We start from the raw sequence: 60,948 nt of genomic DNA, 5'->3' as shown, positions 1-60,948 counted from the left end.
CTGCCATCAGTTGCTCCCTGATGCTTGGCTGGTGGAAGAGATGGGCAACTCAGACAGTGGTGCCTCATTTAGCTGAATCAATTTAAGGGGTCCTCAGTGCCTATCCTTGTTGAATATCCTTCTCCTGCTATTCCTAAATAAATTTCCTTTTGTTAACTATTGATTAATGACCCACAAATGTCTCAATTTGTTCCCATTTTTGTTGTTGTTGTTCAGTGCTTTCAATCATGTCGAACTCTTAGTGACCCCATTTTGAGTCTTCTTGGCAAAGATATGCAACGATTTTCTATTTCCTTCTACAATTCATTTTACTCATGAAGAAACTGACGCAAACAAGGTTAAGTGACTTGCCCAGGGCCACACAGCTAGCTAGTAAGTGTCTGAGGCCAGATTTGAACTCAGGTCTTTGTGTTCCAATATCAAACATAAATTACCAGAGAATTGGTTTATATCAGGACCAGCCCAGAACAATGGAGATCCTAAGATCAAAACACTACAGTTTGTTATGGAAGGTACTGTCTTTATCCTTGAGGTATTTTGGGAAGAATGTTTGAATTTGCTCCCAACTGTCCACCTGTGCCATGGAATGAGCCTTTGACTTGCCTTCCCAGATCACTCCGTGGCCCACCATCCTATGCACAGGTATTAAACATGGAAGAAAATAAGGGGGGTCAATGTAGTGCCCAGTATTTGGATAACAGATTGATCTGAGATTTTTCTTTACCATGAGACTGTAGTCATTCAGAGGCTATATATGCATAGGATTCACTCTTCCAGTTGTGGTCATCTTGACCAAAAATGAACAAGAAAGGCCCCCTGGCCTTTTCTATTTGGACGAGGCTTTGGCAGTTGAGTTTTCTAACGGATTACTCCAAATATCCACAAGATCTGCAAGGCCTGACTCAGTGATCTTGAGTCGTTCTAGGTCATGTTCAATATTAAGAAGGGTCATTTCCTGATAGTGCAGTGGGATCATTGTGTTGGCCACACAGACATTTATAAGCACAGTGGCTGTGGCACCCTTCAGGAAGGAGTCTATGAAAAGACAGAAGTCACCCCCTTAAGAGAATCCCAAGTAGCCCAGTGCCAGGGCCTTTTACCTCTGGATGCTGCAACATGTAGTCCAGGGCATCTTCAAAATATTCCAGACATAGATCAATCAACTCTTTGGGGAGATCTTCAAATCTAAAATAAGCCAGAGCAAGCACAGCAAAACCATGTCCAGCCAGCAAGCTGGCTCTATATTCAACAGAGACCACCTCCAGTTCCATACAGGTCAATGATCCCCAGGAAAGGCCCTGCTTCTGGAGGCAAGAAGAGGGTGGCCGGCATGCTGCCCTCTCGCACAGGGATCCTCTTCACCCCTGGCCCCAGGAAAACCCACTAGTGGACCACCTGTGCCAGCACCTCGGTGGGTTGGGGCTCGTGACTCTCGTATACCTCCAGGTCCACGAGGAAAGGGGTGTGCACGTCCCTCTTCACCAGTCTTTCAGACGGTGTCTCGGACCTCAGGGTCCGGAAGAGCCCTGGGCTCCACGCTGCTGTAGCTGCCCCCCAGAGCGGGTGCCCGCGCCAGGTCCAGCTACCTGCCAGCGTCCGCCTCGTAGTGGGCCGGGGCCTGAAAGAGCTCCCCTTTCTCATCGTGGAGGGAGGCGCGCAGGGTGACCTGCTGGGCCGGGGCCAGACCTCAGGGCGATCTCCAGTGGCTTGTCCCACAGGCTCCTCTCTATCCTTTCACTTGTCCTTTCTCAAAAGAGTTTTTCCTCTGACTATACTCTCTCCCAATCTATCCTCCCTTCTATCACCTGCCACACTTCTCTTATCCCCTTTCAATCCTACTTTTCTGTAAGGTAAGAGATTTCTATACCCAATTGAATGTGCATGTTATTCCCATTTGATCCATTTCTGAAGAGAGTAAAGTTCACTCACTTCACTTGACTTTCCCCTCTGGCCCTCTACTGTAAAAAATCTTTCATGTCTCTTTTATGTGAGATAATTTACTTCATTCTGTCTTTCCCTTTCCTTTTATCCCTGTACATTCCTCTGCCACCTCTTAATTTTATTTTTAATACCATCCCTTCATATTCAACTCACATTTGTGATCTCTGTCTATATATAATCCTTCTAACTGCTCTAAGAATAAGAAAGTTCTGAGGAATTAAAAGTATGATCTTCCCATTTAGGAATGTAAGTAGTTATTAAGTTCCTTATAATTTCCCTTTCCTCTTTAACTTTTTCTGCTTCTCTTGAGTCTTGTATTTGAAAGTCAAATTTTCTATTCTACTTTAGTCTTTTCCTCAAGAATACTTCAAAGTCCTCTATATCATTGAATGTCTATTTTTCCCATGAAAGATAATACTCAGTTTTGAGGAGTATGTTATTCTTGGTTGTAATCTTAGTTCCTCTGCCCTATGGAATAGCATATTCCAAGCCTTCTGATCCTTTAATGTAGAAGCTGTTAAAACTTGTCTTATCCTGACTGTGGCTCATGATACTTGAATTGTTTCTTTCTTCCTGCTTGAAATATTCTTTCCTTGATGGGAGTTCTGGAATATTCCTAGGAGTTTTCATTATGGTATTTCTTTCAAGAGGTGCTCAGTGAATTCTTTCAACTTCTATTTTACCCTATGGTCCTAGAATGTTGGTGCAGTTTTCCTTGATAATTTCTTGAAAGATGATGTCTAGACTCTTTTTTTTTTAAATGACTTTCAGGTAGTCCAATAATTTTTAAGTTATCTTTCCTAGATCTATTTACTGGGTCTTTTTTTTTTTTAATGAGTTATTTCCCACTGTCTTTTTTTTTTCATTCTTTTGGTTTGGTTTTGTTGTGTCTTGATTTCTCATAGTCATTAGCTTCCATTTTCTCATTTCTAATTTAAAAAAATATTTTGGTGAGTTAGCTTCTGTACTTCATTTTCCATTCACCCAATTCTACTTTTTAAAGGATTCTTATCTGCAGTGAACTTTTGTGCCTCTTTTTCCACTTAGCCATTTCTTCTTTTTAAGTCATTGTCCTGCTTATTGGCTTTTTGGACCTCTTTTACCATTTGCCTTACCTGTTTTTTAAGTTGTTATTTTCTTCAGTATTTTTGTATCTCCTTTACCAAAGCTGTTTACTGTTTTTTCATGATTTTCTTGCATTACTCTTCTTTATTTTCCTATTTTTTTCCTCTACCTCTCTTACTTGATTTCCAAAATCCTTCTGGAGCTTATCCATGGTCTGAGACCAATTCATATTTTTCTTGGAGGATTTGGATGTAGGAATTTTGTTATCTTCTTCTCAGTGTGTGTTTTGATCTTCTTTGTCACTGTAGTAACTTTCTATAGTGATTTTTTCATGTTGTTTACTCATTGTCCTAGCCTATGTATTAACTTTTAACTCTTTGTTAAGGTAGGGCTTTGCTTCCAGTGTGGAGGGTACACTGTCCCAAGCTACAGGTGTTTTGTGTAGCTGTTTTCAGAGATACTGCTAGGGACCTGTAAGTTTTCAGTTCTTCAAAGGTACTATTATCTAAGGAATGATTTGTTTGCTACTCTCCCAGCCTTGGCTGTGGTCTATCAGTGAACACTACCATTAATTTCTGACCCTGGAACTGTGATGAGACTCCCCACCCCCTCCACTGAGGCCACAAACTCTGGCGTGCTCATGCTCCTTCTTGCCCTGGGACTCCCACTCAGGACTAAGACCCTGATCAGAGTAACAGCAAAGCAACAGAGTCCTTCCTCACTGTTAGCAAAGAGACCCCTGTAATCTCCTTCTGACCAATTATTCAATCCCCTTACCATCTGCCAACTGAGAGCTCAGAAAACATCTTCTAGTGCTACTGATTCAGTGGCTCCCAAGGCCTGCTCCATTTTTTCCCTCTGTCCTAACTACTAATAAAATTGGGACAAATTGTTATGTCATCTTAAGTTTTATCTCTAAAGCATTTTAGCATACACTAACACCTTTTAAAGAGCCCTAATTAGCTTAAAAAATAATTTAAAACATTTTCCTAAGTACAACAATTTGTCAAATATCTTCCATCTGCTTTGTCTTGGCACAGTCAAATCAAATGATAAGATATTTGCTGCATATTTCCAAAAAAAAGAAAGAAAAAAACTTTGACAAATTAACAGTAAAATTTAAGAACATTATATATCAGAAACATAAATTGAGCTCAGAAAAAAAATTTTCAAAAAATATAATTTGTGATCACGTAAATTGCTTTTATCTATACGTATATTTCTAAGAGAAAGAAATTTAGACTTTAAATAAAACATATTTCAATGTCTAGTGAAACAGATTGTGAATAAGAATAATTGGGTTTTATTCCCAGATCTGCCATGACATTTTTTTTCCTGTTACCATAAGCAAATCTCTTAACCTCTATGACCCTTATTATCTACCTCTGCATAATGGAGATTACCATGGAAAATAACTTTAGTTTGTTTGCCAAAAGGTTAAGCTAACTTTCTAACTTCAATCTTTTTAGTATTATTATTAAAAAAAAAACTATCCACATTTCATCAGTGCTATGGAAAACAAGTTACCTACAAAATAAATACCATAAAACTTGGAAGATTTGCATTAATGAGGGGAAGGTCAAACAGAATTAGTGACATACATAAATTATAGATATTTTTAAAAAAGAAAATCAGTTTTATTACTTTAAACTATGAATATGAGTTAGGCCACTAACAAAGAAATGCCTAGCATCATATCCTTATGAAATGTCCTTAATGAACACATAAGAATGATTGAAGTATAAATAGGTACAGGTGCCTCGAAATACTTGCAAACAAGTGTCTTAAATTGTTTATCTTTTATGATGTTGCTTATACTATTAAATTACTTCATAAAAAAGTTATGTAAGTAGTGTGAAGGTAGATTATAGTTGAGCTTCTCATCTAAATATGTCAAATTCTGAATTGTTGAAGTTTGAGATTTTTATTTTGTTTAAAATGGCTACACACTGAGTAAAATTGACATGGGATTCTATAGACTAAAAATATGATAAGAGTGATTCTCCTTATATACTGAATTAATGTTAGGAATATAAAATTAAAAAAATAGAAACATCATCTGTGATGGCAATTAATCCAATTGGAATGAATTCAAATTATGAAGTGGACTGGGAATTAGTGTAAGTGCCTGACTGAATATCCAGGTTGTTATTTTATAAGTGTTTTCCAGGGATCAATGAAGAATTAAAGAGTTGGGAGTTGCTGATGTTCTCTGAGGGAAATGATTCACACTGTATTGCTTTTTTGAGTAACAATTATCATCTATCTACATTCTGGGGTGTGGGAAGAACACCTGCATTTTCCTGACCACCACAGGTGATTATCACAGAATGACTGGGCACATTCCTAACTTCTTTATATCTTTAGCAAGTAAAACAACCTATAAGGGATGTTCTTATAGAAACTTGTTTTAGGAATTCCATCAAACCTCAGAATGAAGTAAATTAATAATTGTGCTTTATCAGAGACTGTCCACTCCTTTGACTCCCACCTAGATTCTTCAGATGGTATCTGTGAATATTTGGAAAGAAGTGGTGGGGTAGAGAGAAGGACAAGAGACACAAAAGAAGAGAAAATCTGTGTATCTGAAGAAAAAAAATTGTCAAGTGTAATTTGGTGTCCATGTATGTTTGCTGTCATCTTTCCCTGATCAGATATGAGGTTGCAAAAACTTAGTTCTACTCCTTAATGATCAGTTTTAATTTTACATAGATATTCAAAACGTTTAAAATTATTCTGGTCAGCAAAATTTTATCTTTGTGATAGTTATGTATAGCCCCATCAATATGGTTCTAAGGACACACTGAAGTCCTCTCTGTATCAGGAGCAGAAATGAGGAAAAGTCAACCAAGGAGAAAAAGGCAGACTGGACATTGAAGCCCATCATTTCCAAAGAAGACAGACTGGCTCCTTTGCAGAAGGAGAGTTTTCATCTGAGAGTGGGAGATAGTGGTAGGAAAACACAAAGGAGAAAAGACAGAGAAAAAGTTTCCTACCAGACCCAGATTTAGATGCATTTGTGCTATAACTGTCTCAGCATGCTTTAAAGAAGGTGCCCGTGAGCTACACCCAAGATACTAAAGAAAAGGGTTACCTGCACCTGAGTGAGATCATAAGCCTCACTTGCTAGAAAGACAGGCAGGTGTGGGTACATCTGCCTCTTTTTTAAATGAAGTAATGATTTGCAAAATGTCAGTCTGTCTTATGTGTCACATTCTTCACTACGCCAAAAACAGATACATGGGGAAAGCCAGCAAGGATTCAACCTTACTTTGTCATGTATTTGCTATTAGACATGTGCATATTTTGTTTTCTTTTAGTTAAAAACTCCCACTTTTGGCATCGTTTGAAAAGGGGCAGGGAGACTGCAGATGAAAATGAAGGTAGTTCATACAAATGGTTTAATTGTTTTGATGAACACATTTTCACTTAAGGTCTTTGAAGTAATTTGAAGTAATTTTATAATAGTTAACAAAAACAGTTATGGGAGTGAGTGATAAATGCTTGAACTAGCATGAGAACAACCATGGCAAGTTTGAATCTTTTACTCTAGGCAGCAGCCTGAATATTTACAATTGTTAATGGTTCTCTAGCATTCCCAGTTGTTGTAGTAGTGACAACAGTGGCAACAGACACTTGATTTATTCCCCATGCTAGACTTGTCAAATCAGAGAATCACAGAATATCACAGTTAGCAGGTGCCTTAGAAGTCATCTAGTCCCATGTCCATCTGAAGAAAAAAAATGGTAGGAAGGGGCCAGATTATGGAAGGCCAAAGAAGATTTTATTTTTGTTTCCTTTTTTTTTTTTCCTGGCGTTAATAAGGAGCCACTGTAGTTTATTGAATGGGGTGGGTGGTGATATGGTAAGCCCTGTGCTTTAGGATAATCAATTTGACAGTTGGATTGAAGACAGATTATAGTGAGGAGAAACTTCAGTTAGGGAGACAAATCAGAAGCATATTTTAATCATAAAGGCATGAGCTGATGAAGGCCTTTACCAGAGTATTGGCAGTGTCAGAAGAGAGAAGGAGATATGGAGGTAAAGATGACAGAGGACTTGACCACTTATTGGATATGGGAGACGGTGAAGAATTGAGAATGACACCTAGGTTGGGAGACTGAATAACTAGGAGAATGGTGGTACCATTCAAAGTAATAAAGAAATTAGGAAGAGGGGAAAGTAAAGGGGAAAACAAGAAAAATCAGTTTTTGAGATGATGAATTTTAAATGTTTATTTATTTTCCAATTTTGATACTTACTGTTTTTATTATCTTGTATTTATTATATTTTGTTTCTATTTCTTTTTAGTTTTCAACATACACTTCTATAAGAATTCGAGTTCTAAGTTTTCTCCCACTCCCTCTACTCCCCCCCCCCAAGATGATGTAAAATGTGATATAGGCTACACATGTACAATCATATTAAACATATTTCCACATTGCTCATGGTTGTATAGAAGAATTAAAACCAAAGGGAAAATCCATGAGAAAGAAGAAATCAAGAAACAAAAACCCAGAAAATAGTATGCTTCAATCTGAATACAGATTCCATAGTTTTTTCTCTGCATGTGGATAGCATCTTCTGTCACGAGTCTTAGAATTATCATAGATCCTCATATTGCTGAGAATAGTTAATTCTATCAAAGTTAGTCATCACACAACGTTGCTGTTACTTTGTAAAATGTTCTCCTGGCTCTGCTCACTTCACTCAGCATCAATTAATTTAAATCTTTCCAGGTTTTTCTGACATCCAGCTACTCATAATTTGTTATGGACAATTATATTATATTATATTCATGTGCCACATCTTATTCAGCCATTCCGCAATTGTTGGCCTTCCCTTCAATTACCAGTTATGTCTACCACAAAAAAGAGTTGCTATAAATATGTTTGTACATGTGAGTAATTTTCCCATTTTTAATTAATTAATTATTTTTTTTGTTTTTTAGTTTTCAACGTTCACTTCCATAAAGTTTTGAGTTCTAAATTTTCTTTCCCTTCTTTCCTTCCTCCCTCTCCACGACGCTGTGCAATATGATATAGACTTTACATATACATTTATATTAAATATATTTTCACATTAATCATATTGTAAAGAAGAATTAGAACCAATGTGAAGAACCATGAAAAAGAATTAGATAGAATTGTTATTTTTATTTTATTATTAGCTTGGCCTAACCATGAGCAATTGATATTTTTCTAATTCTTTAGATCTGACTGTGTTTGTGTGAAAAGTGTTGTGTAGTTGTATTCCTATAGTTCCTGGGCTTTTCTTAGCAAATAGACTCCCAAATATTTTATGTTGTCTACAATTATTTTAAATGGAATTTCTCTTTCTATCTCTTCCTGCTGGGCTCTGTTAGTAGTATATAGAAGTGCCAATGATTTATGTGGGTTTATTTTATATCCTGTAACTTTGCAAAAGTTGTTTATTATTTTCAGTAATTTTTTACTTGATTATCTAAGTATAACATCATATCATATATAAAGAGTGGTAGTTTTATTATTTCTTTTCTTATTCTAATTCCTTCAACTCCTTTTTTCTTCTTTTATTGCTAAAGATAATATTTCTAGTACAATATTGAATGGTAATGGTGATAATGGGCAGACTTTTCCCCCTTGATCTTATTGGAAATGCTTCTAGCTTATCCCCATTACATATAATGCTGGCTAATCATTTTAGATAGATGCTACTTATCATTTTAGGGAAAACTCCATTGATTCCTTTTTCTCTAGTGTTTTTTTATAGGAATATGTGTTGTATTTGTCAAAAGCTTTTTCTGTATCTATTGTGAAATTATATGATTTTTGTTGGTTTTTTTTTTTTATTTATGTGTTCCATTATACTGATAGTTTTCCTATTACTGAAACAGCCTGATATTCCTGGTATAAATCTCACCTGATTATAGTGTATTATTCTCCTGATAAATTTCTGCATTCCCTTTGCTAATATTTGTTTAAAAATTTAACATCCAAATTCATTAGTGAAAATGGTCTACAATTTTCTTTCTCTATTTTGGCTCTTTCCATTTTAAGAATCAGCACCTAGTTGTATCATAAAAAATAATTTGATAGGACTCTGTCTTTGCCTATTTTTCCACACATTTGCTTAATATTGGAATTAATCTTTAATGTTTGGTAGAATTCACTTTTAAATCCATCTGGCCCTGGAGAATTTTTCTTAGGTAGTTCACTGATGGCTTGTTCTATTTCTTTTTCTGAAATGTGGTTACTTAAGTATTTTATTTCCTTTTTTCTTAACCTGGACAATTCACATTTTTGTAAATATTCATCCATTTCACTACGATTGTCACATTCATTGGCATACAATTGGGTAAAATAGCTCCTAATTATGGTTTTAATTCCCTCTTGATTCATCCTTTTCTTTTTTGATATTGGTTATTTGTTCTTTCTTTTTTTAAATCAAATTAACCAAAGGTTTTTCTTTTTTTCATAAAACTGACAGTTTTATTTATTAGTTCGATAATTTTCTTAATTTCAATTTTATTAATAGCTCCTTTGATTTTCAGTATTTCTAATGTGGTATTTAATTGGGTATTTTTAATTTGTTTATTTTCTAGCTTTTTTAGTTGCATGCCCCATTCATTAGGCTCTTCTTTACTTTTTTTCTTGTAAGCATTTAGTGATACAAAATTTCCCTTAAGAACCACTTTCATGGCATCCCATATGCTTTAATATGTTATCTCTTACTGTCATTCTCTTGGATGATATTTTTTATTGTTTCTCTGATTTGTTATTTTTCCTTCCTTGTCCTACCTTCTATCCACCCTTCCTTTTTCTTTCCCCTTTCCTCTCCTACTTCCTGTGGGTTAAGGTAGATTTCCATACCCAAGTGATTGTGTATGTTATTCCCTCTTTGTGCCAAATGTGATGTAGGTAAGGTTCAAACAATGCTTCCCCCTTCTTTCACTGTACTGTTGTAAGTCTTTGCAAGATTTCATGTGATGTAACACCCTTTTCTGTCTCCACCTTTCCTCTTTCCCAGTAAAATCCTTTCACCCCTTAATCAATTAATTTTTTAACATTACATCAAAGTCAACTTGTACCCATATTTTCTGTCTATGTATAACCCTTCTAAATGTCACAATAATGATATAGTTCTCTAGAGTTACAAGTAACATCTTCCTATGTAGTAATGCAAACAGTTCACACTTATTGACTAACATGTTGTTGTCGTTGTTTTTTTCCTTTCCTATTTACCTTTTAATGCTTCCCTTGAGTCTCGTATTTGAAAATCTAATTTGCTGTTGAGCTCTGGTCTTTTTCATTAAGAAGGTTTGGAAGTCACCTATTTCATTGAATACCCATCTCTTCCCTTGAAAGATTATGCTCAATTTTGCTCACTAGTTGATCCTTGGTTGTAATCCAAGCTCCTTTGTCTTATAGAATATTATATTCCAAGCCCTCCAATCCCTTAATGTAGCAGCAGCTAGGTCCTGTGTAATCCTGACTATGGTTCCAAGATATGAAAATAGTTTCTTTCTAGTTTCTTGCAATATTTTCTCCTTTTCTTGGTAATTCTGGAATTTGGCTATTATATTCCTTGCCATTTTCATTTTACGATCTCTTTCAGGAGGTGATTGGTGACTATTTTACCCTCTGATTCTAGGACCTTGGGACAGTTTTCCTCAGTGATCTTTTGAAATATACTGCCCAATTTCTTTGTTTTTTGCTGTTGTTGTTGTTGGTGGTGTGTGTGTGTGTGTGTGTGTGTGTGTGTGTGTGTGTGTGTTTAATAATGGCTTTCCAGTTAGATAAATAATGCTTAAATTATCTCTCTGGGATCAACTTTCCAGGTCTCTTGTTTTTCCAATGAAGTATTTTACATTTTCTTCTTTTTTCCTTCTTTTGATTTTTTTATATCACTTCTAGGTTTGTATCCCAAAGAGATCATAAAAATGTGGAAAAGAGACTCACGTTTAAAAACGTTCATAGCAGCTCTTTTTGTAGTGGTCGAGAATTGGAAATTGAGAGGAAGTCCATCAACTGGGGAATGGCTGAACAAGTTGGCATATATGAATGTAATGGAATACTATTTTTCCATAAGAAGTGATGATCAGGTGGACTTCAGAAAAACCTAGAGAGCCTTACATGAACTAATGCTGAGTGAAGTCAGAAGAACTAGGAGAACATTATGCACAGTGAAAGCCACATTGTACGGTGACTAACTTCGATAGACTTAGCTTTTCTTAGCAATGCAAAGATCTAAGATAACTCCAAAAGACTCACAATGGCAAATGCTATACACACCTAGAAAAAGAAATATGGGGTTTGAATGCAGATGAAAACATACTATTTGTTCCCCTTTTGTTGTTGTTTTTGTTGTTTCTTCTTTCTCTTTATTCCTCCCATTGGTTCTAGTTCTTCTTTACAACATGACTTATGTGAAAATATGTTTAATTTGAATGTATATGTAGAGCCTGTATCAGATTGCATGCTGTCTTCGTGTGAGGAGGGGAGAGATCGGGAGAAAATTTGGAGCTCAAAATTTTATGGAAGTGACTGTTGAAAACTAAAAATAAATTAATTAATGAATAAAAAATAAATAAAGTCCATAAAGCAAAAAAAAAAAAGTTGAACTCTTCTACTGGAGCACAGGGGGCACTGTCCCAAGCTTCTTGTGTTTGGGCAGCCTAGTCATTGGCTTTGTGTGCTGGGGCCTCAAGTGCTGGCAGCTGGATGCCAGAGGGGTCTAGCAGCTTACCTGGTGCTGAGCTGGGTTCCTAGTGGTGGTGGCTATTGTTTGTTGAGGCCAGCTGTGTTTTTCTGTGTTTCCCTAGGGCTGCATTGAAGCTCTTGGAAGTGTTGTGTCTGGCCACTACAGGATGTCTGCTCACCCAGGGCTATACTGAAGTAAGGTGAGGTTTAGCTCCTGAAGGATGCCTGCCTGACTGGAGATGCACTGAAACAGGAGGCAGGGAGGGTTTGGGGATGTTTGGCTGCTGGAGGATGCCTGCCCACCAGTGCATGTGGTGATTCTCTGAGATGGAGGCTGTCAGTTGCCCTGGTTATGTCAAAGCATACTTGAGGTGAGGGGGTTGGGGTCCTAGTGTTGCACCCTTGCCTGCTTCACCGCCCTGGGTCTCAAGATCTCCCTCTGGTTTGCTTAGGTGGGACTTGCCACTGTCTTCCCAGAACTCCTCTCATCTTGTACTGCTCCCCTTTCACCAGATGGAGAGGGACCTTTCCCATTTATCTCCCAAGCAACCCAGGCTAAAAGACTGCTGCATCCCATCTTTTCTGCTGGCTCTACTTTTCCATGATTTTTCTTGGGGCGATATTTTTCTGGGTTTTTAGAGGTCAATAACTGAGGGTAAGAATGACTTACTACTTACTCTACCATCTTGGCTTGTATGTGTACATACAGACACATGCATGCATCCTCTTCTTGACAAAATATACACACACAGTTTAATTAACATGATAATTTTAGAGAAAATCTAATCAAAGAAGTTTCAATGGCATTGATTGCAGTAATAGAAAACAAAACAAAACAAAACAAAAGAAAAATGATAGTATGTTGTAATCATTCACAGTATGTGACTGATTCTGTATAAAAATAAACCAAAAAACAAAACAAAGCAAAACAAAAACAAAAACATGTGTTTCCTGCACCCTTTCCCATCTCACATCATTTCACACTATTACTTTGGATAGTTTAGTATTATTGAAAGAGCCCTGAGTTTTATGTCAGAAGACATGAGTTTGAGTCCCTGCCCATCATTTACTGGCTGTGAGAATTTGGGCAAGTCATGTAAACTTACTAAGCTTTACTTTCCTCTTTTATGAGATGAGAATAATATTACTTGCACTACCTACTTCATAGGGTGGCCGTGAGCAAAGAACTTGGTCAGATATAAAGAGTTCATTTGTATTATGCATAGTATGAATGCATATATATAATATGTGTGTGTGTGTGCACGTGTGTGTGTGTGTGTGTGTGTACTCATGATATGTATATACATATCAGACATACGTGATTGCTTGTCTGATATATTCTCAAATTGGTTGTTCTGTGATATTTTACTTCACTTCTGGAAACGAAGGAGGGTGAGAAAAAATTGGTTTTAAAATTTTAACAATCCCACAATGACATTCTATTCTCTAGCTTATTTTGGAGAATTTCATCCATTAAGCGGGAAAAGGAATTCTTGCATTGTTAATTAAGATGGAAATTCTCATTAAATGAGGGAAATGTTAAATGGCCCAAAGGGAACACAAATAATAGGTTCACTAATAAATTGCGTTATACTGAAAATTGGAAAATAACTAACAATGCATTTACAGATTTACTAATGACAATAGCTTCCAGCAATTTTTATCAACATTAAATAATTCTAAAGAGTTTAGGTTCTAATTCTCCAAGTGTTTTCAAAATATAATTATACTATTTGAAATAAAATTGTTTAACCTGCTTATAATAAAACAATAAATAAATTATCTGCATGTGATTTTAAGAGTCCTGAGGTTCTTACTTAAAGAATGTTTCTTTTTTAATAAAATCTAATGATATGCTTAACTTTCATTCTAATTCATTGTTGACTAATTCTCATTGCTATAGAAAAAATCTTTCCATTTGGAAAAGTTTCCAAGACTTTAACAATGGTGCTTGTACATTGTTATTCTGTGTTTGTGTTTGTGTGTGTGTGTGTGTGTGTGTGTGTGTGTGTGTGTTTAATGAAAATTCCATAAAGAGAAACAAGTATGATCTGGAAGGATTCTTAAAGATCATCTAGTCTTATCCTGATTTTTCAGATGAGGAAACTAAGACCAACATAGAAGAAGTTACTTTGTAATGGGCAAATCACACATCACTACTCTAACTTTAGTTTCCTCATTTACAAATTAAAAAAAATAATAGTATGTATGCAATAGTGAAAATAGTGTATATGCTCAGTCCAATCATGTAATCATGATATATTAGTGTGTGTGTGTACAGTCACTGATAGTTGCACAGTGGATAATAGAGCTAGAATCTGAACTCAACTTTACTGATTACTAGTACATCCATGATACTTCAATGTATAATGTGTCTTCCTCATGATAAAATTCAAAGCTATTCAAGTTAGTAAATGGAATCAATTTATCAATTTTATATTGCCTGAAGGGTATGGTGTAGCTGAATAATGAAACTTACAGTCTATTTCCTATAATCAATTAGGTACCTTTTTTTAGACACAATTGTTAATATTATACGGTATTATATGGGTTTTTTCAAGGGTTTTGTCTTCTCTGCCCCTGATCATCCTATCCTCTTGTCATCCTTGACTTCTCAAATTTCTTAGGTTATTCTACGTGGCCTCCCATATGTATTAATACTATTCTGATACATTTTAATTATTTGTGCTCACCGCAGCCTCTTATTTAACTGTAAACTTCTTGATGATAAACACTTTTTTTCATTTTTTAAATTAATATATTCCCATTTCTTGTCATCAGTACCTTGCACATAGTAGGTTTTGATTTGTTTGTTGAATTGAATTAATTTCAATTGAATCTTTACTTTAAATATAGCCAATTTTGAGCCATTCATATTAATGAAACTTTGGTCTATGGTTTATGACTGAATAGTATTCAGTGTAATGAGAACCTAACTATATTTAAAAGACGTTCGATAAATGTTTAATGCAAGGTATAATATATTAGAAAGCCTGGTTTATTTTATGTTAACTTTCTTACATATGCTCATAGACAATTAAAATAAATTAATTCCACCCCAACTTCCTTTTGTTAGAGTAGGTGGTGCTTGTAAAGTTTTTGCAAGATTGATCTGGTGAGATATACAGTCATTAAGGTACTAGACTTGCAATGAAGAAGTACTGGGTTCAAATGCTACATCAGACCCCTATTAATTTGTTGGCAGTGGAAAAGACACTTAATTTCCTTTTGCCTCAGATTCTTCATGTGGAAAGTAAAGGGGTTGCACTTCAAAAGCTCTAAGCTCTTTTCAAGATTTAAATCTAAATGTCCTCTTTTGAAATCAATTTTTTTTTCTCCTTCATGTTTCTTATGTCTTGTACTTTCCTTCTCTTCCACCTCTTCTTTTGATTTCTAGGCTTTACTTATTTTCCAAATTTATACCAACATTAAAAGAATTTATGGCAATATAGTAATTGACAAAATGACTCTAAAGTATTTCAAGAGCAGTGAGTGCCAGGAAGCTGTTGTTAGCAAATAGAGTGGTGGACTGACCACACAGGACTCTGGAAATCTACGATCATCAACCCTTCTCTTGATATACACAGTACCACTGCCCCTATTTCTATACACACACACACACACACACACACACACACACACACACACACACACACAGAGGATAGTTCTAGGTAACAAAGTACAATACTATATAGACCTGCTTTCCTTTACACCAGAGAATGAGTTGGCCTCATTGTAACCTATCATTTAGAAAAAAGAAATAATATTAATTTATAACTTAGCTTTCTCTGTGAGAAATCAGTGCAATTATCTTACTCTTCTGAGATTTAGCCACTTTTCAAACCAAGTTTCAAAATTATGTTCATTCTTCTAGATTTGTATTCTTTTAATTTTTCTTATGTATTTAATATGGTGAGCTAAATGTTGATATGTGACATATGTGAACTCTATATAGATCACAAACATCAAAATAACTAATGAAATTACTAATAGTGTCTTCTAGCAATGGAGCTTCCAAAACATTTTTGCATACGTTATCTGATTTGATAATCACACAGTGACCCTTTTAAATATGCAAAACAGGTATTTTTAATGTTTACTTTGTAGATAAGGAAAATGAGAATAAGAGGAGTTGTTAATTGCTTATTGTCAAATGGCTAAATGTCATCAATGGAACTGAAACCAACATCTCCTGGCTTTTTTTTTTTAAGATTCCTTTCTACTATATTATATTTTGGTGCCTACTTTATCTTCTCATATCACATATAATGAATTCAAACAAATACAGACTGATTGTGTTAATGTTTGAATCTGTTCATTTATGACTTCATTCAGCACACATATTGAATTACTCTTACACACAGGACCTTATACCAGACATCAGCGAAGATAAAAATGTGAATTAGGTATAATCTTCAACTCTTAGAGGTTCATAACATAGTAGGAGATATAGCAAATATAGAAATAACCAAAATCCCAAGTAGAATATGCTAAATAATAGCTAACATTTATATGGCACTTACTATGAGCTAAGCACTGTGTTAAGTTAAAATTATTACTTCACTTGAATCTCACAACAATTCTGCAAGGTAGGATATATTATTTCCCCCATTTCATAGATGAAGAAACTGAGGCAAACAGAGATTTAAAAACTTCTCCAAGGTCACACAGCTAGCAAACGTCTGAGGCCAGATTTGAATTTAGGCTCTCCTGACTCTAAGATCAGCACTCTCTCCATTGTCCCATTTGAGTGGTATCAAACAAACCTGTTATGAATTTCCTCAAAAGTAAGAGAATGTATATAATTAGGGCATTCATGAAAGTTTAATGGAAATGGCAGTATTTGATCTTGGCTTTAAAGAATGAGTAGGTTTTAACAAAAAGACAGAGTATGGGTACTAATCAGTCAAAGAATTTGCTTTTCCTTCTGTTGTTCTGAAACATTTCTTTGAAAGTTCCCACTTTTATTATTTTATTTTGTCTACTACATCTTTTTTAAATAAAAACAACAGTTTCCCAGCAGCTATCATTTTCTCTAGGCTTCATTACTAGCACTGTTTTATCTTCTTTTCTATGAAATTTTTCTAACACAGAACTCCAGATGTGCTCTGCTCAGTATAGATTACAATGAATGTTTTACCTCCCTTGGTACAATTAAGAAAAGGAATTTTTTTCAAATCAAATACCCTATTAACTAAATTTGTAACAGTGATGTCGTGATCATTTTATTACAAGAATGATGGTATATTAAGTCATATGAAGAATTGATTTTGATTCCCTGCTGGTGTGTATTATATTTATGTGGTCTGGGTAAAACAGCATTTTTTTTTTGGTTTGGTATATTACTATAGCCTTATAAGCTGGACCAATATCATTACAGGACATATGATTCCATTTTTTTCATCCTGCAAAAGCAAGTGGTTAATATCTATAAATGAAGTCTTATAAAGGCCATAACTAGAGTGGGGACAACTATAAATCCTCCAGGATATTAACATCCCAGAGATGTTTCTTTCTTGAAGCAGTTAAGGGACCCTTTGCTTTTTCCTTTCCCTGTGTGGGGACAAACTACCTGATTTATATTATGTACTGGGTATATTTATTTTTTTCCTTTGAATGCCCGTGGATGAGGAGCATAGACTAGAACAAAAAAATGAATCTGTTCCTTGTGAATATGAGGTAGGAGTGAGAAAAAAACACTGAGGAGCCTAATTCTATTGAGAAGTCAGGCAGCCCCAGAGCACTGAACCCCATGAAAATCAATAAGGACAGATAATGGAAAGGATTTGGTTCTGGTCATCAGTCCTTGTGACCTGAGGTCATGTGGTACATATGTAGCCACAATGCTACATTTTCACTCCTTACCTCAGAGTGAAGTTATCAGGAGAAATGAGATGATATATGTAAGCATTTTGTAAACAATAGAGTGTTCATGAATGTAAGTTAGGAAATGAAAATGTCATTTCACATTGATTCATATTGTATAGCCATTCATGTTCATACAAGTAACCTGATTTTTCTGAAAAACAAACAAAAAAACCCTGGTCTATCAGAGTCTAAAATGAATCAATCCTGTCATTTAAAACACACTAATCGAGCCCTGCTCACTTACCAAACATTTCTCTCTCTGGAAGCAGATTACTCTTTTTATTCCATGGACATCTTCAAGTTTAATTCCACACAGCAATTCACATAGTAACAACTCTTTAAGCTCTAGTTGGAAGTGGGCCTTACACCAGACACCCTTATAGTTCAAGCTCAATATTGGAACAACATAAGACACTCTTATGTTATTTAACAGGTAGGAAAAAGAAGTTTAGTTTGAACTAACACAGCAAGGATATGTAAAAAGTATAGTGAAATTTAGTTTCTTTGGACTAAAACCCCATCACAACTCCACATGAAACATATGTGTCTGTGCAGCAGGATACAAAATGGTGCCTTATGTGGCCTTCAGAAATCTGCTACGTCAGAGGAATCCTGAATTCCCTATGACTAAGGACTCTTTATGGAGCATGAATCCTTTTTTTTTCCCCCCTTAGGTGCCCAGGAGGCAAGGACCAATCAAATTCCAACAGCTTTTTTTGACTTTATGGAACACTTATCCTTTTTTGGGGGGTGGAGACAAAGAAAATGTGAATAAATACTGGTACAATGCACACAAAATTATGACTAATTCATTTTTATGGGCTGAGGATATTTGTTGGATAGTTTGTACAAGTCTTCTTGATAAGGGAAAATTTGTGCCTTCTCTCTCATTTTTCAAGATTCCAAGGACTTTTCCAGAATTACAGAACCATTTGGTTTTACCATTCAAACCTCCCCATACTTAATAGTCACCAAACAATCCTGCTAATTACATTATTCCAATGCCATTATCTTAAATTCTTTTGTATTTGACCTAAATGATTATGATTTGGTCAAGAAAGCATTTATAAACTTTGTTTTAGAAGGCCACTGCATATCTAATGGTAACTAAATGTTTCATTTTTGTCTTCAGTACAATTACATTAAGGTCTGTAAATCCTTTCCTTTCTTTATAGTCTTCTGGTGACTGAGCTAATCAAGTTAAGCTAACCACATCAACAATTAACATGGAAAAAAATGGAAGGATTAAGATGGGGACTGAGACCATCTTGTGTGCCCCATAAGTACTGTGTGGGAGGATGAGATAATTTGCCTACTTCACTGATTTTCCAAATCAGTGGTGATGGAATGAACTATAGATTGATGATCATGTCTTTGAGAAGAACACTTTATATTTAATTCTTTCATCAGTTTGTACTAGTTAATTATGTGTGAGGAGTTTTATTCTTTTCTTTCAAAGGCATGTCAATGTGTGGGATGACAGCACTGAAGAAAAGAACAGTGCTTTTTAATTACGCCCAGCATTGAACACTCCTTTGGGCATAACCAAGATCTGAGATAATTTGATCCACATTGCCCCTGCCTATGCACTTTCAGACAACCCAGCAAAAGAAACTCAGCCTACTTCTAGCAGAGTTCCCATGACTCTAACAAGATTGCACTCCATAATAAAAGCATAAGTGATGAATAAATTTCTATGATTGATAGAGAGTGATGGGCTAGAACAATTTCTGGCATTTTTTTTTTGGTATATCTAAATGCAGTGACTCAGATTCACAAAGTGTGTTATATAAATAATGTCTAGCCTAATTTGCAAAGCTTGCAAATGATGCTTTCAAAGAAACAGCTGTAAAAATAGGCAGCAATGACATTTAGTAAGTAAGGAATCATGATAAAGCTGCACCTTCTTTCAACTTTCATTTTCTGCTTGTAAACCCTTATTTGAAATATTTAGGTATCTTACAACCTAAATCTAAATGACTGTGCTCATTACCTTGAGATCATCAATATTCACTAATTATCAGAAATATTTTAATGGAGTTTGATAGTTAAAACTATATTATTTATTCAAGTTATAGGCTTAATGCCATTCTTCAACATAAGCCACTTTTTTTAACATGTTGTACAAATTTTTGTAACTAAGTACCAGAGATATAAGTAACATTGAGTGAATCTCAGGCACCAACATAGGAATGTTGGAATATATGCTTCTTTCCAAATTCAAGATTTGCTGAAATTCATCTCTAGTCACAGGATATAATAACCCCAGTTAATTCTCATAGATTCCATCCACAATGAAGTCCTTCTCCTGGCATAGTTTGGCCACTTATTTACTGAGTTTGACCTTGGATGAAACCTGTTGAACAGATTTGCTCCTATCTGGTCCCCCTTCTGACTCGAGACTTCTTTCTCCATATTACCCAGTAGGCTATTCCCTTTGGAAACTGCCTTTCTTACACCAGCAGCCGTCTCACCATGTAAGCTCACTTTTAACCTGAACACCTTTATTACCTTGGAAGATGTCATTGCCATCATGTTTCAGCAATATTTTCATCTTGGGAGGTACTTTAATCCTTTTAATTGGCTACTTCCTCTAAGAGCCTCCAATTTAAGAAAGCACCTAAGGACAGTCATGTTACCCTTTTATTCCTTTCTAAGCCTGACCCTTTGGACTTCTTTCTCCACTATGTCCACACCCCAATGCTCAACTTCCTTTTATGTGTTATCTTTCCCCAATACTACATGAGCTCCTTTCAGTCAAAGACTATCATTTTGCTTCCTTTTTACTTCCAGTCTTCAGTTCAGTTTCTGACATATTGTAAGCACTTAAATGTTTGTTGACTTGACTTGAATATCAATTCAACAACGGAAAGAATATTTTGTCTGATCTGGGAAGATTTTCCATTTGCATCTGTTGTGAGTCTATGCAGGGGAGAAGGAGTTGGTCTTTAGCCTAGAAATGTACAAAATTGAACTCATTTTCATTCAGCCTAAACCCTTCTTCTTTCCAATCTTTCTTACTGTCAAATGCACCTGATTTCCTAGTCATCCTGGTCATCCTGTTTCCAATCTAGATATCATTCTCAGCTCCTCATTATCTCCACCCTCCCACATCCAATCTATTGTCAAGGCCTGTTAATTTCACCTTTCCACATCTCTCAAATATTTCCCCTTCTCTTTTCTAATACTGCCACCACCCACATGGAGACCCAAATATCCTTACATAATTGATTTTCCTAATGCATAGTTCTTACCATATTATGTTTCTTTTACAATATGACTAATATGGAAATATGTTTTGCATGATTACACATGTATGACCTATATCACATTGCCTTTTCAGTGAGTGAGGTGGGGAGGGGAGGAGATAATGTGGAACTCAAAATTGGAAATGAATGTTGAAAATTCCTTTTGCAAGTAATTGGAGAAAATAATATATTAAATTTTTAAAAAGTAGTACTTGTATTGTGAGATTCTACCATGCTATTCAGTACAGTACTGGTCTGTTAGCTACATAAGAAGGCTAAAGCTCAGAAGAATCATTATAGAGCTGAGGCTAATGAGACACCTCTTGGCCATGGTACATTATACAGGCATCATTCTCCATCAATAAGGATTTCTTTTCCTCTTTCATAAGGAACTAAGCATGGAAAGATAAAACCACAACTCAAATCCATCTCTTTCTACATCTTCTGTATCTTTATATTATACATTCACAATTTAAATTAAGACATTTATAATTAAATTTCTTACAATTAACTTTTTTTGAGAACTTCTCATAGGCTGCCTATGATATCAAGTTAGAGTTTTCTTTGAAAAGATTAAATATACATTCAAAATCTAAATTCTCACATGCTTCTAGAACAATTTTTATCAATTGTTTTAAACTATTTGAGTAGCATGACACTATTTTTTTTTCTTATGAACTATTCAGGATTGTAAACTTATTTCAAACACTCAACTTATCCTCTTCTTTATCTGTGCATACTCCAGTGTTGCAATTTTTGGTCCTTTAGGTTGCTGTTCTCAAATATAGTGTCATCAGTCTTAGCTATGTTTTCTATACCTAAGTCAGGATGTAACCACGAGTAGATGAGATGACACCTGAATGAAGTTACTCATGTCCAGAATACTCCTCTGAAAGTAGAGCTTTATACCTCTGCCTATTATCCTTCATCTTAGTCAATCACATGCATGGTTCTAACACAGCATATTCCATTTATTTTATTTTTGTGGGCAATCAGTGAAGGACTAAAATAATGCTTTGTGTTGGGCAATATAGTATTTTTAGGAACCCAGTGGAAAAAAGAATATAAGGAAAAAAGGAATACAATATGTTTCATTGAATAAAAAAATGTAATATCCCAAGGAATATTGTTTTCAGGAAGGCTACTTCCACACAAGAGTGTTTAACCACATAATTGCCTAACGTCAATTGGGCTTTAATCATACATTGGAGAAATTAACTGGAATAATTGCTCTAGAATTACAGCACACTAGAGAATGGGTAACTATCAGGAACATGAATTATTATTTATTGAATGCCCCAGGGGCAGATGATACTGGCAGGGTGCTTAAGTATGTCAAAGACTACCAGCAAATCAAAAGAAAAAAATTAGCTTGTTTAGCAATTATGAGAATATCCACAGAGACCTCATAAAATGGGGGATAAGTGTGATTGCTCAGATATTTAAAACCTAAAATAAATGTGAGTTTTATCCCTTTTAATTTAATAATGAAAGCAGTTGTATATGCAATCTAAACTCAACATACACTTTTACCTGACTGAAATATTTTACAGCTTTCATATTGCTGTTTTTGTCACCTTTGGCTTAAACAGTTCCATTTTCTACTTAACCTGGTAGACATAACCCCAACAATTACTTACATGAACACCAACCACTGAGGATCACAAATTTGAACAAATTCAGAAAACCAGATTGGGTGAGGTAGAGTTCTTGAAAACTTTACTCATTATTGAGATGCTTTTGGGGCAGCCCTGCTGCTACAAAGTGTAAGCCTAAGGCCACTATAGACACTCAGTTCTAGGGAAGGATATGATAAACAAGTTCAGCTGGTAGCCTTTAGATAAGTACTGCCAGAACGAATATAACATCATAATGTTTATCTCCAGCTGGGAATATTTTTGTTGTTCTTGTGTTTCTACAATACTCTCAAATACCCACAACACATAACTCAATAACAAAAAAAAAAGTATCTCTTAGGTGGGGCACAAGTGCCACTATGAACTAAACCATACCTTTCTGGTTCTATCATCCTCTTCTCTCAGCTATTTCTTGAACAGAAACTATATCACCACCAGACTTTCATACTGCCATGAGAGGTGTCTATCAATGACTAAATCCCTCATATGCCAACACCCTTCTGACACTTCTAAATATTCCTGCACAAATGTTGGCAAGTGCTTTGAGTCTTCATATTGAGGAGAGTAACGGAATCATCTTTCTTCCACATACATTCTACACCTAGACTCAGACTTCTCATATTTGAAACAGGTCAATCTATTAATCCTGTGTAACATATAACATGACACAAAATCATGCAGCAATATAATTTTAGTAAAATATCTTCACATTCATTGCATTATGATGTTAGAGGGTGGAGTAACATTAGTATAAGAAATGTGGTCACCTTGCTTTTGACTTCTTCCCTTCAAATATCATCCATTAGCCACATCCATGAATCATGAAATAGTAGGGATACACTACACTTCAACCCATAGAGTGATATCACTATCTTTACTGGGAAAGCAAAATGAAGTAAATATGAAAAAATTTGGGGTTTGGTTGGGTTTTTTTGGACTTGATGTTTAATAGAGGAAAAGACCACAACAACTATCCCAAAGTTGTTTTTCCTCTTTTGCTAGTCTTTTCCAGGTTAGGAACTCAACTTTGCCTTTTAGTGGCAAGGTTCCAAGGTTTCTCCAAAGGGACCTTCTTGGACAAAGGCCAGTTTTTTGCACAATGTTAGAAAATCTCTTTTTGTATTTGTAGAAGTTTGGAACTTGGAATTCTTTAGGAAAAGCCGTATGACTTTGATTGGTTATAGAACCAAACAACTGAAACTTGGATGGCTACCAATGGAATGCCATCTGTCATCAAATTATGTAAAAAGTGACTTCAAAATGTTCACAAAATATGCCCAGAATCTGCAAACTCCTAGGGCCATGACAAGACTCAAGACTCTTATGGAGCCAAAGGAGTACAGAGGGTTATTGATGGGAGGAACATAGAACATAATATGGGATTGAATGAGGTAGGAGAAGAGAGTAAGGATATCAAAATGGAATATGACATTGGATCTATAGGGAAGGATATTGGAAACGTTATGGGATGTGACAAAATGCAACATCCATAAAATCTCATTTGTTCAAACACTTCTTGGTGTTCACATAGTGATAAAATTAGTTCAGGCCAACGAAGCTCTAAACTGAACTATTGCAATAGCTCCTTAAATAGTCTCCCTATCTCAGTTCTCTCTTCTTTCCAAGCTATTATCTACAGAGTTGCCAAAGTTATGTTCTTCAAACAAAATTCAGACCATGCTACTTCCTTGATCAATAAATTCTAGGTGCTTCCTATTACTTTTAGTAGCAGATAAATACTCTTATCTCTGGAATTAACATTCCTTTAACAACTTTCCTCTAACCTACTTTCCAGACTTATACATTTTCTCCTCAACAGTCTCTATAGTCTTGCAACACTGCTATTCTTGCTGTACTTTACATGTGACATTATATGACCAGTCCCCAGAATTTAGCACATGCTAGACCTAATGCCTGGACAGCTTTAGCTCTTCCCATTCAACTCTTACAATCTCAAGCTTCCTTCAATGTTCATCCCAAATGCCATTTACTACTAAAACATTTTTACTTCCTTTAGCTATTATTGCCTCCTCTCCAAAATCATCTTATATGCTTTACATATATTTTATATACCTTTACATGCATACATATTGTTTCTCTTATAGAAAATAAATTCCTTGATGAACAAGAGTGTTAACATCAGTATTATCTAGCATCATGCCTGGCATAAAGTACCTAATAACAGATTTATTGATTGATTGATTGGAAGGGATACTGAGAAGAAGTACAAGTTGTATGAGAGGGTGAGGGTGGGGAAGGAGATGAAAAGATGGTGTATGAGGCCTTTGGTTGTTAGGGATTGTACGGCTTTTAAGTTGGTCATGCTGTGACAAATTGTGAACAAACATGATTTATTTTGAAGTAGTTATAGTTAGAATTTACACAGCACTTTAAGGATTGAAATATGTATGTACATATATATGTTTATGTATATATATGGATATGTATGTATATTTTTCCCCTCAAATAACCATGGTTAGGTATTAGTATTATCCTCATTTTACACAAGATGAAACCAATACAGTTAGTGGTTAAGTGACTTGTTCTAGGGTGACACAGCTAGTGTCTATGTTTCAATTTGAACTTAGATCTTTCTGAGAAAGTACTGTGGCCACTCTCCATCTATCTGGTTAGGGTTTAAATTACTCCATTGTTCTGGGATATATCAAAAGGAAAGTGAGGACTAACATATACCTATTGTTCCCTTCATCTTTTTCTATCTACTTAATGCAAAGGATTCATTGCCACATATCACCATGTCACAAGTAAAATGTTCCTTTCGCTAACACATTTTTATCATGTATTACATGGATACGTGTTTTGTGTGTGAATAATGGGGGAGAAATATATACACCTCTCTGTATTACTGGGTGGAACTGGTTGAAAAACTGTACACCTTTATGAAGTGGAGGAATATACTTTGGTGTCATGAAATGGGTTTTTGTATACATAATTCTGACTAGCCCTTATTTTATCTATACCATAACTATCATCTTCTTAAGCACTGTATCCTAATGAAATGATAAAATTTAGACTTAAGTACTCCTCAGGGACATATCAAAATGGTGCTCAACATTTTTGGTTAATCATTCTTGGATTTGAGGAAATGAAGATAAACAAAAGGAAGTTCATTAATAAATGAAAATGATAGGAAATGGACCTGTGATTTTGTTGTTGTTGTTGTTTATAGAAACATCTCAGGTTACTCTTGAAGACTGTAGGTGGACACATGCTTTACAATTTGTAGCATTGCCGAGAGCATTGAAATAAGTAATTTGATCAATGTCACACTGCAAGTATGTGTCAAATCCAGGATCTAAATTGAGGTCTCCCAGGATTTGAGACCAGATCTCCATAATTTATGCAACCCTGACACTTAAATTAAGTTAAGTTAAATTAAGTAAAAAATCAATTTGTATTTATCACTTACTTTGCAAATATATGATATATATATTCCATGAATGTTGGGAAGAAACAAGTTTGGTGTTCATAAGTTATTTCATTCCAAAATAGTAGCAACCTTACATTTCCTATGGGGGACCATGTTCTTGATGTAACTAATCAAATATAATATGATTTTTCTTAATTATGCATTATTAATTCCTAGCTATGGGGAAAATCATTTTATTTTCAATAAAGTAGACTAAATTGTAAAGGGAAGCATTTATTTAAATGTGTTTTATTATGAAGAATATTGGAATATTGATTTTGTGCAAAATAGAGTTTGCTTCTACCACAAAGAAGTACAAGAATTTGTTGAATTGTCTGGGGTTCATCTATATTCTCAAAAATCACAGGTGCCACCAAACATCCCTTCCACCTTTTGTAAGGAAATGATAATGTGTTCACACTAAATTGATTTAAGCTAAATCGACAACTAATATTTTTGGGAATGTTAAAATCACTTTCCTACAATTCCCTTCTCCATTTAGGGATAGAGAGCCTAGGATCTTACACAGCAAAATTACAGGGGCCATTCCTAAAGACTAAAGACTATAAACCTGTAATGAAAAAGGAACGTTCTCTCTCTCTCTCTCTGTCTTTCTGTCTATATATATATACATACACACACACACACACACACACACATACACACTTATATAGATATATGTGTGTAAAGATGAATACATATACATATATAAATAAGTAGATATAGACATATACAGATATGTATGAATATATACACGTATACATATATAAATAAATATATAAAGTATATACATATATGTATGCATATATACATTATATATAATATATAGGCACATACATATATATTTGAAAATTTATGTATAGCAAAGAAAAGTATGAGATAAAATTTCATGACCAACTAAATAATATTGGAAATATGTTTGCTATTTCATTATTGCTTCACTGAGTTTTTTTTATCATAAATTGGTATTTCAATGTGATTCAATTCCTTCAATTCATCTCAGCAAGCCTTGCTTGCACCTGCTTATGTCTTACATAATGGTACTTTACTCTGTATGCTATATGATGATAGCTTTGCAAATTTTCCATCCGCCTTATTTTAATTTGCATCATACTCTCAGGAAAAAAGAAAGAAATTTTTTTTTTTAATTCTGAACTACTTTTCTCATTAAAGTTTTCATGGTTGATTGCAGGTGATATTCACTGTTCAAATACAATCCATTTCTAAATGGCATGAGACAAGTATGGCATCTAGTCTCAAAAGAATTATGCAAAATGTACTCTTCTATCCAATGCTGCCTTTACAAGAAAGAAGGAAAGAAATAAAGAAAGAAAGATAAAAAGAAATTCATATTGGGTTTCAACTGTCTCCCTTCCCCCCTTTCTAAAATAAATTTTGGTTAATTTTCTATAAAGTATAATGTTTCTTAGCATTCTGTTTGTTTCTCTTTTTAGCCTCTAGTACTTTTCTCAGCTATTCCTTCATCTTTTTTTTTTCTGTTGCTCTTTACCATTGCCTCCTTTCTTATCCATTTTTTGGCCTTTTTTCTCCGAAGAACTTTGACTTAGATTTTCTTTATATGTATGTTTTATTTCACTAACAGTATTCATTTTTTATCCTGAATGATTACATTTAAGCAAAAGAAAAATAGTCTCACATGGTAAACTCTCATTTAAAAATATGATTTTCCTAGATCTTAGCCTGATCTAACTAGTAAATTCCATTAAGAAATAAAAATAAAGTAATTTCACTTTAGGTCTTTTTCTTAAGTGTTATTAACACTAACAGGAAGAAACTATGGCAAGGGGATCGATTCTTTAAGCACCAAATTGTTGGACCAATGCTTTGTGTGGGGCCAGGGCTGCTACTACCTAACTGTTCAAACTTAGTAATGTCTCTCTGTTCCCCATGGCATGCTAGCATAAATAGATGATCTTGAATTAAAAGACTGGAGAAGTAGAGAAGCATTTCTGAGCTAGAAAGGTTAGGTATTATGCATTAAAGTTAGGAGAAGTAATCTTTCCCTTGTGTTTCCTGCATATTCCCATGTGGAAAATGTACAGAAACCCAAAATTACAAAATTGTTAAATTGAAAGCCCAAATTAATTCTTTTAAGTTATTAAAAACAAGGTAAAGGTAGCATTCCATAATGGATAGAGAGTTGACCTCAAAGGTAGAAAGCCACATGATTATACATGTAAGTAACAGGGGTTTTGTTTTTCTTGCTTTCTGAATTGGGGGTGGGGTGAATAGGAGGAAGATAATGTGAATCTTAAAATAAAATAAAATTTAATTTATAAAGAATGTAGGGATAATGAAGCTTTCAATACTTGAATGTAGTAAGGGAGGAAAATATGTGGTATAGCATGGATGCAGAGAGTAGATCTAAGATGTGTATATATACACACATACACACACATACATGAATATATATATATGTATATATATATGAATATATATACACACATACACACACATACATGAATATATATATGTATATATATATATATATATATATATATATATATATATATATATGAATATTCAACATTTGGTTATATTAAATCTTTAGTTAGCACACTGAACTCATGTTCTTTGTGATTCTTAAAATTCAACATTTCATGAAGTGTTTTGTCAAATCTCAGAGAATAGCTATATTTGTTAGAAGTCACAGGTGCTACAACTGAACATTAATGGACCAATACAACAGAGTCTGTTAGATACATTGGGATATATATGCCTCAAAATTTATAGTGTTATAGTCCCCAGAACGCTCTACTGGTAATAGATTGCATCCTAATGACAAACATTCATCCTACTCTGCTATTTGTTGGCAGTACAAAATCATAGAAGAGAAGGTTGTTGATCTAACAAAACATAAATATTCTAACAACAGGTGTAAAGTTCTGCTTGTATTTGGGGTAAAAACATCATTTACTTTATAGTCTTTGAAAATAAAAATGATGCTTGAAAACATACTGATAATATGAGTCAGTAATGGGGCAATGGCATTTAAAAAGGCACCACTATTTCATATTCATAAATCTGGTTAATAATCAAGGGAATCCTTTAATTATACTAAATACAGAGAAGGATTTTACTGAAGTAGAGTGTATAAAATATATAGGTTTGTGACCCATAACTGCCGAAGTTCTTACTAGATCCATAGAAACAAGTAATAGATAGAAAAATGAGATTACAGAGGACTCATTTAGTCGATCAAGAAATATTTACTAAGCTCTTAAATCTATGAAAGGAAGTGTGATAAGACAATGTTGAGGATACTAAAGAATATTAGGAAATGTGTTTCTTAAGGGAGTATTCATTAAATTTAAATTCTATCTTTTCTCCAATTCACTGAGTAAGATTAAAGTGGAAAGAACCTTTTTTATTAAAGCATCAAAAGGGTACCTGAACAGAAGTAGGCATACATTATTGATACTTTGCTGAGAGGATACCCAGAGGTCTGCGGATATATTTCCTTTGACTCAGGCAGCTTTCAAGTTGATAAGTGACTGGAAGTAAGAGGTTCTAGACTCAGCATCCTCCCTTTGTGAACTCTATAAAACAAGATGTGGGAGAAACTCAGAGGCAGAAGGAACCCTCTAAATCTTCAGGAAAACCTCCTCCTCTTTTCTCTTGCATCTGATTTCAAAGCACAACAAAAGGGACATTATTTATTTATTTATTTATTTTCTTTCCCCTCCCAATAGGATGGGGCAAAGTTTGCTAAATGATTTAGTAATGTTAGATGTGTTTTCATAAGACCCATCATGGTATTTCAATTACACTGTTTGGCTAGATACAAAAGGCAATTCCAACCAATTCCTAATTGTTGTACAGAGATTTAGAATGAGTTTATACACCAGAAGCCATAGCTATATTAATAATTTAACTAGAAAGGTACAGGAAAATAAGACTGAAAGGCATAAGGTTTATCAAAGATTTTGTAGGCATACAACCCCAAGTCATGTAGACCCTATTTTGACAGTTGTACGTGTGTGGCAAGTGTAGCACCCATCATTTCAGTATAAATTCAACTTCATGGAAATGGGGCTTGATCTTTTCACTTGTTGCTCAGCTTGCATTGTGTTCACACCACAAATCAATCTAGTTAGATGTAAGATGATAAATAGAACTGATGACAACCTATTAAGATACAGATTCCTGAAACTGAGGCCCCTCAGGATTAATTCAAAGAGACATATTTATGTTCCCCGGCAAGTATGATTCCAGAATTAACCAGATAAGGGATGTGTCCTGGACAGCACAAGCTTTGGGAGTTGTCTTGTAGACAACCCCAATTCTGACAGTCCCTACATTTGAGAGTTCAAGAACTAGAAACCTAGAAGAATATTTCCTCAGTAGTGTGCTTCTTCATGGATAGAAGGTCAGTAATGTAGGATCATTGGAATACCTGGCAGCAGAAGGAATAAAGTCATGTCCTGTCAGGTTCAGTGGTAGAGGTGTAGAGGTACAAGTTGTGAGCAAATTTGATATTCAAAACATGCGACTGAAGTACTCATACATTTCAGGAACAAAGACATTTGAGATTATTTCTCCATATAGTACTAACTCCTTTGGTCTCCAAACAAAGCATACAAAGAATATTTGTCTACTAGGAGGACTCTAATGGATATAAATGGGCATCTGTGTGTGAATATGTGTGGGTATGTATTTTCTTTCTCTATTTTTTCATAGATTCCTTTTCAAATTGTGCACTTTTTGTGGGAGAGAAAAAATAACTTTTCCTTAACTAATAAACATTTAGGACACTGAATGCTTATATATTTCTTGGAGTCCCTGTAACAAACACATAAAGCATAATTATATTTAGAAATTTTCCTTAAATATTCCAGGTGGGAATGAAAAATCAAAGAGCAAAACTAACATTTATGTCTGAGATCTCCAGTATTGAATCTGGTCCATTTGAATATAGAATCCTTGTGGCAGTGATGCCCTGGACCATGGACCATGTGTTATAAATACCATACACAGTCATTTCTCTAAAAAAAGTTACTGGCAGTTGCTGCCCAGGAGTTTCCCTCATTTATTTCTGGTCCCCCATGGCCTCACAGAACTAGAAGCTTCCAACACCACTGCTGCTTCCCATAAGGATGCCAAGCCTGGGGCAGCTCAGTCCGCGGTTCCATGGCAAAAGGTTACAGAAGGAATTGTTGACACTAATGTTCTCAGGGGACAAAGGAATTTCTGCCTTCCCAGAGTCAAGCAATCTCTTCTAGTGAATTAAAACTATTCGTGGGGTAGCTGGGATAGTATATGGAGACCTAAGGTACAAAGCCTTCCTGGAATTCCACAGTAGCTACCCATATAATGCTCCCACTGTGAAACTTGTCACACCTTGTTACCATCCTAATGTGTACACCCGAGGCAATATCTGTTTGGACATTCTCAAGGACAAGTGGTCAGCTATGTATGATGTCAGGACCATCATTCTATCTATCCAGAGCCTGCTGGAAGAACCCAACATTAACAGCCCATTTAACACACATGCTGCTGGACTTTGGTAAAACCCCACAGCCTTTAAAAAGTACCTGCTGGAAACCTATATGAAGCAGGTGATTAATCAAGAGCCCTGAACCTGGCTGCCCAGCCTACCTTCCTTCATCTTGTGTGTACATGTATGTATATGTCTCTATCTTTCCCCCCCCCCTTCATCATAACCTGTCTTATTCCTCTTCTCTTTTCTGTATGGGACTATGTATCATAGACTGTTTTCCTTTTCTTATTTTTTTTTTCTTAAACTCTAGTCCAGCCCTCAACATTAATGGTTGAATAAATAAAGTTTTTTTTTTTTTTAAGAAAGTTATAATACAAATTGGGAGATGATCTATGGATATGAAAAAGTTAAAAAAAAAGCAACACAAAGAAGCAGATTATAAAGAGCTAAATGAATTGCATGGAGAAGTGTTATAGAAATCCAAAGAAGGGAGAGATCACTGTCGCTTTGAGGTTGTTTGCAAATTTATGGAAAGCCTCTTTCACAGATATTACTGACCAGATGTTGCCAATCTGTACTGAGGATTTGAACAAGAGAAAAATATTTTAAATAGCAGCACATGGGATTTATGTTGGATAGGACATAGCACAGTGCCTAACACATGAATTCTCGATTAACGTCTATTTTAAAGATGACTTTTAATAGGGAAAAGTATCTTGTCGGTAGGATGGTACAAATTGGATAGCATTACTTGGTTAATATTGTAGATTTTACATTTGTATATTTTTTATCCTTTTGGTATGATTAAGTACAACAAAAAGAACTATAATGACAAACAATAACTCTCCTTTGTATGGTGCTTCACATTTTATAAAGAATATTCCTCTCAATAACCTTGTAATATAAGTATTATCATAACCCTCGTCCATTTTACAGATTAAGAGTAGGAAGTAGATGAGGATAATCAAGGCCAAATTAAGTGAGTGGAGAGGAATCCTCTAGGTAACTTTTATTCCTAGAACCTCAAAATAAATGTATTTTTGGCTTTGATAACATGGTATCATAGGCTCTGAGAGATAAAAGAAACTCTCAGGTCATCTAATTCAAGATTTTTGCTTTTTGCTTGCAGAAATTTAGAGTGTAGAAGGAAAGCTGCTTACAGGAAAAATCAAGACTAGAAGCTCAAGTTTCCTGACTTCTAGTTTATTTTTTTTTCCTGTGCAATTCACTGAGATTTTAATAAAGAAAAAAAGAGGTGTTCCACCCTCCTTCCTGCATTGCAAAGGTGCTATGGGTGTATTTGGATGGAAAATATTGCATATGCTACCAGACAGTTGAAGTGTTTTCTAATTTTGCTAAGATCATTCTCTCTTTTTTCAAAAATCTTTTTAATAAAGGATGCCTTGCTGTAGGAAAGGAGCAGAGACACACTTGGAAATGAATTGATTGGAAAATTGAATATATATTTTTTGAGTCTCTCAAAAATGCTGTCAGGTAGATGCTGTTGGCATGATCACTGTATTACTACTGAGTAAGTTGAGTTCAGGTGAGGTCAAGTGATTTCCTTGTTCAAGTTCAAATTGCTAGCTTGTATCTGGATTTATACTTCTGTCTCTACTTGAGATGCCAATACAGGTCTTCCTGCCTCTCAGTATGGTATCCTATTCACTACGGTATACTGTTTTTTACAATTTTGAATTATCAAATAATACAATGCCATGAAGAAAAGGGCAGTGCTTAATAAATATCATTAGCTAAGTCATTGTCTTTGTGCATCCTGGAATTATTGTAGCCTGTATGAGTACAAGAGTGATGTGTGTGTATGCGTGTATGAATTTAAATATGGCAGTAAGCTGTCATATTAATGAACATATCAGAGCTTCCAATGATGACGCTTTATAAAGATCATTATACTGTATCAATAATTCCTGAGTTTTAAGTAACTGTCCAGCTGTCCAACTGCCCAACAAAGCTTGGTTCTTAGTTAATTCATATTTTCTTGTTTATCCTTAAGGAAAAATCTGATCAATTGCTTGGCCATGATGGTACAGTGTAAAGTACAAAGAATTTTAATTCAGTTGCTCTGGATTCAAACCATAGTTTTATATTTTACTACCTGTGTAGTCTTGAGGAAGTCATTTCTTTTTCCTAGGCCTCAGTTTGCTTCTCTTTAAAACAAGGAGGTTAGAAGAAATGACCCATCAGCTTCCTTCCAACTTTAAATTCATGATATGATGTTTAGAAGCAAAAATTACATGTTTTTACATTGTTTTAATTCAAAGAAAGGATACCTCCAAATTAATTTCAAATTATAAATTTCAGAGAAGGCACAGAATTCTACAGGCATAGCACTTACAATTTATGGATAGAGTTTTTGAACACGAAGTCAAATGATTTCTACATCATATTTTCAGAGCACCCACAGCATAACTTTCAACTGAAATATGTATTTGCAGATAGGTGAATAGTATGACAGATAACAATTGAAAGTTGTTCATATTATTCTGGTTTATGTTTTGGCAAAATAAAAAAAAAATGAGGCCTTCTACCCTTACTTGACATATCTGAAAGCTACTTGTAGGTTTGCTTAGACAGATTTTTTGAAGTGGTATATATGCATAGAATGAAATAAGGAAGTTTGGATACTTAATTGAAAATGTCAGTTAAACTCTTTTTGATTGTCACCACCCCTATTATTTTCCCTATGATTGTGGCAGTTAGATATATGCTGGAACAACTGGCCTGGTGTGGTGTTAATCAGATGAGAAAAGACCCTGCTGAGAGTTGTGGTAATTACACGGGGATAGTTCATCTCATCTTGAACTCTCTCTAGGACTTCATTTTTCTTAATAGCAACAGTGATACTAATTAAAAACAGATGTTAATTATGACAAGTTACTATAATCATAACTACCAATGAGAGAAAATGCACACACAAACACACACACACACATACATACCATATTTCTCTCCAAGTTCCTTGCACCTTTCTCTGTCCTCTCAAATATTTATATAGAATTTTTCCAGAGTTATATCTTATTTGCCCTATGCAAATCTGGAGGTTTTTTATGTAAAAAGAGTGGAAGTTTTCACCTGAATAATTGAGTTCAATGAAAGTATGAAGACCTACCTGTTTTTAGAAGTCATATATGTATAGTAAGTAACAAATATTTACCCAAGAAGTTAATAAATGAAAGTAATCATTCATACTTCATGGCAATATTAATCATTCATTTGAACCCTATCTGATACATCTGTTGTGATGATTTGGTTACATAGGCACTTAGCAATTGCTCCATTGCTCTGTAATCATCAATTAATCCTGAAAATATACAAATTTACAGTAGCATGCAGATATAGGCTTAAATATGGGTAGGGGGAAAATGGGGTCCATAACTGAGGCATTATGAGAAATTAACTGTGAGAATAATGAAATATAAAGATCTATAACTTCAGATTAGAGGGCTTGGATTCAAATTTTAACTATATCACTTACTACCTGTGTGACTATAGGAAAGCGTTCAACCTTTCTAAGCCCTAGTTCCTAAATCTGTGAGCATTTACTATGGAAACGTTATGTTTAAAAATGAAATATATGGGTCTTCATATATTTAATGTAAATAAAAAGCAATGTTTCTTAAAATGTAGCTTCTATTAGTTATGTTTCTATGAACTTGGAATTCTGATTTTCATGGAAACCATTAAAAAATGTTGAGAAAACATTTTTTTCCAGAAAATAAACCCTGCTGACTTACAAGCACCAGATAAAGTTCTCATAATTATTCCATGAAAACTGGGACAAAGAAGCTAATTGAGTGTATTATTATAAAACTCTAGGGGAAAAAAAAAACAGTAAGTTCAGCAGAACTGTCAAAGGTTTGAGAAAGCTCTCCCCTTTATGGGATTAATCTGTCTGAAAACACAGTGTGAAGAATATCATGAAACAGAAATGAGAAATCAAAAATTTAGGTGGTTTCCTGGCTGTTTTATTTTCTTTTTAATTCAAGCAAGACAATGTTGTCTTGAAGCACTGTTGTTTTCAACCCAATTCAGCAAACCTATTGACACAGTCAATGGATCACTGGGCCTGGAGGCAGGAAAACCTGGGTTCAAATTCAGCCTCAGACATCTAATAACTGTGTCATGAAGGGCAAGTCACTTAACCCAGTTTGCCTCAGTTTCTTCATCTTTAAAATCTGGAGGAAAAAAATGGCAAACCACTCCAGTACCTTTGCCAAGACAATTCCAAATAGTGTCATGAAGAGTCAGACATGACTGAAATGGCTAAATAAAATGTTCCTATTATATGAAAAACATTGGGACTTATATAATATAATATAATACAGCAAAATTCAATTACTATACACTTATATGTGCCAGACACTGTGCCAAATACTGGGGGCATAAAGAAAGATTAAAATGGTCACTGACTGCAAAGATTCTTTTCTATCCCTGTTCTAATTAAGGAGACTACATATAAAGAATAACGAATTTACAGGATATATACAGATTATCTTTAGAGAAGTAATCCCAGAGGGGAAGGAACTAGAATCTGGGACACCAATAAAAATCCTTTTACATAAGAAGTCAGACAGGGAAACTAAGAGATTGCTGAGAGAATGGAGAGCATTCCAAATATGGGGGACAACAAGTGTAGAAACATATAGATGGGAGAAGAATAAGGTGTGAAATGTCACATATGAGTAACAAGAAGCAGGTCAGAATAGCCAAGGAGGAGTAAGTGTAAAAAGACTGGAAAGGTAGGACAGAGCCAGTTTATAGAGAGATTTAAATGCCAAACTAAGGACTTAAAATTTCATATTCAAGATAATAGGAAATTACTAGCATTTTTGAACTGGAGAATAACATGGACATACATATTTAAGGAACATTATTTTGGCATCTGAGTGTAAGATAGGCTGAGTGGGAAGAGCATTGAGTAGTAAAACCAACTAGAAAGCTTTTGAAATTTTCCAGGCAAGAGATTATGAGGGCCTGAAATAGTGTGGTGGTCCTATGAGTGGAAACAGAAGCATATATGAGATGTTGTGAAGGTAGAAATGAAATAATTTGGAAATAAATTGGTTAAGTAGAGTGGCAGAAAGTGAGAAGCTGAGGAAGAAAGCAAGGCTGGGAGCCTGGGTGACCAGAAGAATAGTAGTGTCCTCAATAATAATAGGGAAATCTGGAAGAGATAACAGTTTGGGGTGGAATGAATTCTGTTTTGAACATGCAGAGTTTGAAATACTTAGCATATATCCAGTCTGATATATATGCAAAAATGATTGATGATGCAGGAATGCAGCTCAGCAGAGCCACTAGGGATCAATATTTAGATTTGATAATCATTTGCATAGAGAGAGATGATAAATTAACTCAAAAGGAGCTGACAAACTCAACAAGTGATATAGTTTAGATGCTAGATGGACAAGAGAAGAGGGCCTAGGAAGCAATAATTAGCTGATCTCTAGGAGTTTACATTCTTTAAAAGAGATAGGAGGAAAATATAATATATACAGAGATAAGTATACTTACAGAGTAGGGATAATGGAGGGATAGACAAGGAAGTAGCTGCTCAGTTGAGCAGTGAAAATATTTGGAACATATGCACTTATTAATATATTTTGCTTTGATTTTATTTTATACAGACTCCCTTTTTGTTAAAAAGAAAAAGAAGCATATGCATGTCAGAAATGTTAAGGGAAATCTATACTAACTATATTACTTGAATTCCTAATACATCTTATTTTGAGATATTAAAATTTAAGTATTATCTGGTAAGTAAATGAAAATAATATTTAAAAAAGAGTAAACTAATTCTCCATTCAGAATAAATTTGTTAAGTATCTACTATGTTGTAGGATTTAGAGTTATAATAATACAAAAACTTGGACCCTGATCTCAAGGAATTTACGATCTTCTTAGGGATGGTTACACACACATACATATTTAAGTAAAATGCAGTTATGATCATATATATATATATATATATGTATATATATATATATATATATATATATATATACATATATATATATATATATATGATCCAAATATATATATGATCCAAAGTTGTATCTGGGAAGACTTCACAGGTAAGTTAGCATTTATTGAGTATAACCATGGTGGCATAGACTGTCTATCAGTAAAGAAAAGGCAAAGACATCCAGGGGACAAGACAGTGGAGTAAGCAATAAGTCATTCTCAGTCTCCATTACTGATCTACAAAAACCCAGAAAATATCACTCCAGGAAAAATCTTGGAACAGCAAAGCTAGAAGAAAAATGGGGAGGAGCATTCTATTAGCCCAGAAGTCTTGAAAGATCAATGGGAAAGGTCCATCTCACTCTACTATCAGGGAAGCACAGTCCAAGATGGGAGGCCTTCCAGAAGGCCAGCAGCAAACCACACCTTAGCAAACCAGCTCTAAATCTTGAGCTCCAGGGAGGTAGAGAAGGCAAGAGCCAACACTAGGACCCCTCCACTTTCCTTGGCACAGCCAAGGGAACTGGCAGACTACACCTTGGAGAATCACTATGTGCACCAACTGGCAGGCATCCTCCAGCAGCTGTTCCTCCCTGTACTTCAGCTCAGCCCTGGGTGGATAGGGATCACCCAGTGGCTAGATTGCCCACTACCCCTGGAGTTTCAGTGTAGTCCTAGGGAAAGAGAAAAAAAAAACATATGTCCTCAGCACATGCCAGACACCACCACTAGGACCCCAGCTCAGGACCAGGTAAGCTGCCATAACCCTACTGCCTCCAGCTACCAGCACCTGAGGCTCAGCTCACAACATCAGTGAACAAGCCCATTGCTCCCAGCACAAGAAACTTGGGACAGTGCTGCCTGTGCTCCACCAGGAGAGCTCAACTTTAAAAGCCAGGAATTAGGAAAAATACATGAGAAAAAAGAAGAAACAGATAATGACCAGAGATAATTTGTTGTGAGGACAGGGAAGATCAAAACAGAAATTCAGAGGAAGACAGCATTGTCAACATGCCTAAATCTAAAATCTAAAACAGGAATGTGAATTAGTCTCAAGCACAAATAGCCTTCTAGGAAGAGCTCAAGAAGGATTCTAAAAGTCAAATAAGAGAGGTAGAAGAAAAATTGGGAAAGGAAATGAGAGATATGCAAAAGATGGTAAACAGCTTAGAAAAGGAAGGAAAAAAATTGATTGTAAAAAACATTTCCTTAAAATACAATGGTTAGGGGGCAGCTAGGTGGCGCAGTGGATAGAGCACCAGTCCTGAAATCAGGAGGACCTGAGTTCAAATCCGGCCTCAGACACTTAAGACTTACTAGCTGTGTGACCTTGGGCAAGTCCCTTAACCCCATTGCCTAGCCAAAAAAAAAAACCAAAGAATGAAAATTAGAAACTAATGACTCTATTAGACATCAAGAATTAGTCAAACAAAATTAAAAAAAATGGAAAAATAGAAGAAATTGGAAAATATCTCATTAGAAAAACAACAGATATGGAAAGTAGATCCAGGAGAGATAATTTAAGAATCATCAGTCTACCTGAAAGCCATGATCAAAAAAGTATACTGGACAGCATCTTCCAAGAAATTATCAAGGAAAATTGTCCTGAGGTTCTAGAACCAGTGGATAAAATATTCATTGAAAGAATCCACTGATCACTTCCTGAAAGTGATTCCAAAATGAAAACTCCAAGGAAGATTGTAGTCAAATTCCAAAATTATCAGGTCAATGATAAAATAATGCAAGCCAGCAGAAAGAAACAATTTAAATATTGTGGAACCACAGTCAGGATTATGCATGACCTTACAGCTTCTACATTAAAAGATCAGAGGGCTTGAAATATGATATTCCTTATAGCAAAGGAGCTTGTATTGCAACCAAAGATCAAGTACCCAGCAAAATTAAGCATGGTCTTTTAGGGGAAAAGATGGTCATTCAATAAAATATGGGATTTCCAAATTTTCCTGCTGAATAATCCAGAGCTCAACAGAAAATTTAGTCTTCAAATACAGGATTCAAGAGTCACATGTAAAAAGGTAAACAGAAAAAGAAAAAAAAATGTTATTCAATAAGGTTAACCTGTTTCCATCCCTAGATAGGATGATAATGCTTGTAACCCTTAAGAGGTGGATATTCATTATGACATTTAGAAGGGTTATGCATAGACTGAGGGTGTGAATATAAGTTCATTTTGATGTGATTATAAAAATAAATAATGGGGAGAAAAAAGGTTTTACTGGGAGAAGAGCAAAAGAGGAGTCAGAAAAGGGTAAATTACATCACATGAAATGGCCCTAAGACCTATTACTGTAGATGGAAAGAAGGGAGGGAAATGAGTATTGTTTGAACCTTACTCTCATCAGATTTGGCTCAGAGGGAATATAATATAAATTCAATTGGGAATAGACATCTGTCTTGTCCTATAGGAAGTAGGAAGGGAAATGGGGAAGAAAGGGGAAGGGTTTTGATAGAAGGGAGGGCAGAAAGGAGGGGAAAAGTGCTATGGGAAAGTGGGAGGAAAAGGGAAGGGTGCTGATAGAAGGGAGGACAGATTGAGGGAAATGGTGGTCAGAAGCAAAACACTGGTGAGGAGGAAAAGGTAGAAAGGAGAAAGAAAAATATAAACAGAGGGAAAAACAGTATGGAAAGACAAAATAATCATAACTGTTAATGTGAATGGGATGAACTCAAATCAGAAGTGGATTGCAGAGTGGATTAAAAATCATAATATGACAATATGTTGTTTAGAGGAAACACATTTGAAGCAGAGAAATACACACAGAATAAAAGGGAAAGGCTGGAGGAGAATATTACGCTTCAGCTGAATTTGTTCTTATAAAAAGGAGGGGTAGCAATCCTGATCTCAGACAGATCAAAAGTAAAAATAGACTTCATTAAAAGTGACAAGGAAGGAAACTACATCCTGCTGAAAGATACCATAGAAAATGAAGAAATATCATTACTAAACATGTATGCATCAAGTGGTATACTATTGAGATGCTTAGAGGAGAACTTCAATGAGTTGCAGAAAGAAAGATTCAGCAAAAGTATTACTGGAGGACCTCAACCTCCCCTTCTGAGAACTAGATAAAGTTAACCTAAAATAAACAAGAATGAAGTAAAGAAAGTGAATAGAATCTTAGAAAAGCAAGATATGATAGATTGCTGGGGAAAATTGGACAGAGATAGAAAATAATATACATTTGTCTGAGTGGTACACAGAATCTACACAAAAACTGACCATGTGCTAGAACACACAATCCAATGCAGGAAGACAGAAATATTAAATGCAACCTTTTCAGGCTATGACATGATAAAATTGCATGTAATAAAAGGATAAAATTAATTGGAAACTAAATAATCTAATCCTAAAGAATGAATGGATCAAACAACAAATCAGAGAAACAATCAAGAACTTCATCCAAGAGAATGACAATAATGAGACAACATACCAAAACTTATGAGATGCAACCAAAGCATTTAATCTCTGGGGAAATATTATCTCTCTCAATGCTTGCATGAATACAGTAGAGACAGAGAAGATCAATGAATTGAGCATGAAACTAAAAAAGCTAGGAAAAAAAAAACAGATTAGAAATACATAATTAAATAACAAATTGGAAATTATGAAAGCCAAAGGAAAGATCAATTAAACAGAAATTAAGAACACCATTGATCTAAAAAATAAAATTAAAGGTTAGTTGGATGAAAAGAAATAATAAAATAGATAAACCTTTGATTGAGTGGATTAAAAGAAAACAAAATTGTGAATATCAAAAATGAAAAGGGTGAATTCACCATCAATGAAAGAGAAATTAAAAGAATATTTAGGAGATATTTAACTGAATTGTATGCAAACTAATTTGACAATGTTAGTGAAATAGATGAATATTTATAAAATTATAAATTGCCCAGATAAACCAAAGAAGAAATGAAATACTTAAATCCATTTAAGAAAAAAGAATTGATAAAACCTTCAATGAACTCCAAAAGAAAAGAAAAACTCCAGGGCCAGATAGATTTTCTAGTGAATTATGTCAAATATTTAAAGAAAAAGTAATTCCAATACTATACAAACTGTTTAGGAAAATAGGCTAAGAAGGAATCCTATCACTTTTTATGATACAAATATGGTATTGAAACCTAATCCAGGAAGAACCAAAGAAGAAAGAAAATTACAGACCAATTTCCCTAATGAATGGAGATGCAAATATTTTAAATAAAATATTAGTAAAGGGACTATAGCAAATTATCATGAGGACAATGCACTAAGACCAGGATTTATACCAGGAATTCAGAGATGCTTCAGTAATAGGAAAACCATTAGCGTAATTGACAAAATGAAATATGAGAAATCATATAATTATCTCAATAGATACAGAAAAAGCTTTTGACAAAAGACAATGCCCATTCCTATTAAAATCCTGGAGAGCACAGGAATAATAGGGGTCTTCTTTAAAAAGAAGCATCTATTTAAAAACATTTTTAAAATAGTTTTCAAAAAAAATTAAGTAACATCTATTTAAAAACATCAACAAACATTATATGTAATAAGGATAAGACAGAATCATTTCCAATAAGATCAGGAGTGAAATAAAGATGTCCATTATGACCACCGTTAATCAATATTGTACTAGAAATGTTAGCTTTAGCAATAAAAGAAAAAGCAATAGAAGGAATTAGAATAGGCAAGTAAGAAACAAAGCTTTCACTCTCTGCAGATGATGTGATGGTATACTAAGAAAATCCTAGAGAACCAAGTAAAAAAAAAAACTACTTAACATAATAAACAACTTTAATAAAGTTGCAGGACAAGAAATAACCCACATAAATTATCAACATTTGTATGTATTACTAACAAAACCCAACAGCAAGAGATAGAAAAGGAAATACCATTTAAAGTTACTGTAGACATAATAAAATATTTGGGAGTTTATCTGCCAAGACAAATCCAGGAACTATATGAACACAGTTACAAAATGCTTTTCACACAAACAAAATAAGATTGAAATGACTGGGAAAATATCAGTTGCTCATAGGCAGGATGACCAATATAATAAAAATGACAATTCTGCCCAAAATATTTGACTTATTCAGTGTCATATCGATTAAGCTATCAAAAATTATTTTATACAGCTAGAGAAAATATTAACAAAATTCACCTGGAAGAATAAAAGGTCCAGAAGATCAAGAAAATTAATGAAAAGAAATGCAAGGGAAGGTGGCCTAGCTGTACCAGATCTAAAACTGTACTATAAAGCAGTAATCATTAAAACTACTTGAGAAAAAGGGTGATGGATCACTGGAATAAGTTAGTTATAGAAGATACAGTAGTCAATGACAATAGTAATCTATTGTTGATGAACTCAAAGTCCCCATCTCATGGGGCAAGAACTCATTATTTAATAAAAACTATTGCAAAAACTTGAAAAAAGTATGGCAGGAAGTTGGCATAGACCAACATCATACACCATACACCAAGACAAGGCCAAAATGGGTACATGATTTAGACATAAAGGATGAAACAATAAGAAAATTAGAAGATTGAGGAACAGTTTACCTGTTAGATCTACGGAAAATGGAAGAATTTACGACTAAACAAGAGATAGAGACCATGATAAAATGAAAAATGGATAATTTTGATCTACATTAAATTAAAAAAGTTTTTGTACAAACAAAACCAATGTAACTAAGATTAGAATGGAGGTAGAAAGCTAGGAAACATTTTTTTATTCCCAGTGTATCTGATAAATTCCTCATTTCTAAAATATATAGGGAACTGATTCACATTTATAACAATACACATCATTCCCAAACTGATCAATGGTCAAGGGATATGAACAGGCAGTATTCAGATGAAGAAATTAAAGCTGTCTGTACTCATAAGAAAAGAATGTTCTAAATCACTATTGATTAGAGAAATGCAAATCAAAACATCTCTGAGGTACCACATCACACCTATCAGATTGGTTAACATGACAAAATGGGAAAATGAGAAATGTTGGAGAAGATGTGGGAAAATGAGAACACTAATGCATTGTTGATGGGGTTGTGAACTGATCCAACCATTCTGGAGAGAAATTTGGAACTATGCCCAATAGGGCTATAAAACTATGAATACCCTTTGACCCTATAACACCAGTTTTTGTTCTGTATCCCAAAGAGATGATAAAAATGGCAAAAGTTCCCACATGTACAAAAATATTTATATCAGCTCTTTTTTTGGTGGCCAAAAACTGGAAGTTGATGGGATGCCCATCAATTTGGGATTGACTGAAGGAGACACGGTATGTGAATATAATGGAATACTATTGTCCCATAAGAAATGATGAGCATATGGACTTCAGAAAAACATGGAAAGACTTACATGAAGTGATACTGAGTGAAGTGAGCAGAACCACGACAACATCGTACACAGTAATAGTAATACTGTCTGATGACCAGCCTTGACAGACTTAACTCTTCTTCTCAGTACAAGGCTCTAAGATAACTCCTAAAGTCTCATGATGGAAAATGCTATCCACATCCAGAGAAAAAACTGTGGAGTCTGAATGCAGATTGGTGCACACTATTTTCTCTCTCTTTTCTTTCTGTTTCTACTTTCTCATGGTTTTCCTCTTTAGTTCTAATTCTTCTTTACAACGTGGCTAATTTGGAAATACGTTTAATATGATTGTACATGGAAAGCATATATCAGATTGCACACCATCTTTGGGAAGAGGGATTGGAGGGGGGGGAGCAAATTTACAACTAAAAATTACGGAAGTGAATGTTGAAGACAAAAAAAAATAAAGTTTTATAAAAAAAATCTCATGATAACATTAGATTACAACACTTTATGAAACTATTTAAACATTTAGCAAGGTCTGTGATTTTCACAATATGGGCATCCCCTCGTAGCAGAATGGCCTATCAAAGAGTTTCTCTGGCCTCCATTACATATGTCTGTGTGTGGTGAGTGTGTATGTATATTATATGTGTGTATGGACATGTGTATAAAATATAGTATTCATTCACATATCACACATACACCTATATGTATATATACATGGATATATATTTCTGTAATAATATATGTGTATATATGTATAAAAGTGCTTAGTGCCTAATAGTGCTCCTTTGTTGTCTAGTTGAAATTTATTAGGTTTAGAAGTATTCTGAAGCAGAATTGAGCTGTGGAGGCCCTAAATAGCATGCCATTTTGATGGTGCTCTCAAGAGTTCAGAATCTTAAAAACATCATGTGTGTAAGACACTCTATAGTTGTTCCAAAGAAAAGAGAACATGAGGGCCAGGCTTTGAAACAAGCTGAAAAATGCCCAGGATGCACTCAATTGTGTACATATCAAGATTGCAATGATGTCAACATCTTATTCCTTTTTAAGAACAGTTTTAGTTTAAAACTCTTTTTTGTTTGTTTGTTTGTTTGTTTTTTGGCTAGGCAAACACAGCTAGATACTGTTATGTGTGTGAGGACGGATTTGAGCTCAGGTCCTCTTGAATCCAGGGCTGGTGCTCTTTCCACTGTGCCACCTAACTGCCCCTTAAAACCCTATTTTTAAATAACTGATAATGTAAGTGATTAAAGGAATATAAAAATGTTTTTAATATCAAGGCAAGGTACCATCAGATTGGTTTACAATAGGATCATTATTTCTTGGTGCTTTGTAACATCATAAATAATCTTCTCATATATGTGTATGTATGTGTGTTTGTATATATATGTGTGTGTGTGTGTGTGTGTGTGTGTGAGCATGCACGTGTGTATATGTATATTTCTAATCCTAAAAATAAAACAAAATCTTAGGTACACACAAAACTATAAACCCCCTATAAAAGTCTTTATTTTCCTTGAACAATTCAGAGACATATTGGTAAGCAATATTTTCTTGATCCTCAAGGCCCTAACAATTATCAACCAGTTATTATGTTAGATTTATTTCATCATGTAATCCTGGTATTGAAAAGTATTTTAAAAGTAAGCTATAGCATTCCTTACCTATAACATAAACTTTCTGTTCAATTTCTCTTCTAAAAATAGTAAGGAAAAATATGTTGCATGACATGTGAGACTCAGAATCAGGAAAACATAGGTTCAAATCCTGCCGGAAACAATTTCTACCTGGGTGACTCTGAGAAAGTAAGCTAATCTATTAGTTCACTGGTTCCCTCTTGTATAAAATAAGATAATTGGACTCAATAATAACTAAGGTCTTTTCCAAGTCTGAATTTATGATGTTATGGCCTTATACTCATACATTATATGGCTAGGCAGAGTCTTGATGGCCTCTCAGTATATGATAGATGTGCTAACGTGTGTGAAGGATTGTTGTCTGAGAGAATGATTAACAGTGTTTGTAATTTTCAAAAAATGCATTCAAGCTTGACATTAGGAAAACTTCCTAATAATTGGAGTTATCCTCACATGAAATAGGCTACTTCAAGAGATTATGAGTTCTTTCTTTTTTTAAATTTTTTTATTATTTGGATTTATCAATGATCACTTCCATATGCTTTTGAGTTTAAAATTTTCCCCCCTTTCCTTCCCACCACCCTCCCCAAGATGGCACACAATCCAATACAGGCTATATATTTACATTCCTATTAAACATATATTCATATTAGTGATGTTGTAAGTAAAACTTAAAACCACTAGGAAGAACCATCAGAAAGAGGAAACAAAAGTCAACAGAAGAGAAAAAAAAATATTAATTCAACTTCCATAGTTCTTTCTTTGGATGTGGAAAGCATTTTCCATCCAGATGCCTCTGGAGATGTGTTAGACCCTTGTATTGCTGGGAAGGGTTGAGATTATCGATATTAGCCATCACACAACATCACTGTTATTGTGTACAATGTACTCTTGCTTCTGTTCCCTTCATTTAGCATCAGGCCATACAAGTCATTCCAGGTTTTTGTGAAGTAAGCCCATTTATTATTTCTGATAGCACAACAGTATTCTATTACATTCATATACCACAACTTGCTCAGCTGTTCCACAATTGATGGGCATCCTCTCAATTTCCAATTCTTTGCCACCACAAAAATAGATGCTATGAATATTTTTATACATGTGGGTCCTTTTCCCATTTGTATGATCTCTTTAGGATATAGCCCTAGAAGTGCTATTGCTGGGTCAAAGGGTATGCACTGTTTTTTTATACCTCTTTTCGCAGTTTCAAATTGCTCTCCAAAATGGTTGGATCATTTCACAACTCCACCAAAAATGCATTAATGTTCCAATTTTCCCACATCTTCTCCAATATTTGTCATTTTCCTGTTTTGTCAGCTAGACCAATCTCGTAGGTGTAATGTGGTACCTCAGAGTTGTTTTGATTAGCATTTCTCTAATCAATAGTGATTTAGAACATTCTTTTCTTATGAGTACAGACAGCTTTAATTTCACATGACTATAGATGGCTCTAATTTCTTCATCTGAGAACTGTCTGTTCATATCCTTTCACCATTTATCAATTGGGGAATGGCTTATATTCTTATAAATTTGACTTATTTCTCTATATATTTTAGAAATGAGGCCCTTATCAGAGAGACTGCTTGTAAAAACTACTCCCCAATTTTCTACCTTCCTTCTAATCTTAGTTGGACTGGCTTTGTTTGTGCAAAACCTTTTCAATTTAATGTAATCAAAATTATCCATTTTGCATTTCATAATGTTCTCTATCTCCTGTTTGGTCATGAATTCTTCTGTTCTCCATAGATCTGATAGGTAAACTATTCCTTGTTCTCCCAGGTTGCTTATAGTATCAGCTTTTATATCTGAATCACGAACCCATTTTGACTTTATTTTGGTATATGGTGTGAGATTTTGGTCTATGCTTAGTTTCTGCCATACCCTTTTCCAGTTTTTTCAGCAGTTTTTTTTCAAAGAGTGTGCTCTTATCTGAGAAGCTGGGGTCTTTGGGTTTGTCAAATAATAGTTTACTATAGTCATTGACTACTGTGTCTTGCATATTTAACCTATTCCACTGATCCACCACTCTATTTCTTAGCCAGTACCAAGCAATATTGATGATGGCTGCTTTATGATACAATTTAAGATCTGGAATTGCTAGGCCACGTTCCTCTGAATTTCTTTTAACTAGTTCCCTTAATATTCTGGACCCTTCATTCTTCCAAATGAACATTGTTATTTTTTCTAACTCTATAAAATATTTATTGGTAGTTTGATTGGTATGGCACTGAATAAGTGAATTAGCTTAGATAGGATTCTCATTTTTGTTATATTAGCTTGGCCTACCCATGAGCAACTGATGTTTTTCCAGTTATTTAGATCTGATTTTATTTGTGTGAAAAGTGTTTTATAATTGTGTTCATAGAGTTCCTGGGTTTGTTTCAGGAGGTAGCCTCCTAAATATTTTATAATGTCTACAGTAATTTTAAATGGAATTTCTCTTTCTATCTCTTGCTGTTGGGCTTTGTTGGTAATATACAGAAATGCTGATGATTTATGTGGGTTTATTTTATAGCCTGCAACTTTGCTAAAGTTGTTTATTATTTCAAGTAGTCTTTTTTTACTTCATTCTATAGGCTTCTCTAAGTATATCATCATTTCATCTGCAAACAGTGATAGCTTTGTTTCTTCTTTGCCTATTCTAATACCTTCAATTTCTTTTTCTTCTCTTATTGCTAAAGCTAACTTTTCCAGTATGATATTGAACAGCAGTGGTGATAATGGACACCTTTGTTTCACCTCCGATCTTATTGAAAATTCTTCTAGATTTCCGCTTCTGGGAGCCAAGATGGTGGAGTGAAAAGGTAGTCTCTCTTACTCTCCCCAATCAACCTCTGAAAACCCAGAAAATACCACCCCAGAAAAAAAACCCCTGGAACACCTGAACTAGAAGGAAATTGGGGAGCAGCAGTGCAGCAGCCCAGCAACCAGGTCTCCCAGTGCCCCAGCAAAAATAAGGGAGGCAGAACTACAATGGGTCCCAGGCAAATAAGTACCCTGAGGCATTCATCTGAAAGGAGTTAAAGAAAACAACCTAAAGGCTTCCTAAAGCCCTGGCCTTGCTGATTCCAACCCAACACCAGGTGAGCTGTCAGAGCCCTGCACCCTCCAATTGTGAAGAACTCCTGAAGCCCAGGTGGTAGATCAGGCAAACACCAACACCTGGACCTCCCAGTGCCTCAGTGAGGGTTGGGGGAACCTGTGGAAACCAACTGAGAAAACCACCAGGAGCCTAAGCACTCGACTGCAAAGGAATCTCCCTGTGCATTAACAGAAACAAGGGAGACAACACTACAGGGGGCCCCAGGCTTAAAGATAAACACCCTGAAGCACCCATTTAAAAGGACCTGAAGAAAGCTAAAGGAAAGGAAAAGCAGGCAACCTAGAATTGCCTGAAAGTTCCAGCCTTGCTGATTCCAGCCCAACACCAGGTAAGGTGCCAGAACCCTTCAGCCTCCAATTGCCAGCATACGAGGCCCTAGAACGCAAAGCCAGTGACCAAGACCTAAGCTCCCAACACAAGAAGCTTGGGCCAGTACCCTCTGTTCCCCAGCAGGAGAGCTCAATCTCTTTAAAGGCCAGGGAATAAAGAAACACCATGAGTAAAAAGAAATGTACCATAGATTCATATTATGAGAAGAGTGAAGATCAAGACAGAAATTCTGAAGAGGACAACATTGTCAACAAACCCACATCTGCAACCTCAAAAGGGAATAAGAACTGGTCTGAAACCCAAAAAGCCTTCTTAGAAGAGCTCAAGAAGGATTTTAAAAGTCAAATGAGAGAGGTAGAAGAGTCCTTCAAAAATACAATTGGCCAATTGGAAAAAAAAATACACTGAAGAAAACAAGTCCCTAAAAAACACAATTGGCCAATTGAAGTAGGAAGGAGAAAAACTAATAGAAGAGTACAGTGAAGGAAACAAGTCCCTAAAAAAAAACAATTGGCCAATTGAAGGAGGAAGTACAAAAACTAACAGAAGAGTATACTGAGGGAAACTAAGTCCCTTAAAAACACAATTGGCCAGTTGAAGAAGGAAGTACAAAAACTAACAGAAGAAAACAATCTGTTAAAAACTACAGTTGGACAAATGCAAACTAATGTCTCTATGAGAGAGCAAGAATCAGTGAAACAGAAACAAAAAAATGAAAGAAGCTTGGAATGCAGCCAAGGATCAATGACCCAGCAAAAATGAGCATCATTTTTCAAGGGAGGAGATGGATGTTCAACAAAATAGGAGACTTCCAAACTTTCCTGATAAAAAGACCAGAGCTCAACAAAAAATTTGATCTTCAAGTACAGGACTCAAGAAGGACATAAAAAGGTAAATGGGACAGAAAGATACAATGTGTTGTTAGTAAGGAGGTGGGGGCTGTTTAGTTCCCTGCAAGGAGACTTGCAACCATTGAGAACTGTATTGTTATTAAGGAAGGAAACTACATCCTGCTAAAAGGCACCATATACAATGAAGTAATATCATAACTAAACATATATGCACCAAATGGTATAGTATCCAAATTCTTACAGGAGAAGTTCAGGGAGTTACAGGAAGAAATAGACAGCAAAACTATACTAGTGGGGGGCCTGAACCTCCCCCTCTCAGCACTAGATAAGTTTAACCACAAAATAAACAAGAAAAGGAGTTGAATAGAACATTAGAAAAGTTAGGTATGATAGAGCTCTGGAGAAAACTGAATGGGGATAGAAAGGAATACACTTTTTTTCTCAGCTGTACATGGCACATACACAAAAATTGACCATGTACTAGGGCATAAAAACCTCACAATCCAGTGCAGAAAGGCAGAAATATTAAATGCTTTTCAGATCATATCACAATAAAAATTATATGTAATAAAGGGCCATGGAAAGATAGACTAAAAAATAATTGGAAACTAAATAATCTAATCCTAAAAAATGATTGGGTCAAACAACAAATCATAGAAACAACAATAATTTCATTCAAGAGAATGACAATAATGAGACAACATACCAAAACCTATGGGATGCAGCGAAAGCAGTTCTTAGGGGAAGTTTTATATCTCTAAATGCTTACATAAAAAAATAGAAAAAGAGGAGATTAATGAATTGGGCATACAACTAAAAACCTAGAAAAAGAACAATTTAAAAATCCTCAACTAAACACCAAATTAGAAATATTGAAAACCAAAGGAAAAATTAATAAAATTGAAATTAAGAAAACTATTGAACTAATAAATAAAACTAAGAGCTGGTTTTATGAAAAAAACAATAAAATAGATAAACCTTTGGTTAATTTAATTAAAAAAAGAAAGAAGAAAACCAAATTACTAGTATCAAGAATGAAAAGGGCAAAGCTACCACCAAGGAAGAGGAAATTAAAACAATAATTAGGAATTATTTTGCCCAACTATATGCCAACAAATTTGACAATCTTAGTGAAATGGATACATATTTACAAAATATAAATTGCCCAGATTAACCAAAGAGGAAGTAAAATACTTAAATAACCCCATCTCAGAAAAAGAAATTGAACAAGCCATTGATGAACTCCCTAGGAAAAAATCTCCAGGGCCAGATGGATTTACATGCAAATTCTATCAAACATTTAAAGAACAATTAATTCCAATACTATATAGACTATTTGGGAAAATAGGTGAAGAAGGAGTCTTACCAAATTCTTTTTATGATACAAATATGGTGTTGATACCTAAACCAGGAAGAGTCAAAATAGAGAAAGAAAATTATAGACCAATTTCTCTAATGAATATAGATGCAAAAATTTTAAACAAAATACTAGCAAGTAGATTGCAGCAACTTATCACAAGAATAATACACTATGACCAGGTAGGATTTATACCAGGAATGCAGGGTTGGTTCAATATTAGGAAAACTATCAGCATCATTGAGCATATCAACACCAAAACCAACAGAAACCACATGATCATCTCAATAGATGCAGAAAAAGCTTTTGATACAATACAACACCCATTCTGATTAAAAACACTAGAAAGCATAAGTACAAATGGAGTCTTCCTTAAAATAATCTTCCTTAAAAAATCTTCAGCAAGCATTATACGTAATGGGGACAGGCTAGAAGCTTTTCCAATAAGATCGGGGTGAAACAAGGATGTCCATTATCACCACTGTTATTCAATATTGTACTGGAAACCTTAGCTTTAGCAATAAGAGAAGAAAAAGAAATTGAAGGCATTAAAATAGGAAAAGGAGGAACAAAGCTATCCCTGTTTGCAGATAACATGATGATATACTTAGAGAATCCTATAGAATCAAGTAAAAAACTACTTGAAATAATAAACAACTTTAGCAAAGTTGCAGGCTATAAAATAAACCCACATAAATCATCAGCATTTCTATATATTACCAACAAAGCCCAACAGCAAGAGATACAAAGAGAAATCCCATTTAAACTTACTGTAGACATTATAAAATATTTACCTCCCAAAAAAACCCCAGGAACTCTATGACCACAATTACAAAACACTTTTCACACAAATAAAATCAGATCTAAATAATTGGAAAAAACATCAGGTGTTCATGGGTAGGCTGAGCTAATGTAGTAAAAGTGACAATCCTACCTAAGCTAATTTACTTATTCAGTGCCATACCAATCAAACTACCAAAAATATTTTATAGAGTTAGAAAAAATAATAACAAGATTCATTTGGAAAAACAAAAGGTCCAGAATATCAAAGGAACTAATGAAAAGAAATGCAGGGGAAGGTGGCCTAGCAATTCCAGATCTTAAATTGTATTATAAAGCAGCAATCATCAAAACTGCTTGGTACTGGCTAAGAAATAGGGAGGTGGATCAGTGGAATAGGTTAAATATGCAAGACACAGTAGTCAATGACTATAGTAATCTATTATTTGATAAACCCAAAGACCCCAGCTTCTGGGATAAGAACCCACTCTTTAAAAAAAACTGCTGGGAAAACTGGAAAAGAGTATGGCAGAAACTAGGCATAGACCCAAATCTCACACCATATACCAAAATAAAGTCAAAATGGGTTCGTGACTTAGATATAAAGGCTGATACAGTAAGTAAACTGGGAGAACAAGAAGAAGAGTTTACCTATCAGATCTATGGAGAACAGAAGAATTAATGACCAAACAGGAGATAGAGAACATTATGAAAAGAAAATGGATAATTTTGATTACATTAAATTGAAAAGTTTTTGCACAACAAAGCCAATGCAACTAAGATTAGAAGGAAGGTAGAAAATTGGGAAAGAATTTTCCAACCAGTCTCTCTGATAAAGGCCTCATTTCTAAAATATATAGAGAATTAAGACAAATTTATAAGAACACAAGCCATTCCCCAATTGATAAATGGTCAAAGGATATGAACAGACAGTTCTCAGATGAAGAAATTAAAGCCATCTGTAGTCATATGAAAGAATGCTCTAAATCATTATTGATTAGAGAAATGCAAATCAAAACAACTCTGAGGTACCACATCACACCTATCAGATTGGCCAACATGACAAAAAGGAAAATGATAAATGTTGGAGAGATGTGGGAAAATTGGAACACTAATACATTGTTGGTGGAGTTGTGAAATGATCCAACCATTTTGGAGAACAATTTGGAACTATGCCCAAAGGGCTACAAAAATGTGCATACCCTTTGATCCAGCAATAGCACTTCTAGGGCTATATCCCAAAGAGATCAAACAAATGGGAAAAGGACCCACATGTACAAAAATATTCATAGCAGCTCTTTTTGTGGTGGCAAAGAATTGGAAATTGAGAGGATGCCCATCAATTGGGGAATGGCTGAGCAAGTTGTGGTATATGAATGTAATGGAATACTATTGTGCTATAAGAAATGATGAACAGGCTGACTTCAGAAAAACCTGGAAAGACTTATATGGTCTGATGCTGAGTGAAGTGAGCAGAACCAAGAGGACTTTGTACACAAACAGCCATTTATGCAATGACTAAATTGTTAAACTGAACCCTTCTCAGCATTGAGGATCTAAGACATCTCCAGAGGCTCTTGGATGGAAAATGCTGTCCACATCCAAAGAAAGAACTGTGGAAGTCGAATCACTATCACTCATTTTTACCTTCTTTTGAGTTTTGTTTCATTTTTCTGATGGTTCCTTCTATTGCTTTTAATTTTTATTTACAGCTTCACTAATGTGAAAATATGTTTAATGGGTATGTAAATGTAAAGCCTATATCAGATTGTGCGCTGTCTTGGGGACGGTGGGGGGGAGCAAGCGGGAGAAAAATTTTCAACTCAAAAGCATATGGAAGTGAGTGTTGATAAATCAAAATAAATTAATAAAATTTAAAAAAAATTTTAAAAAGAAAATTCTTCTAGCTTGTTCCCATTACATATAATGCTTGCTGAATATTTTAGATAGATGCTATTTATTATTTTAAGGAAGGCTCCATTTATACCTATGCTTTCTAGAATTTTTAGTAGGAATGGATGTACTTTGTTAAAAGCTTTTTCTGTATCTACTGAGATGATCATGTGGTGTCTGTTAGTTTTGGTGTTGATATGCTCAATTGTACTGGTAGTTTTCCTAGTAGTGGACCATTCATGAATTCCTAGTATAATTTCTACCTGTTCATAGTGTATTATTCTTGTGATAAATTGCTGTAATCTATTTGGTATTTTTTTTTAATGTTTGCATGGGTATTCATTAGAGAAGTTGGTGTAAAATTTTCTTTCTCCATTTTGACTCTTCCTGGTTTAGGTGTCAGCACTATATTTGTATCATAAAAAGAATTTGGTAAGACTTCTTTTTTACCTATTTTCCCAAATACTCTTTATATATTAGAATTAATTGTTCTTTAAATGTTTGATAGAATTCCTATGTAAATCCATCTGGCCCTGGAGACTTTTTCCTATGGAGCTCATCAATGGCATGTTCAATTTCTTTTTCTGAGAAGGGGTTATTTAAGTATTTTCCTTCCTCTTCTGTTAATCTGTGCAATTTATATTTTTGTAAATATGTATCCATTTCATTAAGACTGTCAAATTTGTTGTCATATAGTTGGGCAAAATAATTCCTAATAATTGTTTTAATTTTCTCTTCCTTGGTGGTAGCTTCATCTTTTTCATTCTTGATAGTAGTAATTTTGTTTTCTTCTTTCTTTTTTTAATTAAACTAATCAAATTTTTATCTATTTTATTGTTTTTTTCCCCCCTAAAACCAGCTCTTACTTTCATTTATTAGTTCAATAGTTTTCTTGATTTGAATTTTGTTAATTTTTCCTTTGGTTTCAATATTTCTAATTTGGTGTTTAATTGAGGATTTTTAATTTGTTCTTTTTCTAGTGTTTTTAGTTGTATGCCCAATTCATTAATCTCTTCTTTTTCTATTTTATTTATGTAAGCATTTAGAGATATAAAACTTCCCCTAAGAACTGCTTTTGCTGCATCCCATAAGTTTTGGTATGTTGTCTCATTATTGCCATTCTCTTGAATGAAATTATTGATTGTTTCTATGATTTTTTTGTTTGACCCAATCATTTTTTAGGATTAGATTATTTATTTTCCAATTATTTTTTAGTCTATCTTTCCATGGCCCTTTATTACATGTAATTTTAATTGTGTTATGATGTGAAAAGGATGTATTTAATATTTCTGCCTCTCTGCATTGGATTATGGGGATTTTATTCCCTAGTACATGGTCAATTTTTGTGTATATGCCATGTACCACCTTGAAAAAAGTATATTCCTTTCTGTCCCCATTCAGTTTCTCCAGAGGTCTATCATACCTAACTTTTCTAATGTTCTATTCACCTCCTTAAGTTCTTTCTTATTTATTTTGTAGTTAGATTTTTCTAGTTCAGAGAGGAGGAGGTTCAGTTCCCCCACTAGTATAATTTTTCTGTCTATTTCTTTCTGTAATTCCCTGAAGTTTTCCTCTAAGAATTTGGATGCTATACCATTTGGTGCATATGTTTAGTAATGATATTACTTCATTGTATATGGTGCCTTTTAGCAGGATGTAGTTTCCTCCCTTATCTCTTGTGAGAAGACCTATTTTTGCTTTTGCTTTGTCTGAGATCAGGATTGCAACCCCTGCTTTTTTTTTTTTACTTCAGCTGAAGCATAATATATATGCTCCAGCCTTTTACCTTTACCATGTATGTGTCACTTTTTTTGAAATGTGTTTCCTATAATCAACATATTGCAGGATTATGGTTTTTAACCCATTCTGCTATCTGCTTCTGTTTTGTGGGAGAGTTCATCCCATTCACATTCACAGTTGTGATTACTATCTGGGTCTTTTTCCTCTATCCTTTTCCCCCCCCGTTTATGCTTTTTTTTCTTGTATCTCCCCCCACTATTAGTGTTTTGTTTTTCACCACTACCTCCTTCAGTCCCTCCTCCCTTCTATTATCCCTTTCCCTTTTCTTCCCCTTTACCCTTACTGCTTCTTCCCTCCCTTCTATTCCCCCTCCCCTTTCTTTCCACTTTTCCCTCCTACTGCCTACAGGGCAAGTTAGATTTCTATACCTAAGTGATTATGTTATTTCCTCTTTGAGCCAAATCTGATGACAGTAAGGTTCAAACAATGCTCATATACCTCCCTTCTTTTCCTCTGCTATAAAAGGTTTTTGTGTCTTTTCCTGTAATGTAATTTACACTTATCTGCCTCCTCCTTTTTTAGTACATTTTCTTAGATCACACTAATCCACTTACTTGGATCCATTCAACCCACTTGATTATATGTTTTATCATTACATGAAAGTCAATTTACGTCGACCACCTTTATTTGTACTCCTTTAACATGGTGTAATAACAACACAGTTCTCAAGAGTTTCAAGTGTCATATTCCCTTGTAAGGATACAGACAGTCCACCCTTATTAGAAACATATTGTAACTTTTTGTTCCATTTACCTTTTTATGTCTCACTTGAATCTTGTACTTGAAGATCAAATTTTTTGTTGAGCTCTCATATTTTTACTAAGAAAAGTTTTGAAGTCCACTATTTCATTGAATATCCATCTCCTCCCCTGAAAGATCATTCTCATTTTCACTAGGTAGTTGATCCTTGGCTGCATTCCAAGATCTTGTGTCTTGTGGAATGTCATGTTCCATGCCCTGTGGTCTTTTAATGTAGAAGCTGCAAGGTCCTATGTAATCCTGACTGTGGTTCAATGATTTTTAAATTGTTTCTTTCTGGCTACTGCAGTATTTTCTCTTTGACCTGGTCATTTTTGATGTTGGCTATTATATTCCTTTGTGTTTTCAATTTTGGAATCTTTCAGGCAGTGAGCGGTGGATTCTTTCTGTGGTTATTTTACCACCTGGTTCTATTACTCCAGGGCAGTTTTCCTTTATGATTTCCTGAAAGATACTGTCCAGGCTCTTTTTTTCATCATGATTTTGAGGTAGACCAATAATTTTTAAATTTTCTCACCTGGATCAATTTTCCAAGTTACTTGTTTTACCCATGAGGTATTTTATGTTTTCATCTATTTTTTCCCATTTTTTTTTGTTTCTGTTTAACTGATTCCTGCTCATTAGTTTCCATTTGTTCAATTCTAATTTTTAACAAATTGTTTTCTGGGGGCAGCTAGGTGGTGCTGTGGATAGAGCACCAGCCCTGAAGTCAGGAGGACCTGAGTTCAAATCAGGCCTCAGACCAAACACTAGACACTTACTAGGTGTGTGACCCTAGGCAAGTCACTTAACTCCAATTGCCTAAAAAAAGTAAATCACTTTCTTCTGTTAGATTTTGTACCTCCTTCCCCATTTGGCCAATTATATTTTTTAGGGACTTGTTTTCTTCAGTTGGCCAATCTTATTTTTTTAAGGACTCTTCTGCCTTTCTCATTTGATTTTTAATATCCTTCTTGAGCTCTTCTAAGAAGCTTTTTGGGCTTCAGACCAGTTCATATTCCCTTTTGAGGTTGCAGATGTGGGTTTGTTGACAATGTTTTCCTCTTCAGAATTTCTGTCTTGATCTTCACTCTTCTCATAATATGAATCTATGGTACATTTCTTTTTACTCATGGTGTTTCTTTATTCCCTGGACTTTAAAGAGATTGAGCTCTCCTGCTGGGGAACAGAGGGCACTGATCCAAGCTTATTGTGTTGGGAGCCTGGGTCTTGGTTACTGGCTTTGTGTGCTGGGGCCTCTTATGTTGGCAATTGGAGGCTGAAGGGTTCTGGCACCTTACCTGGTGTTGGGCTGGAATCAGCAAGGCTGGAACTTTCAGGCAATTCTAGGTTGCCTGCTTTTCCTTTCCTTTAGCTTTCTTCAGGTCCTTTTAGATGGGTGCTTCAGGGTGTTTATCTGCCTGTGGCCCCTTGCAGTGCTGCCTCCCTTAGCTCTGCAAAGACCCTGGGAGGCTCCTTTGCAGTTGAGTGCCTAGGCTCCTGGTGGTTTTCTGAGCTGGTTTCCACCACTTTCCCTGGCCTCACTAAGGCACTTGGAGGTCCAGCTGTTGGTGTTTGCCTTTGGGATCTCCTCTTGGTTGGCAGTTGGAGGCTGTAGGGTTCTGCCAGCTTACTTGGTGTTGGGCTGGAATCAGCAAGGCTGGAACTTTCTGGCGACTCTAGGTTGCTTTTCTTCAGCACCTTTCAGATGAATGCTGCAGGGTTGTTAATCTGCCTGGGGCCCTTTGTAGTCCTGCTCCTCTTATTTTTGCTGAGGCACTGGGAGCCCCATTTGTTGTAGAATGCAGAGGCACCAGAATCTCCTTCTGGTATGCTAAAGTGGGGTTTCTGCTACCTGGCTGGGATGCATCCCGTTCTCTACTGTTCCCCTTCCCCCAGGGTAAGAGGGACCTTTCCCATTAATCCCTCAAGCTATTGCATTGCTGCTCCTCATCTTTCTTCTGTTTCAGCTGTTCCAGGATTTTTTCTGGGCTGATATTTTCTAGGCTTTCAGAGGTTGATGAGTCTTTTCCTAGTGGAAGTATCCAAATAAAGGATGGATGACCATTTGTCCAATATGTTATTGTGAGGATTTCTTTGGGATATGATTGACTTATATGGCTGTTGAGGGTTTCAACTGGACAGTATTCATTAAATAAAGTCATGTAGATGTATTTTGCCATAAAATAGTCATAAAATCTATTTTTTCATTTTACATCAACCAGATTTCCCACTCTTCTTTATTGACTTATGTCACTACTTAAAACAAATATTTTTCAGTGAAAGATAACAGGTAAAAAATCAACATATTGAAATACATCTGTTGTTTTATGCAATATTTGAAACATTTGCCCTCCCATTTCTATAACAGAGTGGAGAGAGCTTATTATGAATTTTAATTCTTTGGTTTTTCTCCAGGTGTTACAAGTAAGAGATTATAATCTCCACATTATAAGATTATATAGAAAGATCTGAAAAGTGTCAAATCTGGTGTGCTAGGAAATCAGCAAGTTTGGTGGGTTAGATCATAATGACATGGTTATTTCCACCCACAAAATCCATAGATGAAAGACTGGCATGATTATTTCTTTTCTTGAAAGCAAACGAACACTATCATTTAGATCAAGATGAGCCTTAAGTTATTCATTCTTCCTTTAGTTAATTTAACACAGATTTGTTTGGCACCTAGTATTATAAGACGTGACAGTAAGTGCTAGGGATACAAAAACAAAGCAAACAAGTGAAAAAAAAAACAGTACCTACCTCTAAGAAACTTACATTCTACTAGACCAATACAACATTCACAAAGATATGTATATACAAGATAATATGAAGTAGCAGAGAGAGCTATTAAATGAGAGGATAAAGAAAGCCCCATTATTACACAAGCCACCAGAGTTGAACTTTGAAGGAAGCTAAGGCTTCTAGGAATAGAAGTTAAAATGGAATGTATTTAATACATGGAGGACAGAACTTAGGTAGAGGATTCAATAATTAGGCATGTTTGGCTATAACATAGAGTATATAAAAGGGAGTGATATAAAGTAAATATACAAAAGTGAGCTAGAATCAAATTGTTAAGGTTTTTAAATACCAAGATGAGGAAGGTACACTCCAAAGAAAATTTTTTTTTTTCAGTTTTGTCCTATTCTCCATGATCTCATTTGAGGTTTTTTTTTTTGGCAAACATACTGGAATGGTTTCCCATTTCCTTCTGCGGCTTATTTTACAGATGAAGAATGGAGTTAAAGAGAGTTAAGTGATTTATACATGCTCACATAGATAGTAAGTATATGAAGCCACATTTAAACTTACTCTCTCCTAACTCCAGGGCTGGTATTCTATCCACTGCACCACCTAGCTGACCACGTATGGATACCTACCCACGTATAATAGGGAACCTCCAAACATTCTTGAGCAGTAGAATTATATGGTCAAATATGCTTTAGAAATCTTATTTTGTCAGCTATGTGGAAAATGGATTGGAAAAGATGATGATGATGATGATGAAGAAGAAGAAGAAGAAGAAGAAGAAGAAAGAAGAAGATGATGATGAAGAAGATGAGGATGAAGAAGAAGAAGAAAAAGAAGATGAAGAAGATGATGAAGAAGATGATGAAGAAGAAGATGATGATGAAGAAGAAGAAGATGAAGAAGATGATGAAGAAGTAGAAGAAGAAGATGATGATGAAGAAGATGATGATGAAAAAGAAGTAGAAGAAGAAGAAGAAGAGAAGAAGAAGAAGAAGAAGAAGAAGAAGAAGAAGAAAGAGGAGGAGGAGGAGGAGGCTGCTACAATAGTTCAGAACAGTGGGGATGAGTCAAATTGAATGAATTTACGAAGTAAGGATACGTATATAGATGTATTTGGATGGCATTTGTAAACAATCTTAATCATTCATTTTTGAGCCAGTACTAATTTTAACACCAAGTTTATTTATTTTTACTTATGTTTACTTTTTTGCTATTGCTTTTTTAAATACAGTTGTTATAACACAGATAGCCATATGATGAAAATAAATACATGAACAACAACAATAAAAAAAAAACAAACAACTTGCCATTTTTCCAAGACAGCATACCATTAGATTCAATAAATTAATGATCATAATTTGGTGACCTATCTTTCATGTACAAAGTCTTAAGCATCCTCAACCAATTCATTTTTGGTCTTTAACCTAAATCAATAATCTGCTTAGAATATATTTGATATTTTCCTTTGTCATATTAATCTGTGTTCACTATCTACCTATCTTAACTCCATTCTGACAAAAGGATTTTGTATGCCTGGCTCTCATTTGTGATCTTACCACTATATTTCAAATATCTTCCTTTATATCAGCTTGAGTCTACTAGTTCAAGTTCCTCAGGCTTTTATATGCTTTACTTTGCTTCCACATAGGAATAAGAAAGATGGGTTAACTGTCTTTTCCAGTCAAAATGAAAAGCCTATTCAATCAGCTTGACTTATGCTTAGTGGCATCTCTGTGTATTTCTCACTGTGAAGTGAGTACATGAAGGACATAGCAGAAGAATGCATTGCATTAGCCTTCATTGTGTGGCAAATGTGATTGGAGTGATTACTAATGTCTAAGTTTTTATTTTTTAATTAAAGTTGTTATGCTAGTGATCTAGATAAACAATACCTGTTTTTATTAGTTTCTGCTTTGTTAAATGTGAATGGTATGAATAATAATAAGTAAAATCATAAAAATCATAAATAAAACAGCATTTTTTTATATTGCAGGTGTAAATGTTACTAATGAAGTAAGAATAAATATGTGCTGTTAATTAACCCAGTTTACCTAA

The 60,948-nt window shown here is 34.9% G+C and overlaps 2 pseudogenes; one reads left to right on the top strand and one right to left on the bottom strand.

Annotated features, from left to right (window-relative positions):
- Positions 1-493: 493 nt before the first annotated feature.
- On the bottom strand, positions 494-3,812 carry LOC110217960 (acyl-coenzyme A thioesterase 6 pseudogene; annotated as a pseudogene).
- A 3,180-nt stretch (positions 3,813-6,992) lies between these two features.
- On the top strand, positions 6,993-31,470 carry LOC110217961 (ubiquitin-conjugating enzyme E2 C-like; annotated as a pseudogene).
- Positions 31,471-60,948: the final 29,478 nt, after the last annotated feature.

Source organism: Phascolarctos cinereus, unplaced genomic scaffold (genome assembly GCF_003287225.1).
Source record: "Phascolarctos cinereus isolate Bilbo 61053 unplaced genomic scaffold, phaCin_HiC Scaffold_4;HRSCAF=312, whole genome shotgun sequence".
In the NCBI taxonomy this organism is placed as follows: Eukaryota; Metazoa; Chordata; class Mammalia; order Diprotodontia; family Phascolarctidae; genus Phascolarctos; species Phascolarctos cinereus.
The sequence above is the reverse complement of the archived record's forward strand: the minus strand, read 5'-3'. Positions and strand labels throughout refer to the sequence as shown.